Source organism: Carcharhinus amblyrhynchos, chromosome 9 (genome assembly GCF_965287045.1).
Source record: "Carcharhinus amblyrhynchos chromosome 9, sCarAmb.v2.hapA, whole genome shotgun sequence".
NCBI classification, from domain to species: domain Eukaryota; kingdom Metazoa; phylum Chordata; class Chondrichthyes; order Carcharhiniformes; family Carcharhinidae; genus Carcharhinus; species Carcharhinus amblyrhynchos.
In genome coordinates this window covers 48,646,262-48,707,209 of record NC_137332.1, presented here as the reverse complement: position 1 = coordinate 48,707,209, position 60,948 = coordinate 48,646,262, and the positions used below count along the sequence as shown (strand labels likewise).

Here is a 60,948-nt window from a genome sequence, read left to right as displayed (position 1 = left end):
TCTGGAATTCTCTGCCCGTTGAAGTGGTGGAGGCTGCCTCGCTAAATATTTTTAAGACGCAGGTTGATGGGTTTTTGATAAGAGAGGGGATTAAGGGTTATGGGGAGAGGGCGGGAAAGTGGAACTGAGCAGCGACAGATCGGCCATGATCTTATTGAATGGCGGGGCAGGCTCGAAGGGCTAGATGGCCTACTCCTGCTCCTATTTCTTATGTTCTTATGTTTATGTTCTAAGTGAAACTTGTCTGAGTTCATCACATCTAAATTATTGTTGTGTTAATATGGAAGTGCTGCTTAATTGTTAATTTTGTATCTTATTTTCACTTTTATGCAATGAGATATTTGATTTTGATGAATTACTGCACATACTGTTATTGAATGAAAATAAAGTCTCATGTTAGCAGCTAAGAAAGAACACTTACCTAAGTAAATAAGGTGTAATATAAGCATTATGACAAGCAGAAATTAAAACATCATTTAATACATATTTTTAATAGCAGGGTCCATGAAGTGTGTTACATCACATCTGAAACCTTGTTTGAAACTATAGTATAATGAAATAAAAATCTCTTGTCTTTTAGTTGCAAACATTCCACGCAAGTTTGGTCAATTTCACTTCAGCTGTTGGCCATGTGTCCGCAGCATAAACAATGTTGTAATATGCAATCTTCCTTCAAGGACATAAGATGGGAATTTGAGCACTAGTAATATAGTGAGAACCAGGGTGCTATGCTGAGGGACAAGTTGAAGCAACCATGGAGACACTATTGTGCTACATCTGAAACAGAAATATATGTATATGTTTATTTACCAGGTCTGATATTGGCAACGGATGTCCAAAATGAATAATGCTGTATTCCCTGACCTGATTTTTCATCTAGGCAGACACAGTGCTCATTTGAAGAATACTCCATTGTGTAGGATATGGGTTTCAGTTATAAGCTGAGGGTTCATAAATGATGCTGAACATTGTACAATCATGAGCAAACTTCTGACCTTGAAATGGAAGGAAGATCATTGAAGGAGCAACTGAAGATGGTTGAGTTTAGGTCCCTACCCCAGTAAACCCATGTTCTGGAACTGAAATATTTGACCACAAACAACCACCTTCCTTTATAATCAGTATGACTTCAACCAGCGGACGGTTTTCCTCAGATTCCCATTGACTTCGGTTTTGCTCGGGCTCCCTGATACCATATTTGATCAAACGCTGTCCTGATGTCAAGTTGGTGACTCTCACCTCATCTCTGGAGTTCAGTTCTTTTGGCCACATTTGAACAACGGTTGTAATGAAAGCAGGAACTGAGTTCCTAGCTAAGGTATTACTAGCAGCAGGCTATTCTCAAATTTTATGCCTAAAATCATAGCAGAAAAAAGATATCAAATAAGAGTTGTATCATACCGCCACCTAATATGCGCAACTAACAACTATGCATATATTTTGTCATAATTAGAAACAGGAGCTCCAGCCAGTTGTTTCCCCCAAATCAGGGTCAATGAAATGTATTGTAGATTCTGTCTACTCCTGGCTGGTGTGCACTAAAATTTAAATGGTATTTATCTGCATTTACAGAATACAATTGAATAGATACAAGATGTTAATCAAGAGTACTTAGTAAGAATTTTAAGTTTGTTATTAGCGTTGATAATAAAGGTGTTTAAAAACAAACCTGAAAATAATCCTGTACAGTGGGCTTTATTTTGTTTGCTTACTTTCCTCACTTAAAGATAAAACTCTTGAAAGCATAACTTTCATTCAAAACAAGGAAAGTATCATCTTAGTGTTGCAACTTAAACAAGGAATAATTGTCCACCAAATTACAAAACAAGCAACACTGTTCGCCAACATAATAACACAAAATGTAGGTCAGTGGAAACTAGCAGTACACCATCAGCATAAGAAGAGCTTAAACTCGATGATGTGCATCAATTAAATTCTATATGTAGTCAAAGGTCATTGGGCTCTTAATCAAAGCTGTATTTAGTAGAGATGTTGTTTTGGCACCCTTCTAAAATCACATGCTTACAGAGTTTCTTTCATGCATTTATTCGTTCCAAGTTCTGTTCACACTTATCCTCTTAGAGATATATAAAAAAAACAACAAATGCCTTGTATTTATTTAATGCCTTTAGTGTGGAAATCTTCCCAAGATACTTCAATGAGGAAGGAAATGGACACTGCACAGAGGTATTGTTGAATATTTAGCTTTTGAGAAGTTATTTAAAAGCAGAAAGAGAGAAAGCGAGGGGGTTTAGGGAACAAACTTCCACAAACCAAGGCCAAGATTTGATGATTTGACCAGAATGGAATGAGGCAGAAACCAGACTAATGGGATTCAAGTATGGAATTGTTGAAGAGAAGGTTAGGAATCTTTTTGATGTTGGAGATAAGAGTATTTACAAAGAATGGGGAGATTAAGAACTGGGTCTTGAGAGCTGGGTGATAATGGAAGGGGAGGAAAAATGAACAGGGAATAGTTTCCAATGTCAGTGAACACAATTACAGAGAAGGGCAATTGAGCAGTGTGAAAGAGACCAAGGGTGCAAGAGGCGTTTTCCATTCTGGACAAAAATCAACAAATTATTCTGCCGCCATTATTCCTCCTTCCTCTAGTTCACTGCTGTGAAGCATTTGACAAGGTTAGTCATATTGTCCTCCTATACCTGTCTTTCAATGTAAGAGTCATAGAATCATAGAGGTTTACAGCATGGAAACAGGCCCTTTGGCCCAACTTGTCCATGCCACTCAGGTTTTAACCACTAAGCTAGTCCCACTTGCCTGTGTTTGGCGCATATGCCTCTATACTAATTTTACTCATGTAACTGAATGCTTTTTAAAAGACAAAATTGTGCCCCCTTCTACTATCACTTTTAGCAGGTCTCCCCTCTCACCTTAAACCTATGCCCTCTAGTTTTTAGACACCCCTTCCTTTGGAAAAAGATGTTGACTATCTACCTTACCTATACACAGAGTGATCAGAGCCTCCCTTGCTGCCCTTGCAAGCCTGACCCTTGCTCCCACCAGCTATCCAGCACCTGGATGGTGTATTGCTCATCATCCTCCTCCTCCTCCTCCTCCATCTCCTCTTCCTGTTCCCCTTCCTTCTCCTGCTGGGTGGCCTCCTCCCCAGCAGTGCCCAGCCGGTCAACCTCCATGTCTTCCTCCTCCAAAAAGTCTCCTTGCTGCTATACCAGGTAGGGCACAGCACATGACCACAATGGGATGATATTAGGGGCTATATTGGAGGGCCTCACCAGAGCAGTCCAGGCACCTGAACCACATTTTGAGGAACCTTATTATATGAGTGTCCGCCTCAATGTCAGGCCTCCACACAGGCATCATCAGCCAAGTCCAAAGTGGCTTTCTTAACTATGGCGTTGGTATGGTGGGACAGGACAGGTTGTTGGTGGCTGGACATCTAAGAATTTGAAGCTCTCAACCATTGTATTTCTACTTCATCCCTAATGATGTAGACAGGGGCATGTTCTCCACTACACTTCTCGAAATCAATGACTATTGCCTTCATTTTGTTGACAGAGATTATTGTCACCGCACCTGTTCACCAGATTCTCCATCTCATTCCTGTACTCTGTCTCTTTATTGCTTGAGATCCAATCCACTACAGTGATGTCATCAGCAAAATCGAGTTAGAGGGGAATTTGACCACACAGTCATAGGTGTATAAGTAGTACAGTAGAGGACACCGGTGCTGGAGGAGGTGTTGTTGCCTATCCTTACTGATGCAGCATGGGGTGACATGGTAGCAGAGCGGTTAGCACTGCTGCTTCACAGCATCAGGGACTTGAGTTCAATTCCCAGCTTGGGTTACTGTCTGTTCTCCCCATGTCTGTGTGGGTTTCCTCCAGGTGCTCTGGTTTCCTCCCACATTCTGAAAGATGTGCTGGTTAGATGCGTTGACCTGATCAGGTACTGGACTGTGGCAATTAGGAGAATTTCACAGTAACTTCATTGCAGTATTAATACAAACCTTACTTGTGATTAATAAATAAACGTATTTACTTTATTGCAGTCATATATGTAAGCTTATAGATTTATTACTCTCACAGTATCAGTCTCTCTCATTCATTCATTCATTCGGAATTGTACTTTGCTCACTTTGATGTACAATAGTCTGCATTGGGGTGTGCAATATTGCAATGCCTGTGATAATTATTCTGGAATTCATAATATTAGCAGTGAAATAAATGCTGTTTCTTGGTTTTATGCCAAGGACAGGCAACAACTTAAAATGTTAGGATTTATATCTCTCTCCTGATTAGTATGGTTAATTAGAAATAGATTCCATTAATCTAAAGTCAACAATAAAAAAATCAGAGACTAGAGTGTTCTCCCAACTTCAGCAGAAAATTGGAGAAAAGACATAAGCAGGCATTTATACTATTTGTTCTGTATTTCTGCCCACATTATGACAGGAGGTGAGGTAATCCCATGGAAATTGTCCTCCCAAATTTTGGCGTAGGAGACCATGATAGGGAACACACGTATAGGCCAGAATTTTACCAGCACACCCGTCCCAGTTCCAGGGCGGGTGAGGCTTGGAGAACAGCATTCTCCATTGGCTTCAGGCGGGATTGTATGAATCTCAGGCGGATGTACCAGTAAAATTCCGCCAATAGTCTCATTCTGCATGTTCATTTACTATTTTCTAAGTTACACAGAATTATTCTGTTCCCCATTAAGTCTGACATTGCAGACAAAAACTCAAACCACAATCATTGCATTTCACTTCTGCTGTAATCCAATGGAGTGGGAATTGCATTCCACAATCTGTCTGTAGTCTGAGATAGATAATGAAGAAAGACTGACGGTTGTTTCATACTGCTCGAAATAAACCATCATGTTGTTACTATTATCTCAGCTTAATGATCACAGTTTAGATCTTGAGGGACAAAAACATCTTGTGTCAAAATATTTTATTCATCACAACTTAAACATAGCAACTTTGATTTTTTAAACTTTTTCTTTCTTAGACATTAACTTTTGGTTACACTAACAGCAATAATCTCAAACAATGAATTCCTGGCTTCACATAAAAATCCACTATTGACGTTAACTAATCTTGATGCATCATGTACTTCAAAACTATTCAACAAATCCAAATTAAAAATTAAGATAATATATTTTCATATGTACTACCATACCAGCTAAAGGAAGGGATATGATGTTAGCATGATTTAATTTCTTCTGTTCTGCATTATTTGGTTTTACATTGCAGTATTTTTCAGTGATTATAATAATGATTATGCTGGGTAACAGGCCATCATGGTTTGTACATTCCATGGAAGGTAACAGGAATGTTGGTCTCCACTTCTGCCCTAGCTATTTCACTGAGATCCTTGGCATCAAGTATCAGAAGGAAGGCAGGTTTTTGCCCTGAACCTGGGCTTACAACCGAAGTCAGCAATACTCCTGTTAACACAAAGTAAAAGATTGTTGTCAGTGATATTTTCCTCTGCTTAATTCAAGTATTTCTTGCTGCCTCAGCCCAATGTTAATACAATCTCTTTCACCAATCTGCCTGCATGCATATGTGAAATCTAGGCTCCCATATTGGGAATCACACTGCTGCAGCCAGGACACAACTCAGTGCTAGGCAGTTTAATACGCTGAATGAGCCGTCAGGGACTTTCACAGATCATTCTTTGAGGTTTTGTTTCAAAAATAAGAGACTTGGAAAGCCTGAGACACCACAGCAGCAGATGCATCCATAATTGGACAAGTACATGAGGAGACTGGATATAAATGGTCTGATAGGCAGATGTTGCATGACAATTGGAAGTCCACCATCATATTCAAACAGACCCCAAATCTAGCTATTAAGAGTTCTGCTTATTGAAAAATGGCATGCACACCAATCCAAACAGTTTAGTTTCAAATTGACAAGGGCCATGACTTAGGGCTTTCCAAAGTTTGGAGTGTCACTGTGAATTAATTAACACTGCACAGCTTCCCAATCCTCATGAGCTTCCCATTTTTTTGTCCAACTAGGATCACTCTAGTCCAGTTACTGATGTACAAGGTTATCTGGAGCCAAAAAGGAAATAACCTAGGTCATAGTGACAAATTCAATCTGGTTTCACACTTTTTTGATATGGGAGGTAAACTAGAATAGAAACCTCTGTTGCCATTCAACATTATAAGCTGCAAAGCAAGACCATTTCAAATCCTACTGCCTCATCCAAAATTTATGTTAGCACCATGTCTCCTGCCAATGTAAAATAGCTGCACAAGATGGCTACTGATACCCATCTGCACATGCACACTTGTCCACAAGTGCAGAAAACCAATGACATTATTTGCAGGACATATGGTACCAGTTGGATCTTATTTGGATTCTGGATTACAACCTCCAAACCTCTGGGACTTCTTCCTGGTGACAGGCACAGATTAAAGGGAAGAGATTCAGAAACTGCAGGGAGGCTACAATTTCAAACCAGAATAAGTCCCAGATCTCTAAAAATGGATATGGAGATTATAATCTGGAATTGTGACCATCACAAGATGCACCAGAAGACTCTCTTCCCTTCCCATCCTGATCCACAGCTCCAATTCACCCTCGCCCCACTGACTTGTAGAACGTGTGCACCAAAAACCTCCAACCTCATCTGCTGTCGGGATTCTCCGTTGCTGCTGCAGTGAATGGAGTTTCGACTGAGTATCAAATTCTCCATTCTCACTGTCATCAGGGCAGGAACAAATGAGATCAGAGAATCCGCCAGAAGACTTTTTAATCATTGTTTGATCAGCATCTATGTTCCTGGCCACTGCTTACTCTATCGCTTGCAACGATGTCTAAATAAAACAGGACAACTGAGCACATATGGCGTTGGCAGCAAACACAGCCTTATTTTATACCATCATCTTCATCCAGTGCATCTGGACGTGGAACAAAGATGGGTTCTGATGGGTACGTATCTGGTTCCTGCCATAACCAATGCTCCTTGGTTTTCACATTTAACTTGTATATCTGCATGGAAAAAAAAAGGCATAAGTGAAAACAAATTCACTTGCTGCTAAGTACAATTTAATCCAGCTGCCCCAGTTTTTACCTTATCTGGAATAAAATGGTTCAATCCCAGTCCGTAAGCATAGGTGTAGTCCTTGCCACTGAATTTTTGATAGTGAATTTGAGGAAATTCAAATGCTGTAACATAGAAAGTTTGTTTTATGCGAATTTCAAGCATTCTCTGCAAACATCTCATGACATTCTTTTTGTATGTCCTTTTGTCAAAGTAAGGATGTTACCTTGCCGAGGTCCTGAGAAGAGTACTTCTGGTTCCAGCCAAATTGTCCCATCTTGCCGGACTGTAGCAGTGGCAGTTGTAGTGGTGAGAGACACTAGATTTTTGCCATGTTCAACCTAGGTAAAGACACAATAATCAAAGAACTGTAATGTACCTCCAGGTATAGTATTAAGGGAGAGGGCAGAAATTTTTCATTTCAGTGTTATTAATGTTTATGGGCCTAAAGCTCCACAAGGCAACTTTGGTGGAAGTACAGACAGAACTCTTGGGAGACAAGGCACTGACTGAACTGGTTGAGTTGGGTGGTGATGTGTTGGACTCCAAAAGAATGTACCAAGGACCCTATAGTGGAATCCAGGCTTAGCAAACAGCTTGGAATACCAGAAAGGTACGTACTTAAAAGAAAAATATAATTGATCAGCCCTCTTCCTAGGGGCCAATTGGCCAGTGATAGAGGCGGGGTGGTCTGAGCAATTCCTCCTCCTCAGGGACAGGCTGAAGTATCTGTTCGCATGGAACAAGCAATTCCAATGTAACCATTGGGTTTTGTAAAAGTGGAAGTAATTTACTCTCAATACATGACAGGAAACTACTGATTTGAAGTTACATCATGCAAATTAGGTTAGCAATCTTTTCAGAGCATGGACAACATTATGCACTCAAGCATGTAGATGAAGTGACTTTACTATCAGGGAAACCAAACGGCACATTTTCCTTTAGGTAAACATACGTGAATGTTGTTGAAAAGAGCCATGTTGCTGGAACTTTTAGTTTTGCACTCATTAGGACAAATGCAAGAATACCAAATTTCAAACAACAATTTATACTACAGGATAAAATGTTGCTAATTGGAGAGGTTTTGCCATAAAGAGGTAGGGAACTAGAGGCTCCTGAAGCTCCTAGGTAATTCAAAAAAGGTGCAAGCCTTGCTCCTTTTGTTGGCAGAGCCAAGTCCCTCCATATGAATCTATGTCACACCTAGTAAGTGTAAATGTATCATGTAATGAGCTCAACTGATTATCTTAAGTTGCATGTTCATGTAGCTATCAGCACACTCAGGATTGTTCAGCAAGTGCAGCCCAATCACAGACTTGCATATAGCATTTGCTTTTGGATCTTGCAAGTGTGGGCTGGTTGAGTACAGTCTGTACTCACTCTATAATGAATGATCTCAGGACCATGCTGTTTGATTAAATCAGAATGTGGAGATGCCGGCATTGGACTGGAGTAATCACAGTAAGAAGTCTCACAACACCAGGTTAAAGTCCAACAGGTTTATTTGGTAGCAAAAGCCACAAGCCTTCAGAGTGCTACCCCTTCATCAGGTGAGTGAGAGTTTTGTTCACAAACAGGGCATATAAAGACACAAACTCAATTTACAAAATAATGGTTGGAATGAGAGTCTTTACAGGTTATCAAGTCTTAAAAGGTACAGACAATGTCAGTGGAGAGAGGATTAAGCACAGGTTAAAGAGATATATATTGTCTCCAGACAGGACAGTTAGCGAGATTTTGCAAGCCCAGGCAAGTTGTGGGCGTTACAGATGGTATGACATGAACTCAAGATCCCAGTTAAGGCCCTCCTCAAGCGGAGCTTGGCTATCGATCTCTGCTTAGCAACTCTGTGTTGTTATGTGTCATGAAGGCTGCCTTGGAGAAAACTTACCTGAAGATCAGAGGCCGAACGCCTGTGACCACTGAAGTGTTTCCCAAAAGGAAGAGAACACTCTTGACTGGTGATTGGCAGGCAATGTTCTTTATCTGTTGTCGTAGCGTCCGCATGGTCTCCCCAATGTACCATGCCTCAGGAAATCCTTTCCTGCAGCGTACCAGGTAGACAATGTTGGCCAAGTTGCAAGTGTATGCACCGTGCACCTGGTGGATGGTGTTCTCATGTGAGATGATGGCATCCTTCGTGACACACAACAATGCAGACTCGCTAAGCAGAGGCTGATAGCCAAGTTCTGCACATACGAGGATGGCCTCAACCAGGATCTTGGGTTCATTTCACACTATCTGAAACCCCCACGAATTGCTCGGGCTTGCAAAATCTCACTAACTGTCCTGGCTGGAGACAATACACATCTCTTTAACTTGTGCTTAATCCTCTCGCCATTCACATTGCCTGTACTTTTAAGACTTGATTACCTGTAAAGACTCACATTCCAACCATTATTTTGTAAATTGAGTTTGCGTCTTTATATGCCCCATTTGTGAACAGAACTCCCACTTACCTGATGAAGGGGCAGTGCTCTGAAAACTAGTGGCATGTAAACAAACATGCCAAATACCAAATAAAACTGTTGGACTTTAACCTGGTGTTGTGAGACTTCTTACTGTAATTAAATCAGCCCATAGTTGGGATGTCCTGGCATCACACTGGCTCTGAAATTCATTATATTGCTCAATTGATAGGCAGAACAGTGCAATGACAGTTATGTAGCCCATTTCTCCTGGCAATATTCTGATTGAACCAAATAGCACATTCTTTCAGTTATTTTCAATAGGAAAAGTACAGAATGGCTTCAAATAACCCACACCTGCAAATCCCAAAACAAAGCTGCTACTGTTAGATATGATTCCACAATTGGACAATGCTTATTGAACAATCCAGCATATGCTAATAGCTACACTGCCACCCAATTTAAAATAATCAGTTTTGTTTGCTAATGGTGACACATATTCATACATAGGGATCTGTTCTGTGCTAACAGGAGGAATTTGTTCACTACTTGCATTTTTTTGAATTGCCCAGGAGCTCATTTCCTCATTTCTTTCTCTATAGTAATGCCTTGGCCAATCAAAATTGATTTGCCAATCAGCACCCTTTTCTTTTGTAGTTATAATTGGTTGTGATCATTCCAAGTTTGACATTCTTGCATTTGATCTGATAAGTGCAAGACAAAAAGCTTTAGCAACATGTTTCTCTTTTCAGCAATATGCAACTGTTCCTAAAAGAAAATCTGATTTTGAATACTTTTGAAGATATTAAACTTATTTTTCTGCGATGAGCACTTAGTCAAATTGCCAAAAGACCCGAAAATCCTTAGATATCAAAGGCCATCTTCAGCGCCCTTTAATTTGTTTCTATAATCTCCCAACTTAAACTAGCTTTTCCTCCATAGTTTTCCTTTGATCCCTTTAAAGGAGTTATTGTTGCTAGTGTTTATTTCACACAAGGTAATTGCTTCACATTTAGTCATCAACCTAATCAACATGTGGAACTCTTCATAAAGGAAGCTTATTCTTTCCTTAACCAATGTCCAAATACACAGATCAATTTTCCTGGGGTCAGCAACTGGGGTACACACATCGTCCGAGTCTATAGGATGAATGTGGCGTCTGCCTGCAATAGGCACAGATCAAATATTACTACATAAATAAGGCAGAAGGCCTTATTTTGGTCCTTCCATACTATTTTCCTGCAGGTTCATTAGTTGCCTACCTAATCACAGAGGCATGCTGAATAACACAATGTTGAGCCTTGTGCTCAGACCCCCCCCTCCCCCATCTCTCCCCTCAGATCTTCTACCTAAGTAAGGCAGGCATTTGTCATTTTTATCAATTTAGCCACATTTTTTGCTGTTTAGTAGACACTGACCAATATTACAATAAAAGCCCGTAAAAGTAATTTAAGTTCTGGTCATTAGAGTCAAATGAGAGATCTATTTGCTTGTGATAGTTTCAGACTCAAGAAATAAATGTACTTTCTCCTTAATATTCCATAATAATTAAAACTCACATTATTTATATCCAATGGCAGAACATATCTCCTAACTTCCGGCTGAGGGGCCTTTCTTGCATTTACTTTAATTTCTTCCCAGTTTTCACGTAAATTGGCAAGCCACAGGTAATTATATATAAACTCAAACCTGTATTGAAAGTAATACAATATTGAACAAAACAGTTCATGTGAGGTAGGAACTAGGCAAAACGCTTGCTAAAATTAAATGACTTTAAAAATAAATAATAATGAGATTTCATACTGTATGAAATCATTCGCGTATTTAAGATTACTAACAGGAACTGTTAGTACTGGAGAATGTGGTGGCACACCCTGCAACAAAATAAATGAATGATACTCATGGTGAGAATTAGTTACTACCCTACACAGCCAGGCTGCTACTGCGTTGGAGATACAGCGAGTGAAATATTGACACTTTAACAGGAAGGCTGACATGGGAGCCAGAGAGATTGTGGGGGAGAGGTAGAAAGGCAGAATACAAAATTCTTTGTTGTCAGGCTGTGATATCAAGAGCTTTAATAGAGGTATTCAAAATTATGAATGGCTTTGCTAGTTTCTCCTTATTTATTTCATTTCCAGTAGGAGAAGGATCATTAACCAGAGGACACAGATTTAAAGTAATTGACAAAAGCATCAAAGGCAACAAAGGGAATATTGCTTCTACTGAGTTGTGGTTTTGGCTGTTCTTTCTGAAATAATGCTGGACCCAGATTCAATAGTAATATTCAGAGGAGATTTGGATAAATACTTGAAGGGGAAAACAATTACAGGATTATGGGGAAAGATCAGGGGAATGGGATTAATTAGATAAGTCTACCACAGGCTGAATGGGCTAAATTGCCCACTTCTGTTCTTTATCTTTTCAATGATTCTACGATACAGTTAGATAGTCTGCACGCATTCATTTTGCAGGCTCACACATGAAGCATGGCCATGAGCGAGAAAGCAGATGGCATCCAATGACTGTTCTTCAGGATGAATCAGCACTTGTGAGTACTGCGAAAAATGTGAAAAAGTGGAATTTAACTACCCTTTTGAATTAAATATTGACATTTTTTGTTCTTTACCAAAACCAGAGAACTAATTAATATAGCTACCTACCCCTTCCAGGAGCATACATCAACAATAATAAAGCCACTGTCTTCATAAGTATTAATATGATGGAAAATATTAAATGCTGAAGTCCTGTAATTGATGTTATGGTATTCACCAGTTTTCTTGTTTGCAATATGGAACCATGTCTGTAAAACACAATTTCATGACTAATTGGAACTCAAGGTTCTGTCCAACTGTAACCATATAATCATGGCAGAAGGGCCATAAGCATTTTATGTGCTTCATGTTGTAATGGATAGGATCAATTTAAAATTAGCATTAAGAGAGGGAGGGAGATATATATGCTTTGCAGAAATAAACACCATTACACCTTTTAAAGAAGAAATTGAATAAATATTTGAAACCAGAACAACACTCTGCTATGGAAAGATAGTAGGACAATAGGATTAGTTTTGCATTGCTGGAGCACAGAGTGCAGCACAAGTACGATCAACTGTCAGCTGTAAGTTTCTATAGTTCTATCAGCACATATAATTGCTTATAACCAAAACTGCAAAGTTCTAAGCATTAATATATGCTTATATACATACCTGAAATAATGTAATCCCTTAAGTCAAACACATTGGGATTTATAGTTAAAAGAACATAAAAAGCTGGAAATACTCAGCAGGTCCAACAATATGTGTGGGAAGAGAAACAGAGTGGAATGAGTGGAATCATGTTGCGATATTGGTGGGGTCAACTGCTGCCTGGACATCAAAAAGCCCACCAAGCCAGTCAGGCAGTGGTAAGGGCAGCTACGGGCCTTCCCCTGGAATCAAAACCCCAGAGTGAACGTCTTTCCAATCAGAGGCCAGCAGCTGTTGTACTCAGCAGTATCACATGGGAAGAAAAGCACCTACAAGGATCCCAATATCATGGCCACAGGTATAATGTGGGGGTACAGAGGTTTTGCAGGGTGGGAATCAAGGGGAGAGAAGTGTAGGGAGGTTGGTAGCAAGGGCATGGGTGGAGAAGGGGTCTCAGCAGACCCTCTTTCCGATGTCAAATCACTCCATCAGATATGGAATGCCTTTGATCAGTGAACCAACAGCACAGTGATTAGTACTGCTGCCTCACATCACTGGGGACTCGGATTCAATTCCAGGCTTGGGTGACTGTGCGGCATCTGCATTTTCTCCCCGTGTCTGCATGTTTCCCCTCTGGGTGCTCTGGTTTCCTTCCACACTGCAATGATGTGCAGGTTAGGTGTATTGGCCACGCTTAATTGCCCCTTAGTATCAAAAGATGTGTAGGTTACGATGATTAGAGGGGTAAGTACGTAATGTTATGGGAAAGAGCCTGTGTGGGATTCTCTATCAGAGAGTCAGTGCGGGATTCTCTGTCAGAGAGTCAGTGCAGACTCGATAGACTGAATGGCCTAATGGCCTCTGTTTGCAATGTAAGGATTCTATGATTCTAACCCTCCCACTGGCCAGACAGGCCTTATGGTTTTAGTTGCCATGCATGCTGCAAGTTGAGAAGCCTGCCATTAGGTTAATACCAATGGCCAGGGCAGAATGAGGCCCTTAAATGCTCATTAATTGGGCCTCAATGGATAGTATGGCAGGAAGACTAACCATGGGCCCAAACTTAGTTCTGACAGAGGCAGGTAGGCAATGGGGTTCCAGTGTGCCAGCATCTTGCTTAATTCCCCCCTCCAACTCACCACTAGTGACAGCATAAGATTCTGCCACTCAACATTTCAGGTTGGGCCTTTCACCACAACCTGAAATATTAACTCTTGTTTCTCTCTACATAGATGCTGGGACTTTCCAACATTTTCTGTTTTTATTTTGGATTTCACCATCTGTAGTATTTTGCTTTTGGGAGTTATCGGTTGCTTATTTTTAGATACTTATCCATCCTGGATCAGGTTGATCTATACTTTGCTATTAATTTGTAAATAGTACCATATCATCAAATGCAATTGTTATTTTTACGTAAGTAACCATTGGTTTTTAAAAAATGTTTCAGAGGATGTTAGCATCGTTGGCTAGGCCAGTGATTTTATTGCCCATCCCTAATTGCCATTGAGAAGGCTGTGGTGAGCCACCTTCTTGAACTGATGCAGTCCCTGTCATATAGATACACACCCAGTGCTGTTAGAGGGAGAGATCCAGGATTTTAACTCAGTGACAGTGAAGGCACAGTGATATATTTCAAAGTTGAGATGGTGCATAGCTTGGAGGAGAACACACAGGTGGTGTTGTTCTCATGTATCTGCTGTCCTTGTCCTTCTTGGTCATAGAGGTTGCGACTTTGGAAGGTATTGTTGAAGGAGCCTTGGTGATTTGTGGCACTTCACCTTGTAGGTAGTACACACTGCTACCACTGCGCATCGGGGGTGAAGAGAGTGAATGTTGGAGGTGATGGATGGGTTGCCAATCAAGTAGGCTGCTTTGTTCTGGATGGTGTCAAGCTTCTTGAATGCTTTTGGAGCTGCATTCAAGCAGGTAAGTGGAGTGTCTTCCATCATTGTCCTGACTTGTGCTTTGTAGATGGCAGACAGGTTTTGGGGGAGTCAGGAGATGACTCACTCTCTGTGAAATTGTTAGTGTGGCATTCAGCAATGGTAATGTCATGGAATATCAAGGGGAGATGGCTAGATTATTTCTTGTTGAAGGTGGTCATTTTCTGGCACTTCTGTAGTGCAAATACTACTTGCCATTTATCAGCCCAAGTTGAAACATTGTCCAGCTCTTGCTGCATACAGACATGGACTGCTTTAGCATCCGAGGAGTCACGAATGGTGGCAAAATTGTGCAATCAATGAACAAGAGAACCAGTTGTCAAGTATATATTTCAAACTTTCAGTATTTTCTTTAATACTAAATGCGATTAAATAGTTATAGTTTCACCCAGAAAAGTATCACTCAGAAAACATAATCTCCTTGCAGAAGTAAAAAGAACCGAATGGTTACTTACTCCCATGGAATCATTTGACTCAAAGCAATCCATATAGGTGGTACTTCGCACACGCCACGATGACAGGAATTTCCACAGGTTAATTTTGACTGGTTGCTCCACAAACACAATGTAGTTTTCGCACAAACCAAAACTGTTTGGATAAAGATATTTCTGGTCACAGCTTTCAATGATTCAAAAACAAAGGCATTTATATGGAACACTTAACATAGGAAGGCATTGCAAGGTACTTTACGGAAGTGCAATTAAAATGAATTTTCTCTATTCATGTGTGTTATGGATAAGCATCCTGATTTAATGAAGAGGGTGATTTGCAATCTACTCTGAATATATTAAGGTCGTATACAAACAAATCCATTTTAATTTATTCTTGAGCCAAAAAGAAGAACCCTTAGGGCTGTTTAAACCTGTTGAAGTTCTGTGGCCACATTTTAAATAAAGGAGCTGCTAAAAATCTTCCTGGTGATTGTGCATTAACTGTCGAGTGTTTTTGGTTATTTACCAAGAGACCATTTCAATACAACCATATCAGCATATTATAACCTAAGGAGAATAGGGGAAAAAATTAAACACACAGGGCCCGATTTTACCATTGAGGGAGGCCAGATCATTCTCTGGTGAGGGAGGAGGAAGGCCTAATCGTTGTCTGGTTGGTGGTGGAGGGAAGCAGGCCTGATCATTCTCTGGTAAAGGGATGGGGAGGAAGGAGAAGGAGGAGGCGAGTCAGCTATACCTCTGGGAGTGGGGAGAGGGGAAGAGCGGAGGAAGGCCAGGTCATTCTCTGGGGGTGGGGGATTGGTGGGGAGGAGTGAGGCCATATCATTCTCTGGCTTGGGAGGGTGGGGAGGGGGCGGTGAGGGAGGAGGGAGGTGGGTAAGATGTATCTCTGGTGGGGGGCAGGCCAGGTGGATCTTTGGTGGGCGGGACGGGGAGGTTCAGGAGGGTCTGCTGCCGCTGTATGGTAAGGGGGTCATGAATGGTCTGGGTAGCGGGGGTGGTGGATGGATGAGGGGGACAGTTATGTTGTGGAGGTGGGGACACTCCTGCTTTTCACTCCCAAGCCACTTTATCTGCTTTCTGCAGCAGGAACGATCTGACACAGGTGCACTTTTTCAAATTGTTTTCTAACTGCGCATGCGCAGTTCATGCCTCCAATCATTTTGGGTGCAATAAGCCCTAGCCACAGCACAATTCAGACCTGACTTTTTTCAAGCCAAGTGCCAAAGGGGGTACCTGAAAGCAGGTTTCCAAGTCGGATCTGAATTGAAAATGGTAAAATCGGGCCCACAGAGTCTAATCCTGTACTCACCAAACATCGCCGCGTCCTATCCTGTACTCAGCAAACATCGCCGCGTCCTATCCTGTACTCACCAAACATCGCCGCGTCCTATCCTGTACTCACCAAACATCCATGCACATTGTTGGAACAGGCTAATGATCACCACAGCCAATCCTGATTGTTTCCATTTTCAGGTCAGGAACACTAAAGATTAAATTTATCCAACCTATTTGTTTTGAATAGACTCACTGGAAGATTTCTGTTGAAACTTTCACAAAATTTGAGTTGTCATATAATTTTAGTGTCTTTGCTGTAAGCTTTTAAATAAAAACTGTGTCAGCGGTTTTCCAAAAGCATCTAGGATTGTTTAATAAAATCGCTTGTCTGGGGAAAAAGCAAGACAAACCTGTGCACATAGGATGGCTTGAATCTTTCACTACATGGAAATTGAACAACCACTTCTGTTCTCTTCAATGAGTCTTGCCTATCTGTAATTATAAATGGTTGAATGTTAAACTGCAGAAAAATCATTAACTATTAAAAGTTCCATTTATAATTTTAGCATAGTACAGGCTAGTTATTTGGTTATATTAGGTCTACTGTGCTCATTGTGGATAACCTCTGTGATAAAAAATTTTAATGAAGACGAAGTATTCATAGAAATAAGCAGCTGCCCAAACAAAAATTCATGAGCTAGTGCCGATAAATTGACCATGAAACCTGACAGGTGGTTGTAAAAACTGAACATCTGTTTTGCGTATTTCTCTTTCAACTTGCATAACATGTCGACGGAATTCAGGAAATCCTGCTGTGAAACTAACTTCTAGGATGCTGTGTAAGAGTAGTTCTTCCTATAAAGGTCAAAACCCAACTCCTAATTATCTTCAATGATGCTCGGAGCTGGCTCTAACTTATTGCTGAAATGCTTGTGATGCTGATACTTAAAATGGCATTAGGTTAAGTATTCCAGGATTGTGGTCCAATGCGGTTTATAGGAGCACAGTGGTAGTGGGTAGCATGGTAATATAGTGGTTAGCACTGCTGCTTCACAGCATCAAGGACCACGGGACCTGGTTTTGAGTGACTTTCTCCTCATGTCTGCTTGGGTTTCCTCCCAGTGCTCCCACAGTCAAAGATGTGCAGTGTAGGTCAGCCATGCTAAATTGCCACTTAGTGACCAAGATATTAGGTTAGGGGGTTAGCAGGGTAAATACATAGGGTTATGGGGATAGGGTCTGAGTAAGATGCTCTGTTGGAGAGTCGGTGCAGACTCAGTTGGTCGACCTACTATAAGCAGTTATCACAAAGTGCTCTGGTGAAGCAATAACGAACTGTTTTGCAATTAAGGTGGTAATATATTAAGGCACTTCTGCTTCTTGCAGTTGACTAGTCAGTTTGACTCTAGAGACAAATGCACTGGCTCATCAAGTGAAGAGGACACTCAGTGCTAGTAATATTAGAAAATAAAAATATATAGCAACAACAATATCTTGTATTTACATATCATCCTTGACATACTAAACATCCAAGGTGCTTCATCACATCGTTAAACACCTAAATTTAACATATACAGTGATTAAGAGGGATGATCAAAATCTTGGCCAAAGAGATCAATTTTAAAGAAGAAAGAGCAAGCAAAGAGTCAGAGGTTTAGGCAGGAAAATACAGAGCTTAATGTCTAGGCAGCTGAAGGTGCAATTATCAATAATGGAGCAATTAAAATTGAGGAAGCTCAAGAGACCAGAATTAGAGGAGCACGGATATCTTGGAGGATTGTGGAGCTGGAAAAAGTTAGAGGTAGAGAGGTAGAAGCAATAGATTTTGAGAACATGGACGAGATTGAGAATTTTCAAATCAAGCTGTTGCTTAACTGGCAGTCAAAAAACACAGGTATGATGAGTGGACAGTGCTTGATGCAAGTTAGGACAGGGGCAATGGAGTTTTAGATGGTCTCACATTTACAAAGGGCAGAACACAGGAAGCCAACATAGTATGAATTGGAATAGTCAAATCCAGAGGCAACAAAAACACGGATGAGAGTTTGAGCAGCAAATGAAAGGAGTGGAGTGAAGTCAGGCGGTTTTGGGGGTGGAAGTAAACAAACACACTGAGGGATGACATGGATACATGGTTGGAAGCTCATCTCAGGGTCAAATGTGACAGAATTTGGTTAAGCCTCAAGGCAATTTGTAGGGAAAGGGATGGGGTCAGTGGTTAGGGAATGGAATTTGTTATGGGACAACCTTATCTTTGTCTCTGAAGCTTTAAACCAGCTTGCAAATAATCTAAGATAAATGGAATATTTCTTTCTAATGATAAATAAGTCTTGTTGCACCTGCTCCTTTAAGAGAAGGCACATTTTTGATTGGAAACTATATGTAGCCAATATCTTTCAGAACCTAAGCAAAAAAAAATGCAGCCTTGGACAGACAAAAAAACTTGATTTCAGGAACCTGGAAACTAAGCATTATTATACTGGGTTTTAACATTTGCCCTCTTACTCACAGTGGAGCTGTCACTGAGGGAGACAGAGAATACTTTCAAAAGCATGAGCTAGACTTTCCAAGCGTTGAAAAAAAACCATCTGTAACTGCAGGCAACAGTTGCCAGCAATACCAGGAACTGGAATTAATATAGAATTGAAGAAGATTTTATGAAAGTCTTTGATTATTTACTTTTATTTAAAGCAATTGTAACTATCTGGCCAAGGAAGAGTTGCTTGCTGTAGCTATATAAACAATCAAAAGAATGATGGGATGAATTTGAGCTTGTATTCTCCATCTGCAGGAACGGCAGTACATTTTCAAAATCCGCCATTGAGTTTCCAAGTTCCGATCTTACCGGCCCCTCGTCAGTAGAGTGACGTGAAATACACCAGGGAACTGCAGAAAGCTCATTCCAATACACTAACATGTCATTAGCGAGCACTCTCTCCGGCACAGCACCCTCTTCACCAGGCACTGGTGATGGCATGCCGGCACCATTTATAACAGGTTCACCTAGACGTGAACCTGTCTTGGCAGTCTCCCTGGGTTTGCAAAGGTAAGTTATAGCCAATAGGGAAGAGTGACATGTCCAGGCAGAGGTCTGGCAATGCCCCCCCCACACTGCTCCTGAGCACAAATTGGCACTGCCAGGTTGGCACCATCCTGTTTCAGACAGTGGGGTGGGGGAGAAGGGGTTGATGCTTGGGGTGGGGTGTAGAGAAGTGCCGACTCCAATCAGGGGTGGGGAAAGGAGACCTCTGTGTCAGGCTTGGGGGGGGGGGGGGTGGGGTGGGGAGAGGTTTACTTGTGTTCTGATTGAGGTGCCCTTTAAATATGGAGGCCTAATCTCTGAGCAGTGAGTTTTATTGTGTGTTTAGGCCCTGCTGTATGATGGCATGAAGTCCCGTTGATTTTTTTTTGGCAGAGTGTCATGAGATTTGGAGAGAAAACTGACCAGTTTCTCTGGAGTGAAACACATTGATTTTTCTTGCCAAAAACAACACTTTGCCATTTTTTGGTATGATTTTGTCCGATGTGTCCTTCTGAATACCAAGAAAAATATTCAATATATCTATTTACAAGAGTGATCCGTTTAAACATCCGTCATCGTTTTCAACTACTGCTGGAAAATTACAGTGCAATAACTGCAACAATAATTTGTCGATTAAGTACATCTGCGCTATCATTAACCCTCCCCATACTGAGATTTTGATTGATCTCTATAGCTGGAATAGTTTGAAGAAAAATATATGTATAATATGTACCTGGCTGCAGTGGAGGTATTTTGATAATATTGTAAGCAAAAGAAAATCTCTTCCCAAAGCAATTGCCAATATTGTAGACAGTTCCATCGTGTTCAATATGAGGGTGAGCAGTCACACCATTAATCACACAATAGTTGCAAAGATCCACCTGCAAAATAAAATTAAATCACAAAATGCACACTAAAATTTGAATCAGTTTCTTGCACATAGCCTAATTTCTTAATGTGTAATAAGATCTTTAGTTCACCTGGACATTCTCTTCAACTTCATATGTTTTGTAAACTATTATGCTCCTACTTCTGCGGTTTAGCAATGCTCTTCAGCACTGTCCAAGAGTGAATGGTGGAAACTTAAGGCCAGTATTAACTTTACAATGCAAATAAAAATCAGAAACTATTCTTACAACAAATGCTGACTGATATACTGAATATAGGCAACAATTTTGTTTTTGTATCAATTTCAGACGCTGCAATGATTGTAAAACAAAACAGCATATATATCTGATCCCACATTAGGTAGACAGCAGGTATCAGGACATCTTACTAGTGGTATAGCGTGAGCACATTGCTAGCATCCTCCTGCTCAAGCATGAGGAGGTATTAATTTTTTATTGTGCCCCTTTCTACAACCCAAATCATTAAGCCTTGGGATATTTGAACACATTCTCTAACCTGGCTTTCAGGTAACGCCTTCCATTAGCTGTCACCTCAAATATAAGAGATTTCTTCTCAATTGTGCAATGGGCATTTGCCTTTATCATGGTTGAAAGACCTGCCAGGGCAGCTTGTATCATGTCATCCACCTTACTATTGCACACCAGTGATTTAACTGCATTTATTCATCACCAAATGTTTAATCCAGGTTTCCTCAGAAAAAGCTTTGGCAGAAAGGTTTCCCAACACATGGTTGACTCTGCCCTTCAAGGCAGTCAGTGACAGTATGCACCAGAGCACTCCCAATACACATCCAACAACAACTTGCATTTATATAGTAGCTTTAATGCAATAGCATCCCACCAAAAATAAGTTAAAAACATTCCCTTTTATATGCCATACAACCAGCTCAAAGCTTGAACCTTGCACATGAACCAGGAGGAAACCCTTCTGAACCATAAAGGTTAACTGTTTTACAGTAGGATATTACTATTGTTAAAGTAAAATGGCAACAGCCAAATGTCCTGAATGGTCTCAGCATGATTCCAGGTGAATTTGTCTTGGTTGATGCTGGCATCCACCATGATCTCTAATTCATGATATTAATATTGATATTTTCTATTCACTACCATAAGAAATCCATTTTGAAACTGCATAAAATAATTTCTCACTAGCTAGGCACCCACTAACATATCCCATTGGTCAACCTAATATTCACGATATTGTGTCAAGTGTCAGCAAAGAAATATCTGTGAAAGGAGTGATGGCAATATTTGCAGAAATGTTCAGAACAATGACTTAGAGCAATGCCATCCATCACATAATTGTCATTGGTATTGGAATAGGACTGCAACACTGTAAAACTTTATTCTCTGCTCTTAAAAGAGAGATTAACCATTTGGAGCTGGAGATTTGGTTCAGTTCTGTAGCTTTCAGCTTCATTATGATTGCCACTTGAATCATTTGGTTGAATGGCCATGAAGGCAGTTTAAGTTTCATTTAAGCTTTACAGCATTCTACAATATTGTGCAACACCATAACCTTCTGTTTCTCAAATATGTCATGTGATAACTATTTTCTTGGGAAGTATAAGAATGTAGGAACATAAGATGTAGCAGCAAAAATAAGCCATATAGCCCTTTGAGCCTAATCTGCTATTCAATAAGATCATGGCTGCTCTTTTGACCTTAATTCCACTCTTCTGCTTGATCCTCTTGTCTATCCCTTGACTTCCGGTAGAGTTCAAGAATCTATCAATCTCAGCCTTGAAGATACTCAATTACTGCTTTCCACAATCCTCTGGAGTAGAGAGAATTCCAAAATTCACGAAAAAGTTCCTCTTGATCTAAGTGTTAAATGATGAATTCCTTATCCTGAAATTTTGCGACTTTATTCTAGACTTTCTATCCAGGGGAACTAGCCTCTCAGCATCAACCCTTTCAAGTCCCTTCATTCTAATAACTTTCATTGAGAACACTTCTCATTCTTCTAAACTCAAAGAAATAAGACATCCTATCTACTCAACCTCTTATTATAGGACAACCCTTTCATCCCAAGGATCAAATTACTGAACATTCACCACACTACTTCCGAGGCAAGTATATCCTTCCTTAGAAAAGGAGATCAAAACTTATGAGTAGTACTTCAGTTGCGGTCTCACCAAAACCCTATACAATTGTACCAAAATTTCCTTTCTTCAATCTCCTTACAATAAAAAGGAATGTGCTATTTTTCTTCTTAAATACTTCTTTTACAACTATACCCAAAATCTCTCTGAACATCAATATTTAAAAGTTTCTTGACATTTAAAAATGTTCTGTTTTCCTATTCTTCCTGGTAAAGTAACAATCTCACATTATTGCCCACTAACATAATCTGTCTGTATCTCTATGCAGTTTCTTTGTGTCCTCACAATTTACTATGATATCTAGCTTTGTGTTGTCAGCAAATTTGATATGTTGCTCTTGGTACCTTCATCTAAGTCATTAATAAACATTGTAAATAGTTGAGGCCCTAGCACTGAGCCTTGTAGCACTCCACTCATCACAGCCAGCTCTATTTATGGTTATTCTCTACTTTCTTCCCATTAATCAATTCTCTATCCATGCTAATGTATTACATAAGAACATAAGAAATAGGAGCAGGAGTAGGCCATCTGGCCCTTCGAGCCTGCCCCGCCATTCAATAAGATCATGGCTGATCTGTCGTGGCTCAGTTCCACATTCCCGCCCTCTCCCCATAACCCTTAATCCCCTCACTTATCAAAAACCCATCAACCCGCGTCTTAAAAATATTTAGCGAGGTAGCCTCCACCACTTCAACGGGCAGAGAATTCCAGAAATTCACCACCCTTTGAGTGAAGAAGTTCTTCCTCAACTCCGTTCTAAACCGCCCCCCTTTTATTTTGAGGCTGTGCCCCCTAGTCCTACTGTCCTTTCTGAGCGGGAAGAGTCTCTCCACCTCTATCCTATCCATCCCATTCATCATCTTATACATCTCAATGAGATCTCCCCTCATTCTTCTAAACTCTAACGAGTACAAGCCTAGTTTATTCAGCCTCTCTCATAGCTCAACCCTGGCATCAGCCTAGTAAACCTCCTCTGCACCCCCTCCAAGGCCAAAATATCCTTGCGTAAGTACGGCGACCAAAACTGCACACAGTACTCCAGCTGCGGCCTCACCAATGCCCTATACAGCTGCAGCAAGACCTCCCTACTTTTATATTCAATCCCCCTCGCTATGAAGGCCAGCATCCCATTAGCCTTCCTGACCACCTGCTGCACCTGCAAGCTGGGTTTTTGCGACTCATGCACAAGGACCCCGAGGTCCCTCTGCACCGTCGCCTGCTGCAGTTTTTCTCCACGTAAGTAATAATCCTTCCTACCATTATTCCTACCAAAGTGGACCACCTCTCAGCCCTTGTGATCTGAGGAATAATGCACCAAAAAATAAGTCTCACTGTGAATTCTAGGGTATATATTGCTGCATTATAGAATTTGTAATCAGGAGCAGCAATTGAGTTAAAAGGATGATGCAATCCATTTTAATGAATGCCTGAAGCTACCTGACATTTTGGTAAACATGCCCTGTCCCATGTAGCCTGACACCACTGCAGTCTAATTAAATGTTTCCTAATAAATTTGTTAGGCATGTATACCAAATCACTTGGCTACTCAGTTGGGATGTTTAGTGGTGGATTGTCTATACTGGAGCAGAATCCATTGTACAACTGCTGAATCTCTAACAAGTGTTTTTACAATGATTCAGTAAAATCTTGATAGTCAATTAGAAAACAGCAAACGGTTCTGCTTTGGAGTCACCCACTGCTTAAGTCTTGATTTTGAGGCCTTGGATGACTAGAAGAAATAAATACCTAGTCGTACAATACTGAGCATGGAAAAGGCAAATAGATTAGAAGTACAATTCATGCAGAAGTTCAACCACTTTTTTAGTCAAGTAGTCAAAGTCCAGAGAAAGAAAGAAAGACAAATAATATTTAAACAATGTAACTGAAGCTGAAACCCTCTTCCTAAGGCTGTTGGATTAGTAAAAATAACCAGTAGGTTAACAGATTGAATATAAAGGCTGGAATTTTCCAGCTGTTTGTACTGGTGGCATCTTCCAGTCCTGCCAGTGAACCCCTTCTACGGGTTTTCCAAAGGCATGGGGTGCATAGAGGAATTTCGCAGCAACTTCATTGCAGTGTAAGTGTAAGCCTTACTTGTGACTAATAAATAACCTTCATTTACTTTATAAAATGGGAAACACCAATGACAGTGGCAGGATCAGAAGATCCCGCTGTCAGCCAATGGCAGGCTGCCTCCACAAAACACGTTATGTGGCAATGAATCATGAAGAATCAGGGGCAGCACAGTGTTAACCCCGCTATCTCACAGCACTGGGGACCCGGGTTCAATTCTGTCCGCAAGTTCTGCCTATGTGGTGTTTGCACATTCTCCCCGCATCTGCGTGGGTTTCCGCTGGATGCTCTGGTTTCCTCCTACAGTCCAAAGCTATGCAGGTTAGGTTGATTGGCCATGCTAAATTGCGCCTAGTTTCAGGGGATTAGCAGAATGAATATGTGGGGTTAAGGAATAGGGCTTGGGTGGAATTGAGGTCAGTGCAGACTCGATGGGCCAAATGGCCTCCTTCTGCACTGTAGGGATTCGATGAATATAATGACAAAGGTGAATCAATACTCACAAAACAAAATGCACTGCTCATTTATCACGGTGTTCTTAAAAGAAATGAGTTTAGCTATTATTCTGCATCTTCAAATTGATTCACAGAGACATTTAAAACAGGAATCACTTAAGTCCCAAGTACCAGAAAGGCCAAGTGAGCACAAGGTGTCATCTACATGAAATGGATAAAAGAAATTAAGGCACACACATGAACTATTATTTTGATTATTTGGAATTGACGGAACTGTCCAATGGTAATGGGAAAGAAACAAAAGCAAGTATCAAAAACCTGTTATAATCCAGATCTGACATTTCAGGGTCCTTATACTCAAATAATGACCCTCAAACTTCAGAAATACGGATTGCTTAGTGGTCCATTTGTGAACTACTGATTTAATAGCTCAACATTCAGATATACCAGTTAAGCTGAAATGGATGCAGGAGTTTCATTTGAGTTTCACATTTCATTTCACACAGCTGCCTGGTGAAAGTATTATACTTGGCAAAACCCATCCAACAACAGCATTTCATGTTTATAGATTTCATTATTAACCCAATAGTTATTTGCACCATCCAATCAGTACAACACCATAAGCAGAACTTATAAACCTTTTGTATTGTTTCCAGTGTTTCTGGGTTGATCTTTGTGATGTAGTTGGTTTCGGTGCAGGCATAATATTCTTCTCCAATGGGATACACATTTACTAGAGCATTGTCGGTAATTTCTATACCTTCAAAGTAAGAAAAAAACCTGAAATAAAGAGAAATAAAAAGTTAAAAGGGAAATACACTAGGCCAAAGGAAAACTTCACAGATAAAATATTCTGAATTTATCGTTGAAGTGTTGTGTTGGCACTTGCGATTAATCCAGCGAAGGCAGGGTGGGAGACCGCCAATGGCCGTGGGCCCCTGTGTTAGTCTGAGAGGTGCTGGATTTAGATCACAACTGAGAGGTCTTGAGGGCAGGCCAAGCATTGTGGACACTGAGTCTCTGGGTCAATAGCAGTAAGCAGTTTGGCAATGAGGCACTGGCTGAATGAAGTTCTCTTGTCAGATCTTTGAGTACCCAGTGTTGATTTCCCTGCAGCATTGTTCTGTTGCTGACACTGTTTTGGGGCTACAGTGATGTTAACGACAGAGTGGATTAGACAGTGGTCCATCAAGCAGTCATTGGCTTCTGTCATGGTGTGGGTGATATGAATGTCCTTGCAGCCCCTTCGCTTGGACAATGAAGTGGTTGAGCAGGTGCCAGTGCTTGGAGCAAGAGTATTGCCATGGCGCCTTGTACTCGCCTCATTGATGGAAAAAGTATTGGTTATGATGAGGTCTTGTCCTTGGAATTTTCTTCAGGAGCAGGGTACAGATGCTGTTGGATTTCCCTATATCCTCTCTGCTGATTAGACCTCCCCAGAGGTCTGTGTCCTTTCCAACTCTGGTGTTGGTCACCAAGGAGGAACAGCTTGTCACCTGCTGGGACTGGATTGTTTGGGACTAAGGTAAAATTCCTCTTTGGGGGGTGTATGTACTGAGATCTGCAGTGCAATAGTGCTGGGCTGGGTGAGCTAAATGTTCATGAGATATTTGTTTATCCTACAAAGATAGTCTCCGAGTTGGCCAACTAGTTCATTTTTAATGATGAAGCCAACCCCATGGAGGCAGTAATCTTCTCCGAGTTTACCTTTCTAGAAGGCAGTGCAACTACCACCTTGTTCCTTGAGCTGGCCTTGCCCTGCCCGCCGGGTCTCACTTAGGGTGACAATATCAATGTCGAAATTCCCGAGGGCCTGGGCAATGAAAGCAGCATGCCATTCTATTCAGTTGCTTTTGGGGTTGTTCAGGTTCCAGACTTCATTTTAAGGGTTGGAAGATGCCTCTGCATGAGTTCTTTTAACATGGTGTGACCATTGCATACCAGCTGCCACATGGCCTAAATGGAACAAAGCCTTGGTCCAGTGGCATCAGGGTCCAAGACGACTGGAGACCAGGCTCCGCTATATGGGCCTAGGACATGCAAACATACGTACGCCTACTGACCTTGTTTCTTCTCCCCACAGGATCTACTCTCCCTGGGATTCATAAAGTGCAGTGATGGCCTCATGAGTTCATGAGGGTAGCACAGGCTTGTGGGTCAGAAAAATTCTATTTTGTTTGGCATGCGGCAGCAGGAACATTACTTTATACTGGATTCACTACTCTCCTCCCATACTGGGTTCACCACCACACTCCCATTCTGCTCCAGACTGCATTTGCCACTCTGTGTTCCTGCTTTTTAAACATCTATTATCACAGTAGGATGGTTTCCAGTTTGATTGACAGCTACAAGTAGCTATAAATTCTTCGATGTGGGACCATGAATTTCAATGCTTGTTGTTTTTGGAGATTGTGCACTTAAATGAAATGTTTGTTGTTATAAGGCTTTACGTAGTTTAAGGCATGCAAATGAGGAGACAGTGGCGTGGTAGTATTGTCGCTGGACTAGTGATCCAGAGACACAGTAATGATCTGTAGACCCGAGTTCAAATTATGCCATGGCAGATGGTGAAATTTAAATTCAATTATAACAAAGAAATCTGGAATTAAAAGTCTAGTGATAGCCATGAAACCATTGTTGATTATTGTAAAAACCCATCTGGTTCACTAATGTCCTTTAGGGAAGGAAATCTGCCACACTTATCTGTCTGGCCTACATGTGATTCCAGATTCATAGCAATGTGGTTGACTCTTACATGCCCCCTTAGGGGAATTTAGGGATGGACATTAAGTGCTGGCCCAGCAGCAATGCCCACATCCCATGAAGAAGAAAAATGTGGCAAATGGGTTTTTGAATGAGAGTGTTGCGATTCAATTCAATGGTCTGCAATAGACACTTTGAACTTCATTTTATCTGATTTCTGCGTAGGTCCTGAAGTCTGTCCTTGGTGGATACTAAGTGAGTTACATGGTAGGTGTAAGGCCAAAATGTGATTACCCCCGTCAGCATGTGTTGGCACTAATTTAGCATAGGAATCAGGGGCATAGGTTAACATATCTGCCATAAAGAGCCACTGAGGTATATACATGAGAAATATGTCAGGGAGGGGAGAGGTTTTGAGGACTTTACTTTTCAATGCAGTGCCTGAGCCCCAAGGCAGGCCTTCCACTCAGTCTGTCTCTGCATCTGACAGTCTACTCATTTCTTCCTGGTTTGCCCACATTGACTCCTGTTCTAGCCTAACACTGGACTGAAAACCTGAACTCCAGTAATCATTTTTAATGGTAGTATTTATGGAGCCAGGCATTCTCCTGTCTCACCTATGTGACTCTGAATCAAAAATCTGGGACTTTTCTCTCTTTAGTCATCAAAGGAAATGCAGCAGATGATCTTATCTGACCTCACCAAAATTCTGAGATGGTTTTCCCATCATCTCTCTGGGGAGGCGATGGCCTAGTGGTAATATTGCTAGACTATTAATCCAGAGACTCAGCTAATATTCTGGGGACCCAGATTCAAATCATGCCACAGCAGATTGTGGAATTTGAATTCAATAAAAATATCTGGAATTAAAAATCTATTGATGACCATGAAACCATTGTCGATTGTTGGAAAAACCCATCTGATTCACTAATGTCCTATAGGGAAGGAAAGCTGCTGTGCTTACCCGGTCTGGCCTACATGTGATTCCAGAGCCACAGCAATATGGTTGGCTCTCTGAGCAAGGGTTACTAGGGATGGGCAATAAATGCTAGCCAGCCAGTGACACCCATGTCCCACAAATAAAAAAAAACCTCCCACAAATGAAAAGATGCCAACCTACCTCTGGTTCTTCTTAATTAAGATGTGGATATGCCGGCGTTGGACTGGGGTAAACAGTAAAAAGTCTGACAACACCAGGTTCAAGTCCAACCGATTTATTTGATAGCAAACTCACAAGCTTTCAACGTTAAGCTCTTCTTCAGGTGAATGGAGAGATAGCCATTGAATGAATGAGAGAATGGAGAGAATCCATTGAGAGAATGGAGGCTACCTCTCTATTCAGCTGAAGAAGAGCTTAACCTCGAAAGCTTGTGAGTTTACCATCAAATAAATCGGTTGGATTTAAACCTGGTGTTGTCAGACTTTTTACTGTCTTCTTAATTAACTCAAAGCTCTCCAAGTGCCTGTTGATTTTTTTCCCCCAGTTGTTGTTTCTAAAACTTTATCCACCACTGATTTTAAACTGACCAACCTTTAGTAACTGGGAATGTCCTCTGCTTTTTCTCCAATGGAGATTTGTATTTGCTACTCTCCAGTCCTCTGGCACCACCCTCCCCTTGACACCCCACAGCTCCCTCCTCACCACCGCCCCTCCTATATCTAGGGGAGTGTGGAAGATTATTGCTTCCTTCCTTTCTTTAGTAACCTGGGATACAAGTCAGCCAGTCCAGGCAATTAATCCACTCTGAAGCTTAGCAAGCTTTTCCAAAATATCCTGCCCATCAATTTTCATTCCCTCCCCACCATTACCTTTATTATCTCTGTTTCTACTGATAGTTTGTCAGCTTGCACAAAAAGTATCAATATTATATTAATGAAGAAATTCTTGGTAAGTGGCCTTTTAGCAAAGGTTTCAATTTTTTGCCTCCTTTTTAAATGGCTACGTATTTAAAAAAAATCACATTTCATATAACAAAGACTAACTCTATATATATAAATAAAATTAATTTTTACACTCAGTAAGACTTTGATTTAAATAGTAGTAAAAGTATTTTCCTAACCTGGAGAAGATGTTCTTGCAGGGGTCAGGGAAACCAAAAGTACCAAATTCAGTGATCACAATTCGTTTCTCAGTCATTGCCCTTACATAGGTATCAGATTGAACAAACCTACAAAAGAGATAAGAACTCTCTGTTGAAGCCTAAATAATTGCAAACTATCTAATCAGGTAATTGGTAATGATATTGATGAACAAATATTTAACATTTAGGGTGATCTTGTTTACTATTCTAATACAGATATGTACTCAGTTGTTTTAAATGAATTAACAACTATAGTAAAACAGTGTACAGAAGTATTCCACTTGAATACAATTGTGTTGTACACAGTCATTAGCTAAAACCTGCGTTTATGTCAAACATTTCAAAGGGCTTCTCAGAACTATAAGGGGAAAAAAGGAAAAGGACAAGATACTTAGGGGCATCACCAAAAGTTTACTCTTAAGTTGAATTTAAGGAGAATTTTAAAAGAGATGGAAATTGAGAGGCAAATCATGTTAGGGAAGCATTTCTGGAACCTAGTTGGCTGATACCATGCATGCTAAGATGAGGGCGGTTGCATAAGAGGCTGGAGTCAGCAGAATCGAACATTCAGTGAGGAATAATGTAACCATTGTTCCTTTTAAAATTTTGCCACGAAGCATGGTAGGATTTTTTCAATATGTGGTAACTTTAAATGTTCATTCCCCTCTCATATGAAGCTTAACAGGAACATTCTAGCACTGAAAATGATTGCAGAAATACAGAGAAGTGAGGCCTTGAAAAAAATTTGAACACCAGGCTGGGAACTTAACATTTGAAACATTGGATATCTAGGAGGCAGTGCAGGTTAGCAAAGATAGGAGTAAACCTCCACACTAACTTCCAACACTTTTCCGTTTATTTAGCTCAGCGGATCTGCCCTCACCTGCCTCTAATTTTATGTATTAATTTGTTCCCAAGTATACCTCTAGAATGGTTCATCTTCCTAATCCTACACCTAGGTATTTCCAGAAGGATGGATCCTTGGTTTTGTTCTCTTGCTCTAAGGTGTCAATGGCACACCTCCTATTTTCTCTGAACTGCTCTCTAGTAAAATACCTTTGTGGAGCAATTTTCAGCCCACATTTGCTGTCAGGGAGAGGGGTGACATAATGGAAAATCTGGAGAGAGTCGGGAAATACGTTTTTCCATATTTTACAGTGTGAATGAGTGAATGCTAAAAATCTGACTTACATCATAATAATGCTGAGCACTGATAGCTGCAGTTCCAGCTATCGCAAAACTTGGGCCTCTGGCTTGCCAAAATGTGGACAATAAAATATAAATGTAAATGGTATAAAGGGAACCTTGATTTCCTTAAAAACACAGCTCACAAATTATTTATCCAGGATTTATACAAGATTTAATGTTTTGAAACGGTCATCAGCATAAACGTTGACTATTCCCACAGATGCTGCCTGATTATCTGAGTTTCTCCAACATTTTCTCATGTCAGATTTCCAGTACCTGCAGTATTTTGCCTTTATTAACATTTAGAGTAGTATTACCTCATTAGAAAAATGAAGTATGAGAATAAAGCATAATTAAAAGTGAAAGAGGAGAAATCAGAAGTGCAGGATGGAGGGCTGATATCCAGGCGTTAGCTAAATACAACTATAGATACAAGTTATTGGCATGGTTTTAATATTTTTTTTGAACAGTATTTGCCTTTTTTTAACCTGTCTCTCTTGCTTCTCCCAGGGTTCACTTTTTGTGTGGGTGTATGGATCCTTTGTCTTCAGCTCCAAGTTCCATTAGTCATGTGCATGGGCCTGACCAATGTAAAAAATCTAAACAGCACATATGCAGCTCTTTCCCAGTCAGCACATGTGCAGGAGGCCTGATGCTTATCATGCCTTGGAGATGAGGATAAGTTTTGGTTTAAATTACATGAATTTTTAATCATTTTGAATCTTCTTTCATGAAGCACTTGGTGATGGGGAAGAGGGGGTTGGTAAACACTGTTCTTGCTCATTACGGCCCTTGATGGTATTATCTGCAAACAGTGAAACAGCTTCCATATGTATGCTAATGACTTGCAGCTCTGCCCTTTCACACCTCTCTCTGCCTTTCCACTGTTTCTATTATTTGATATAGAATCTTGGAACAGCCTTAACTTCCTTCAGCTAAACATGAAGTTGACTGAATTATCATCCTGGGCCACTGCCAAAAACTCTAGAATCACAGGAACTTACAGCACCAGAGGAAGCCATCATGCTCATTGTGCCTGTGCTGGCTCAGAGCAGTAATGCTCAGTACCACAGCCTGCTTTTATCCATAACCCTCTAAGTTTCTTAATCTTAAGTATCTGTTCAACTCTCTTTTGCAAATATTTATTGACCTTGATAATTCTCCAGGTGAAATTTTAGGCAAAACCACACTGTATGGAACTATTTGTCCCTAAGCTGGGCTTCCATCTCTAAATCTATTTATTAGTGTCATGAATAGGCTTACATTAACACTGCAATGAAGTTATTGTGAAAATCCCCTAGCTACCACACTCCGGCATTTGTTCAACTACACTGAAGGAGAATTTAGCATGGCCAATGCACCTAACCTGTGGGAGGAAACCGGAGCATATGGGGGAAAACCCAGGTAGACATGGGGAGAATATGCAGACTGCACACAGGTACTGACCAAGCTGGGAATTGAATCTGGGTCCCTGGCACTGTGGGGCAACTGTGCTGCCCTATCCTCCATCACAAAGACAATCTATATCCACCTCTAGTATTTCCCGCCTCTCAGCCCATCTATCCTTGGAGACCCCAACTATGCCTTTGCCATTTGGCTGAATTACTCCAAAAGTTCTCCAGGCCAGTTTCCTATTGTCTCATAAATTTCAATGTATCCAAAACTCTGCTGTATCCTATCCTACAAAAAGTCCTGTCTTTGTTAACCTGTACTGGCTCCTCTATATCCAGTGCTTCAATTATTAACTTCTCAGTCTGATGATTAAGCCAAAGGCTGTAGAGAAGTGAAGATTTACAGGAGGGATAATGCTTCCTGGACATAATATCATTTCTGAAGTAATTGTCGTAACATGACAGGATCAGGAATCTGATGGAAGGGATTTTTGAGAAGAAAATGATGGCAGCAATTTTGAAAGGGCGTGGAGTTAATGTTTGAGGCAAATGATCCATGTGCAATGTCAACTAACATGAGGAAATGAAGGGAAGGTGGATAATTTGGAATTGAGAGAAAATGGGATCCAGGGAATATGACTGGAGTCTCTTGGACGAACTAAGCTTGGAAAGGGCATGAGAGAGGGGAATAAAGGTTGGTATAGCTTGATGTAGTCTGATCAGATCTGTTGCTGTGTAGTTTAACAAGTTGCATTCCAGGTTCATTTAAGTTTATCCTTCTTGGGATTGTGTGCGCGAAGTTGGGCAGAACACAGGGATGGAAGGTTTTCCTGGAGGCACAGAGGGCAGAATTGTGGGCATGGTTAATAGCTATATTGTGGAAAATGTCTAGCTTGTGGCCATCCAGTCTGGAGCATAGAATAAAGATTTAAGCAACTTGGAGAAGTTTTTGATTTCCCAGGGATGAATTCGGAAGTAAGTGGGAGTGAAAGAAGGCAGAAAGATTTGCGATACAAGAAAATGGTCAAAGATGACCTTGTCATCAAGATTATGGGAGAGACCATGGAAGATGACAATGCTGAAGGGGTTTCTATAATTATGACAGGCAAAGTTAAGCTAAGAATATGAAGGCAAATTCAGGGGAGTGAGGCAAGTAAATTGAGATTAATCTTTAAATCATCATGTTGAAGAGTCGCTTAGCAAAGAGGCTGAAGAAGAAAAATAGGGAAGATATTCTGGATGAAAACTCAAAGTGAGCCTTTTGGACAATGGACAAGATTTTAAAGAAGGAATGAAAAGGGTGAAATAGCTTTGAGTGCTTAAAAAAGTGCATGAGGAGAACATGATGTCAGTTTCTAATAATTAAAGTGGCACAGAAGCAGTTTGAACAAGATGGATTTTATAAACAGGAGAGAGGAAGCTTTGGTAAGAGGTAAGACAATAATGATGAACTTTTTACAGTTAAAATTCAGATATCAATATATCCATCCACAGCAAAGGGGTTCTTCAAGAGTGAGCAGACATTCTGCAGAAAATTGGTGAATGGGTTGGTGATTATTGATTTGCTGGCAGACGTACAAGGGCAGGGGTATACTCTCATCTCATAAGTAAGAGAAATGAGAAAAAGTATAAAGAAATATCACCCATCAATGTCAGATTGCTATGACTGATTTTAGCCATTTACTGATCTTAAGAAATTCCAGTATACAAGATAGATTGGGTTACAAATTTATTCACAAAGCAGGAATGTCAAGGATGCTTTGCAAGGCAAAATTCCTCCAAATCAGTCTGATAATATCACGATTCTTCCTCCCAAGGCAGTACAAAATTGTGGAAGGTACACTATATGAGAAGACCACAGGAAGACAAACATTCTCTCAAAATAATTGGCAAGCACAGTCAGGTAAGAGGTGATTCTGCAACTGAACTCATGACTAGCTTGTATAAATGGAGGGTTGGCTACTGCCAATGCTACTGATGTAACCATTAAGAACTAATCCCCAGATTCTTTCCTATAGGTGCTTTTTATTGCATGATTCCATGGATGGCAAACAGCCCTGTTACCTCACCCAAAAAGTCACCTACATATTCATTAGACTTGATCAGGGAAAGCATCACAGCTGAGTTCAATGCCATTTTCGTTCAAACATTTGCTTCCCAACTAGGGCTCACTGGATAAACAGCCAGGAGAAGGGGAACCAAGGTTAATTCTTTTTCGCTCTCCTAGTCCTGAGGTATCACTCCAGATGTTTCCTAGGCAAGGTCAGCCAGCATTGTTGAGAATGCTAATCAAATCCTAAAGGTTTCATAAAAATTATGGAGGACAGATTTTTCCATAATTTGGTTAGCGTTGGTAATATTGTGTATGATGCCTTTCGGAAGGAAATAACTTTGTTTTAAAAGAACAGGTCATAACAAGATGTTTCTATATTTATCCAAAATTGGTTGCCATGATTTTGTGGTATTTCATAGCTTCATGTTCTTCCATCAGATTTGATAATATCTATTGTGAGACAGTTCTTTCCAAACATTTGCTTTGGGAGGTACTTAACAGAAAATATGAATTACACAAGTTGTACAATACCGTCTGTAATAGGTGACTTCTCCATTCTTGAAATCAAATTTGTGAATGAGAGCTTGTCCGTCAAATAGATGATAGAATGGCTCTGAGCCTACCTCAAATAACCCAGGACCACATCGTAGCAGGCTACCCTTTAACCATAAAGGAACTGCACCTAGGTGATCAGAAGAACTAGTGTGAATTAATCAAAATGTAATGCCTTCATGGTTTTATTCAACTAGTAACCTTACTTACCACTAAGCATACATACATAAATTACATTTGTAGCTTGGCTTAGTGATAGCCCTCCCATCTTTTCATTCTACATTCCCAACTTTAGCACCTAATTCCAGGGGTACAGAGCAAAAGAGTGCTGCAGTGTTGAAATACGCTCATATAAACAGCATTAAACAAAAGTTTTGTCTGGTTAGTTAGATGAATATAAAAAATTGCACAGATTTTGCCAACATATATCCCTCCACCAAGAACAACATTTGTACTACCTTTGCTGTGTCACAGTTGACACCACATTTGCCTACATAATAATAATTATATTTGGCTGTGAAGTATTTCACAACATTTCCATGGGCAGCACAGTGGTTAGCACTGCTGCCTCACAGTGCCAGGGACCCAGGTTCAATTCTGGCCGTGGGTCACTGTCTGTGTGGAGTTTGCATGTTCTCCTGGTGTCTGCATGGGTTTCCTCTGGGTGCTCTGGTTTTCTCTGACAGTCCAAAGATGTGCGGGTTAGGTTGTTTAGCAATGCTAAGTTATCCCTTGGTGTCAGGAGGACTAGCAGGGTAAATACATGGGATCAATGGGATAGGGCCTGGGTGGGATTGTGGTTGGTGCAGACTTGATGGGCCGAATGGCCTCCTTCTGGCACTGTAGGGATTCTATGATATCCTTCTATAATGATCCACGATTCTATGGTAAAGTTTTTTTCAGTAATGTAGTAACAAAACCTAGTCTAGACATTTGGTAAAAACTACAATATTCATAGAGCAAGGAAATCCAAGAACCAGAGAATATAGGCAGATCATGGAACAATTTCATGAAGTAAGCAAACCTTACGAAATAGTATAAATTTCACTAAGTGGATGCAATAAAAATGAAAGCGTTGCATGAGGAAAACAATTTCTAAGTGATTACATAGGCTGTATTGCATGCTTTTCCAGGTAGCATCTACATTACTTGTGGGCTATCTATCACCAGTCTGGCACCTTTTGCAATTGATTGGGATTGCTTGGTATAGTTTCTTTGCAATTACCAGCAGTTTTAGACTCTCCTAACCTTTGGAAAAATTGTTTACTAGCTACCTATACCCCTCATTTTAATCTCTATAACTCTGTGGGTACATCATGCAGGTCTATGTCCAGTTTTCACGGTGCATTCATAATTCCTTTTTCCTGACCCAGTCCTCTCTGTTGCTTTCGTTCCAACCCAGGCAGTCAGGCTGGTTATCAGATTACGAGGTATATTACCTTCAGACGTGGTTCATGACACCTGGATAGAATCTGAGGACAGTTCCTCAGCTATGATAAGAACAATGTTGCTGCCACTTTCAGCTGCCTTGGCAAAGCAGCCAGCATAGTCAAGGACCCCATGCACTCTGGACATTCTCTCTTCCACCTTCTTCCGTCAGGAAAAAAATATAAAAGTCTGAGGTCACGTACTAAACAACTCTAGAACAGCTTCTTCCCGCTGCCAGATTTTTGAATGGACCTACCTTATGTTAATTTGATCTTTCACTACACCCTAGCTATGACTAACACTACTTTCTGCACCCTCTCCTTTCCTTCTCTATGTATGCAATACTTTGCATAGCATGAAAGAAAAAATACTTTTCACTGTACACTAATAATATGACAATAATAAATCAAATCAAATTGAACTGATAGTTGGTGTCCCCAAGCAATGCTTTTCCTGACTGAACCATCGGGAAGAACATTACACTACAATCTTGAGTGGACATTCAGTATTGCAGTTCTCTGCCGCTATCTCTCCAGCAATGCCATCATAAGAAATGAGCCCTTACCATCATCTAAGAGGCAAGAAGTGCAGCAGGAGGGGTCGGAGAGCAAGACAGTACTAGCCAGCATCCTTAATTTGAAACTGTGGCCCCTTGTTCTAGATTTCCCTATGAGGAGAAAGATCCTCTCAACATTCACCCTGTTATATCCCCTCAGAATCTAGTACATTGCAATATGTACTAGAACCCATTGTTCTAATTTTGAATGAACCAATAATCAAATCTCATATGAGAATTCCATCTTCCCAGGAATCAACCTAGGCAACTTCCTCTCAAATGCCTCCAATGCAAGTATATCCCTCCTTACATAAAGGCACCAAAACTATACACAGTACTCCAGATGTGGTCTCATCAATGCCCTGAAAAATTGTAGCAAGACTTGCCTATTTTTATGCTCCACCTTCCTTGCAATAAAGCCCAACATTCCATTTGCTTTCCTAATTAAGTGCTATGTTTGCATGTTAACCTTTCCTGATTTATGTATAAAGGCACCTAAATCGGTACTGTGGCACTCTGCAGTCTCCATTTAAATAATATTCTGCTTTTTTATTCTTCCCACTAGAATGAACAACTTCACATTTTCCTGCATTATACTCCATCAACATTGAACTTCTGACATTGCAACCATGTACTGGAAGTTAACCTCCTGACAGAGATCTGTGTCCATTTCATTGGCTGTGCGGAATTGTCACCTAGATGTCTGTCAGAGAGAACTAGAACTCCTTCCACCTGTCCAACATCTGGATCAGGGTCTCCAGTGCAGCACCAGAAAACCTGGTAGCTCAATCTGCAGGTCCTGCTGCCAGGGTGCACCACTCCTTTAAGAAGTGATGGCTGCCTTCAAATGATGTTGAAGCGTTCTGACTCTCACAAAAAGGCATGCAGTCAATGATTAGTGCAGATAGCTGGCAGTACCAAATTTAGGTGATTTTTAAAATTCCTTTCATGGGGTTTGGGTATCACTGGCTAGGCCACGTTTATTGCCCATCCCTTGGAGAAGGCAGTAGTGAGCTACCTTCCTGATCTGCTGTAGTCCATGTAGTGTAGGTACACCCACAATGCTGTTAGAAAGGGGATTCCATTATTTTGACCCAATGACGGTGAAGCTGTATAGTTTCAAGTCAGGGTGGTGTGTGAAGGAACTTCCAGTTGCTGGTGTTCCCAAGCATTTGCACTCCTTGTATTCCTTGGCAGTCGAGGTTGCAGATTTGTAAGAATTCCTCCAACATGAGCAGATGCATGTTGTGCGTGCGTTTCTCCCTGTAGATCTAGCTATTTCTCAGTAGATTTGAATTTCCAGCCCTATATCACTTGATCCTCTTTTGTAAGCTTTTTGAAATAATTGTGATCAGACATAAATCTAATCTAACATTTAATTCTTATTAATAAAGACTGAGCATCATTTTATTAGAATCGTAGAAAGAAATTATTCAACCCATTGGGCTTCTGTGACCTCTGAAAGAGCTGCCATTACATCCCACACGCTTGTCCTTCCCCTGTAGTCCTGCAATTTTCTTTTGCACTGTTGAATGATTCTATTATTGCTAGACTATTTTATCCAGAAATTCAGCTAATGTTCTGGAGAACCGGATTTGAATCCCCAACAGATAGTGGAATTTGAATTCAATAAAAATCATCTGGAATTTAGAATCTACTGATGACTATGAAACAGAGATTAGAAGCAGTAGTAGATCCTTTGAGCCTGATCCACTATTAATTTTGGTCATGGCTGATCATTGAATTCAATATCCTGACCCCCCCTCCATATCCTTGATTCCTTTAGCCCCAAGAGCTATATTTAATTTCATCTTGAAATCAGACATCATTTTGACCTCAACTACATATTCTGTGGCAGTGAATTCCACACATTCACTTCACGTCAGTTCTAAATGGTTTACCCCTTCTCCTCAAACTATGACCCCTAATTCTGGACTCCCTCGCCATTGGTAACACTCTTTCTGAATCTACCCTGTCTAACCCTGTTAACATTTTATAAGTTTCTATGAGATCCCCTCTCACTCTCCTAAACTCCAGTAGATATAACCCTCACCAAGTTATATCGGTTATGTCCTCATCTGACAGACCTGCTATCCTAGGGATCAGTCTGGTGAACCTTCACTGCACTCCCTCTATTGGAAGGACATCCTTCCTCAGATAAGGACACGAAAACTGCACACAATACTCCAGGTGTGGCCTCAGCGATGCCCTATATAATTACAGCAAAACATCCCTATTCCTACACTTAAATCCTCTCACTGTGAAGGCCAACGTATCATTTTCCTTCTTTACTGCCTGCTGTTGCATGCTTACTTTCAGCGACTGATGCATGGGGACTCCAAGGTCTCTGAGTATCCACCTCTCTCAATTTACACCCATTCAAGTAATAATTTATCTTCCTATTATTGCTATCAAAGTGGATGACCTCACATTTATCCACATTTTACTGCATCTACTATACACATGCTCATCCACTCAGACTGTCCAAATCACACTGACACAACTCTGCATCCTCCTCACAGCTCACCCTCACACCCAACTTTGTATCATCTGCAAATTTGGAGATAATACATTCAGTTTCCCCTTCAAAATCATTAATACATAATGTGAACAGCTGGGGTCCTAACACAGATCCCTGCGGAACCCCACTAGTCACTGACTGCCAATCAGAAAAAGAGTCACTTATGAATTTTTTGCTTCCTATCTGTTAACCAACTTTCTATCCATCTCAAGACATTTCTTGTGATCCTATGTGCTTTAACTTGACATAATAATCTGTTATGTGAGAACTTGTCGAAGCCCTTCTGAAAGTCTAAATAAACCACATCCACTGGTTCTCTCAAATCATCCTCAGAAAATTCCAATAGATTTGTCAAGCATGATTTCCCTTTTGTAAATCCTCGCTGACTTTGTCTGATTATTACCATCACCCTCCAAATGCCAAGATATGAAATCCTTGACAAGAGACTCTAGCAACTTCCCCAGCACCGACGTTAGTACCAACGTTAGGCTCACTGGTCTATAGTTCCCCGTTTTCTCTCTACTTCCCTCTGAATAGTGGGCTTACATTAGCTACCCTCCAATCTGTAGGAAACAGCCCAGAGTCCAAAGAATTTTAGAAAATAACCACCAACAGATCTACTATTTCCAGGGCCACTTCCTTAAGTACTCTGGGATGAAGATTATCAGGACTTGGAGATTTATGCACCTTCAATCCCATCAATTTCCCAAAACCATTTCTCAACTAATGTGGATTGCTTTCAGCTCCTCACTAAAACATGTTTCTCTCAGCACTTCCGGTGCAATATTCATATCTTCCTTTGTGAAGACTGAAGCAAAGTAAAAATTTCATTTCTCAGCCATCTCTTTACTCTTATGAATTTTCCTGTTTCTGACTGTAAGGGGCCTACGTTTGTTTGTGTCAATCTTTTTCTCTTTACATATCTATAGAAACTTTTATGTTCCCCATTAGCTTATTTTCATACTCTACTTTTCCCTTTATAACCAATCCCTTGGTCATCCTTTGCTGATTTTAAATTGCTCCCAATCCTCAGGCCTATTGCTTTTTCTTGCCAATTTGTATGCTTCTTCCTGGAATGTGATACTATCTCTAATTTCCCCCTTGAGCCACGGTTTGGCCATAATTCCCTTACCACTCTCGCATCAAACAGGAATAAACAATTTCTGGAGTTTACCTATTCATTCTTTAAGTGCCTGCCATTGCCTGTCCACAGTCTTTCCTTTCATCCTTTCCCAGTCCATCATGGTCATTTCATGCCTCATACCATCATAGTCACCTTTATTGACATTCAGGACTCTGGTCTCAGAATCAACTACATTGCTATCCACCTTGACAGAGAATTCTACCATTTGATGGTCGCTCACTGCAAAGGGTTCTCTCATAACTAGATTGCTAACTAATCCTTTCTCATTGCACAACACCCAATCCAAAATGGCCTGCTCCCTTGTTGGTTCCTCAATGTATTGCCCCAGAAAACCATCCCATACACACTCTAGATATTCCTCCCCCATTGTACTGTGACTGATTAAACTCTCCCAATCCACAAGCAGATTAGAGTCACCCGTAATCACAGATGTTCCTTTAACACATGCATCTCTGATTTCCTATCTAATGCATTTCCCAACATTATCACTAGAATTTAGTGGTCTGTATATCAGCCTCACTCATGTTTTTTTGCCCCTTGTTGTTTCTTAACTCAACGTATACAGATTCCACTTCATCTATGCTAATATCGTTTCTCAATGTTGTATCAATATCATTTTTAATCAACAATATAATTCCATTACCTTTTCCTTTCTGTCTGTCCTTCCTAAACACTGAATAGCCTTCAAGGTTTAGTTCCCATCCTTGCTCACCTTGGAGCCACATCTCCATAATGCCAACCATATCATACCCCTTTACATCTACCTGTGCAATTAATATCATCAGAAAAACCCATCTGGTTCACTAATGTCCTTTAGGGAAGGAAATCTGCCATCTTTACCTGGTCTGGCCTACATGTGACTCCAGATTCACAGCAATGTGGTTGACTCTTAATTGCCCTCCAAGTACATGATTAACTGCAGCAGTGACAGCAGAATCCAAACCCTATGATCACTTGTGAACTCACCAGTATGTCTGATGACTGACTGAATCTCATCTCTCACTCAGAGCAGATGATTGGCTTCTCACCTGTGTGAACTTGCTGGTGTTTCTGCAGGTTGCATAATTGAGTAAAACCCTTCTCAATATCAGTTCAGGATATTCAGGTCTCCCTGATGGCAACCCCCCCTCACTGTGGGTCCCTTATCAGTGGGAGCTGCAAACGGGAAGCCTGTTGACGGGTTTCTGCCACTACAAAACACACCACAGGTGGTGCAGTACATCCTGTCCATAGTGTACAATCATTTTCTCCTTATGTAACTTTGATTTCTTTGCTATATAAGTTAAAGCTACTGGTCACTGTCCTTCTACTCTAAACAGTTTTTGTTTATTCACCCTATTGAAGTCTTCATGATTTTGAAGATTTCCCAGAGGTGTTCAAAATCAATTTCCTTAACCTTCTATGCTCCAAGGAGAACAACACCAGCTTCTCTAGTCCCTTAACTCAACTTTCAGAAGGGACAGGTGATGGCTCTGTTACCCTCACATAGAAATTTATAAAATTCTGACAGGTTTAGGCAAAGTAAATTCAGAAGAAGTGTTCCTAATGATGGGGGAGTCCAGGACTAGGGGTCATAGTTTGAGGATAAAGCGTAAACATTTAGGACTGAGGCGAGGTGAGGTTTCTTCACCCAGAGAGCAGTGAATCTGCAGAATTCACCACCACAGGATTAGTTGAGGCCAAACCTGTGTGTGATTTCAAGAATAAATTACATATACCTCTTGGGGCTAGTGAGATCAAATATTAGAATGTAGAACATAGAACTTTACAGCGCAGAACAGGCCCTTTGGCCCACGATGTTGCGCCGACCAATTAAGAGAAAAGCAATGACCCTCTAACCTAAACCAATCCCTTTCCATTCTTAAACCTATCCACGGACCTCTTAAACGCCCCCAAACTAGGCACATCTACAACTGCAGCAGGCAGGGCATTCCATTCCCCCACCACCCTCTGGGTAAAGAACCTACCCCTGACATCCATCCTATAACTACCACCCCTTAATTTAAAGCTATGTCCCCTCGTGCTAGCTTTCTCCATCTGAGGAAAAAGGCTATCACTGTCCACCCTATCTAAACCTCTAATCATCTTGTATGTTTCAATAAGGTCTCCTCTTAGCCGCCTTCTTTCCAACGAAAACAACCCCAAATCCCTCAGTCTCTCCTCATAGGACCTTCCCTCAATACCAAGCAACATCCTGGTAAACCTCCTCTGCACCCTCTCCAATGCCTCCACATCCTTCCTATAATGTGGGGACCAGAACTGTACACAATACTCCAAGTGCGGCCGCACCAGAGTTTTGTACAGTTGCAACATGACGTTGCGGCTCCTAAATTCAATCCCCCTACCAATAACCGCCAAGACACCGTATGCCTTCCTAACAACCTTATCGACTTGATTTCCAACTTTCAGGGATCTATGCACATATACACCTAGATCCCTCTGTTCGTCAACACTATTCAGAGTCCTACTGTTAGCCCTATACTCTACACATCTGTTATTCCTGCCAAAGTGAATTACCTCACACTTTTCCACATTAAACTCCATCCGCCACCTCTCGGCCCAGCTCTGCAACTTGTCCAAGTCTCTCTGTAAACTATGATACCCCTCTTCACCATCTACCACTCCTCCGACTTTGAATTTGAATTGATATTGAATTTGATGATCAGCCTTGGCCAAAATGAATGGAGGATCAGGTTTGAAAGGCCAAATGGCTTACTCCTGCTTTTACTTTCTATGCTTTTTTCATCCCTGGTACCATTTTAGTAAATCTCTTCTTCACTGTCTGCAAAACTAGAATTCCTGCCTAAAGTGCAGTTCCAGAATTGATCACAATTCTCCAGTTGAGTGTTAGTTTTTTTTGAAAAAAAGGATTAGTATCCTTGCTTGTTTATTCTATTCTATTATATACAAAAGTTGCAGAATTGATCACAATACTCCAGTTGAATATTGTGAATATTAACTTCAATAACCATTTTCTTAAAGAGTTAGTATACTTACTTGTTTTATCTATTCTTTCATATACAAAACTAAGAATCCTGTATGACATCTCAATTTCTCATGCCATCTTCCAAGAATTGCATATGGCTGTCCTTGTGTCTCTCGCTGTTCCTGCATCTCCTTTAAAATTCTACTTTTTTCCTTCCACTACATTTCCTCATTTTTCCCACTAAAAAAGAATAACTTCACACATCTGAGGTAAATTACATCCTGTATGTATCTGTCCATTTTACTAGTTCAATGATCTGCTGAAATCTGTTCAAATCCCCCTCACTGTACATTTCTTAGTATTGTGTCATTTGTGAACATAGAAATTATGCTATGAATGTCAAAGTCATTAAAATATCAAAGAGAGCAGTGTCTTAATATTAAGCATGGGACAATACCACTGCATACTCCCTTTCAGTCTTAAAAACTGTTCAACACTATTCTTCTGTCCCTTAGCCAATTTTTCATATATGCAGTCTTTGTCCTTTCAGACTGACATAATTCATGGAGACATAGAAATTAGAAGCAAGGGTAGGCCATTCTGCCCTTTGTGCCTATTCTGTCATGCACTTTGATCATGGCTGATCATTGAATTCAATATCCTGATCTCCTGCACCGCACCCCCCCGCCCCAACCCATATCCCTTGATCCCTTCAGCCCCATGAGCTATGTCTACTTTCTTCTTGAAATCAGATGTTTTGGCCTCAACTACTTTGTTAATTCCATACATTCACCACCCTCTGAAGAAATTTCTCTTCAATTCAATTTTGATAACAAGTGGTATTATGTGGTATTTTATATAAACACCTCTTAAAAGGTGACACACCCATCAACTTCATTTCCCTCATCAACCCTCTCCATTATTCCTTTAATCAATCATGATTCATCTTTAACAACTCCATATTGGCTTTTTTAAAAAAATAACCAATATCTTCCCAGGAATCAATCCATAAATACTGGATTAATAACTCTAAAAAGTTTCCCCACCTGCCTTCAGGCTGGCTGACCTTCTGTTTGTGGGTTTTTCTCTCTCCTCATTTTTAAGTAGGGTGAAATACATTTTCTATAGAAATATTTGAAGAAAATATTTAGAAAATGAAATTGGTCTTATTTTGGATGAAATCCACATCATTATTGTCCAAAGATGTGCAGATTAGATTTAAGATCGGCCATGCTAAATTGTCCCTTAACGTCCCACGATGTGTAGGTTAGGGAGATTAATGGGGTAAATATGTGGGATTACGAGGATAGGGCCTGGATGGGATGCTCTGATGAAGAATTGATGCAGACTCAAATGGGCCAAATGGCCTCCTTCTGCACTGTAGATTCTATGATACAATTATTAAAAAGACAGATTTCTTTAACAAATCACGTAATTTTTGTGCATTACTGATAAATGTTAATGATTGTAAGAAAAATACAAATTAGCTTTGATAAAAAATGCTTAAGCACAAGTAGAACAGCAATTCTAATTCCTTTCAATTTTGCAAACTTGATTCCCAAAAACAAAAAGTAAGTAATAAATAACAAACCTGTAACACAGGCTGGCAGCGGCTGAGCTGTTTCCTTTACTGTTTCAAACAATTTCCTATAGCCACCACTTGGATGTTCGATTCTGAAAGATTTACATGTTTCACCAATTAACTAATTATACTTCAAACTTGTTTGTTTCAGTATAATACAAATTAATATCATTTCTAAGTGAGAAATTGTAACTTACGGATTTGCCATGGAGGTAATTCTGTAGATGGAAACTCCACTTTCAACAAACTTTTTTTGCATTTCACAAGTATTATATAGAACAATGCTCAATCGCATTGCAAATTTAAGAGGTTTAAACAAATATTTTGGCCAATCACGGAGGCTTAGGAAAACAATAGCTGCTTTCAGTTTCCAAATCCGCAAGTTTTACTTTGCTATTTACAAGAAGCTCTGTGAATGTTCCTGAAAGACCTTTTCCTTGTTTTATTACAATCAGATTAGTGTAACATAAGATATGTTGTTTCAAAGCAATTCACATTCTCACAACCATAGAGCCAACATAGTTGCCCTCCTAAACAAATTTAAAATCTGAAAATCTATGTCAGCAGTGATTCACTTATTTACATTTCTTAAACTAGTACTGAGACCTTTTTTAAGATGATAAAATGCCACAGCCATTAAAGCACTTAAATATGGAGGAAGGTGGCGGATTAGAAATATCTTAAGGTATTTTATCATTTGTTTATTTATGCTGTTCCCGACATTCAGGCAATAACTTGTCTGCTTGACTTGATGATTTCCTTAGAGTTAATGAAACTCAACTTACACTTCTCAAAAAATAGCTAGGGGAAAAAAATCATAAATGAAGCAATGAAAAACCACAGGGAATGAAAAGAATTGCAACAGTTTGGCAGAAGATAAATTAGGCATCTTATAATAGCACAATGCTTAGTAACAGCAGGACCAACAGGCAAATAAAAGTTTAAGACAGAAAAAAGAATGATCTAAGGCAATTCAGTGCAAAGCTGGCAAGCCATAGATTCATTTAGAATTCTCCATTGCTGAGTTTCTAAATTAAAAGTGGTCAGTTATCAGGACTTTTTGTATATTTCGGAGAAGCTAATCTTAGAGATTAAATTTCAGAGGTGGCCCTTAGTGACTGCTAGCAGGTAGCACAAAAATCCAAATGAAGCAGAGTATTGTTTTTAACAAAGAGAAATCACTCATGAGAAAAGGGCACTTAGCTGGATTTCTGAAAAGGAGTGTTCTATTTTCCAGCATTAACATCCCTCAATCTGGCATATATTGCCAATGCAGTAAGAAGTCTCTCAACACCAGGTTAATATCTAACCAGTTTATTTAATAGTAATCCCACAAGGTTTTGGAAATGCTGTTCTTTCATCAGGCGTGTGGAAGGTTCTGATCAGAGAAGGGCATATAAAGTCACACACAGTTTACAGAATACTGATTAGAATGCAAGTCTTTACATCTAACTTGCTATTGGATTACTGTCAAATAAATTGGTTGGACTTTAACCCGCTTAGAGACTTCTTACTGTGTTTATCCCAGTCCAATGCCAGCATCTCTACATCATATTGCCAACAGCAACATGAAACTTCAGGAAAACAACAGTAAAGGAACAAAATTACTGAACCGATTTAAAAATGGCACAGAATATTCCCCCCATTTATAAAGGGAGTACTTTAAATGTGTCCCTTTTCAGGTCTTGTCGGGTGACTTTTCTCAAATTTACTTTCAATTATACAAACAAAACCAATTCTCAACATAATTCTACATTCAGATTGGGATTGATCTTTCATACCAAGATAAAGACAAGTCCATATATAGAGCAAATTGAAGTATCAGCTCACCTTGGTTAGTGGCTTTCTAATTTACATGTTAGGGATTTATGGATTCTAACCTCACCAGGATATGAGCATGTAATCCAAGCTTGCACCTCAGTATATCATGGAAATAGTGTTGCATTGTCAAAGATGCTGAGCATGATCTTACCACCTCTTCACACCTGTTGATCAGCATAGTGAGCTGGGAAGATAGCACAAGTTGCAAAAAAAAAATCAGGTTCACACCAAATGCCAAACTGAAACTGTTTGCTATCTTTCCAGCCCCATTTTTATGGTAAGAACCACTTCAAAATAATCTTGGATATTACAAAGGTGGCAACATCTCCAGTCCTTTAGAAGTGCCTGCTGTAGATTTCCCAAGTCTCCGAAGTATTTTAGAACACGGGTCACTGCTGCATGGTGAACTTTAAGCCTAAGGGTTGAAGTGCTCAAATTCTTTTTTCCTTAGTCAGTGAACACTGAATTGACACGTTGGAGATGATAAAGAGTTTCATTTTCCGTATCTGCCTTCATCTAGGCGGTTCCCAAGATTTGATTTATTAACGTCACATGTATTAACACAATGAAAAGAATTGTTTCTTGCACGCTATACAGACAAAACACACTGTTCAGAGTAGGAAATGAAAGAGTGCAGAATGTAGTGTTACAGTCATAGCTAGGATGTAGAGAAAGATCAACTTAATGTAAGGCAAGTCCATTCAAAACTCTGATGGCAGCAGGGAAGAAGCTGTTCTCGCATCAGTTGATATGTGGCCTCAGACTTTTGTACTTCTGACAGAAGAAGGTGGTAGAATGTCTGGAGTACGTGTGGCCCTTAATTATGCTAGCTACTTTGAGGCAGTGACAAGTGTAGATAGTCAATGGATGGGAGGCTTATTTGCAGGATGAATTGGGCTACATTTTGCAGTCTTGGACAGAGCAGGAGCCATACCAAGCTGTGATACAACTAAAAAGAATGCTTTCTATGGTGCATCTGAAAAAGTTGGAGAGTGTCAAATCTGACACGCCAAATTTCCTTAGTCTAAGATATGGGAAATGGTTCATATTTTCCACAATCTTGCCATCTTGTAGGGAGGTGGCATCGTGCTGTGGGAGTTAGTTGGAAGAGGGAGGAGATTTGAGTTTTCCAGTGTTTATTGGAAGACATTTCCCTTGCATCTGAATGGCTTTGCAAGCCACTCAATTATGGTGTCAAAACCAAAACATTTCAAGGACGATTAGGAGCTGCATTAAATGTTGGCTTATCAGTGATGCTCATATTCTGCATAGGAATAAAGAAAACATTTAAACATATATTTCACACATCTCACCACATCATATATATGCACAAGTTACACATACCTTCTCAGGACACACTACTCATCTTTTCATAGAAAACTGTACTTAATTCAAGTAAGGAGTTCCCAACAGCTCTGTCAAGGTCTCCTCCAGTGGACACCAATGGTTTAGGCAATTATAAGTATCCCTTTATTTCATATGCCAATTGTATATTTGGCGTAACAGCAAACTACATTCTGAAGACAAGTCAACTGGTAATTCCAGTTTCTCTTCCACATCCCAATTCCTCTTCACTTTTTAAAAAATGTAGCTCCTTCACAACAGCAAGGTGTTCTTCCTAAAGATGGCATCTTGGAAGTCATTCCTCTTGAAATCTATCCAAGATAATCTTGTAGATTATAGATCTTGTAGATTATCACCAATCGCCAATGATTATAATTTACACAGAACAGCTAGACAGAACTTTACCTCGAGAAGACTGGTATAAATCCTATAATTCTTATGTAATTAGAGTAATTTAATAGCTCAGCCACAGTAAACCACTATATAAATGGATTGAATCATCAACTGCGATCTGCAAAACACTGCTAAAAATCTCAATCCCAAATAATAAAATTTGACATACGCAATTCCTGTAAAATAGTGGCCTCGAACACTATGCTTTTGTAAAAAAAAATTATATCTTACATATAATTATTTTAAAAACTTTATCAAAAATTAGTCCAATGCAAGATGACAACTAGATTTACTCAGATAAAAGATTTTAATCAAGCAGAATTTATTGAAATTTTTCTTTGGCATATTGGGTTCAATCTGTATAAGGAAAGTACTCTGCTCACAACTAAGCAGAGATAAAGTGAAAAAGTACAAACATTCCCTGACAAATACAAAGCATACTACCATGATTTAATAAGCAATCATTTCTAAATTAAACAAAGTTATCTTGCATTATCTTTACAACAGTTTGGTATATATAATTGTAGTACATAAAATATTAGACATCATATCCTTCTTGCATCCAGTACTGCAAAACAGGCACAAGTGGGATTCTAATTTAACCTAAGGACCTATTTCTAAAGAGTGCTAAATTTAATATACTCCAAATGAATTTATAACATTGTTATTAAATATATAAATAATAGGGAATACATTTTTGAAGGCATGATAAGGACACAAATCACTCAAAAAAAAACATGTTTGCCTGAATTTGCTCTTTACAGATTATATATTCTTTTAGCTTGCTGTGAAATACAAACACATAATATAGCAATGACACCTGCTTATTCAAAGTCACAATAAGGCAGTTATTAGTAACCAAAATTGAATTCACAATCAGTTACAGGACTCTTTATTCTTAACTCTACATGCTATAAATTAGGCAACCAAAAAGAGTCAACTGTGCATTCATTTTTATATGCAATATTTATTTTTATCCCCATGGATCTAGTCTTCTGCCTAGATCCATGGGGCCCCCAAACCTATTATTTCCTAATATATTACAACCAAGAATGAAAATAGCATGCATGTGGACATATCAGAAATCCAAATTTTTACAGATGCACTCTAGCAGCATAGCAGCCTGGAATGGCTTCTGCTCTGTCCAAGACCTCGAGGAACTACAAAAGTTTGTGAATGTAGCTCAATCCATCACACAAACCAGCCTCCCATCCACTGACTCTGTTTACACTTCCCGCTGCCTCAGCAAAACAGCCAGCATAATTAAGGAGCACAAGCACCCTGGATTCTCTTTTTCACCTTCTCCCTTTGGGAAAAAGATACAAAAGTCTGAGGTCACGTGCTAACCGACTCAAGAACAGCTTCATCCATGCTGCTGTCAGACTTTTGAATGGACTTACCTTAAGTTGATTTTTCTCTTTACCCTAGTTATGACTGTAACATTACATTCTGCACTCTCTCGTTTCTTTCTCTATGAACAGTATGTTTTGTCTGTACAGCACGCAAGAAACAATACTTGTATGCTAATACACGTGACAATGATAAATCAAATCAAAATCATTTTGAAGGATGCAATGTACATTGAGGATAATTTTATCTTCAAAGCTTTTGGAGAAACTCCCATCTACTTAAGAGCTGCTCTCATTGTCAAACATTCTACGAAATAGTTCTTTTTAAGCAGGCAGATCTTGGGAACACATACAAAATATGCACAGGCAGTCAATGTAGTTATTATGTGAATTAACCATCCCCATCCCATACACAAAGTTACGAGCTCAACCACAATATGAAAATTGTTAATCTAGCCAAATGTGACAGAGAGATCTAATAAAGTTATTCATTAAAACTTGAGGTTTTGATAGAATAAATTGTGAAAAAAATCATTTCGCCTAGTAAATGGGTCAGTAGCCAGAGATCACAGATTTAAAATAATTGGTCAAATTAAAGGGGAAATGATAATTTGTCACAAAAGGACTGTTGTTAAGATCTAGAATACACCACTAGAAAAGATGATGGAATTGGATGCCACAACTTTCAAAAGGCAATTTGACACTTACTTGAACACCACTGATTTGCAAGGCCAAGGATAAAAAGCTGTGCATGGGCCTAAGTCAGACACTTAAAATCAATACTTGGTTACAACTATTGCAGCATATCACTCTGAAACTGGGATATCATATCTTAGTGGAACAAAGATTGTGTCATCTCCTTGCAGGCAACACTATCATACACAGCCAAAGAGGATAGTGGTGCTACATTGCTCAGGCTTTAATTGTGCAGACTCAAAGAGTGTATCACGTCATTTCTCTTTATTTTGACATGCTGGTTCTCAATTCCCTTTAATTTGCCTGATCCCTTAAATTTAATTTACATACAATTTTCTTTGCTCACCTGCACCCACCCAAATTTGTTTGAGGTTGTGAATAATTATACAAATGAGCTTAGATCAGAATATTGTGTACTTTCTGCACATCAGTGTCAGGGAGATGCTAATGCTAAACCACAGAGTAGATAAACAGAAAAAAAAAATAAAGTATGCTAATGAAGTTGGTGGGGGGCAGATGATGAACAATTTCTTATTTTCTTATAAGTAGTAATTGGTTGAATTAGCTAATAATCTACACAACAATTTATCAAGACAATATTTGTAAGTTTTTAAATCTCAGCTAGCAAGTTGCTTAGAACCATTTTTTTAAAAGCAGAAACATGGGTATTGCTGACTTGTGTCATATAGTTATGGCATAGGCTTACTTGACATTGAAATGAGAGACAGCCAACCTTCTACTAACAAAGTCATTATTATTACATTGGTAGCATGTTAGTGTGGAAGTATTACTGATATGTGAAGAATACATCAACAATTCAATGCATTACTACACTCTATTATGCATGGATTATTTATTGATGAAATGTTTTAAAATATAATATTTGTCCATGTATATGAAAGCTACTCAATAAAAAGAGAAAGTCTGCAACTGCTGGAAGTCTAAAGCAGATACAAGTGCTCAATAGACTGGCATATCTAAAAGGAAGAAAGCTTCTCAGAAAAAAGGCTTTGCCCAAAGTTCAACTTTATCTATTGATAGATACTGATTTTACATGTCATTATCAGTATGGCAGGAACATTTTTGCCATCTATATGTAACCAATATCTCAAAAGCTAATGAATGGATTCAACAAAATGGATAGGGAGAAGTCCAAGGGAGAACTAATTCATTTTTGGTGCAATTGTAGATTTGGAGCCTGGACTTTAAAAAAATCTGTTACAACTTTCTAAATAAAACAATCTACATTTTTTAAAAAAATGTGGATTGTTTTAGAATGTCATGAATTATCTTAGCTGTCAAAATGAGAGCAGAATTTTCACAGCAGGTTGTTGAATTGGCCTGAAGCCTCTTCAGTGAGATGGAAGCTCTTAAAATAAAAATATTTTTTCAAATTTGTAGTTCCAGGTCATCAACTGTACAGGGAATATCCTCAAAGAAGAGCTGCATAATTGTAATATTGTTGAGTTAACAGACTGTGGTAGAGACATGTCCCCTAAGTGTCCTCTTCATTTGTTACTTTGGTTTTTATCCCTCTACCTCGTAGAGGTGAATCATAGGAAATCTTTCCAGAGGAAAAAAAAACATCACTTCATGGATGTTATTTGAAGTTTTGTGCAAATAGCTTGAAAATCCTGGTCTTGTTTCATTCAATATCTCAGACTTTGCATTTTCTGAAGACTTTTAAGTGGTTTCTTTATTGTAATCAGCATTGGTGGTTTGATCTTGGGTTTATCCTGGAAGAGCTTGGCCTCGCTGTCAGTCATGGGGAAGCGGTTTTGATAAATTTCTGGATATTCTTTCTGAAACTGAAAGAAAAAATAATAGGCATCTCTACTAATTCCAGGAGTTGTTTCTAGCGAACACTTGAAAAAGATTGCTTTCATTCTAATCTATACACTGGGGTTATTGATAACTGTTACTGTTAGATGGGAAGTGGGCAGTAGTTGATTGCCAATTTTGCAGCCTCTCCAATTTATGTTCCATTTCAGCCAAAATTGGGCAGATTCTTAAAATAGTTGGCCAAAATTATTAGTAAAGGTGACTTCAAGCCTTTTGAAGTCAACACCTTTGCATTTTATACATAATTAGTTAGGATAGGATTCATGTAAATGTTATTCCTCAGACATTGAAGAAGCATGCATGTTTTCAGCCTCATGTAATAATCCCCAACATGGGCTTTTTATTAGATGCTGAGGAAGTATTTAATAAAGGGATGGTATCTGCCCTCAACTGACTTTGCCTGTGGCTTTTCTGTGTTAATCAGATTATGGATGGGAGCAGGAAAAATTTAGAAGGTTGTGAAAAAGACACAAGGGATCCTTGATGCTTTAAAATAGAAGCATAGAGCAGGAAAGCAAGGTAGTTATAGAAACCTTTCATACAATATCAGTTAAGATCTAACCAAAGTGCTGAAAGAAAACCATTTGAATGAAGACAGAAGACCGGTCATTTTAAGAGGTTAATTCTACAAATCGTCCAATATTGTAACAGGACGCAAAAAAAAATGCAGGAAAATCTAGGAAAGAATAAAAGATTTGGGATCAGTAAAGATTTCAATTACTTCCAAATAAACAACAAAAGAAGTAGGAAAAGGGAGAGGAGTTTCTAAATAGATATGACAGGATTTGTTTTTTTCTTTTGTATTCAAGAAGCCAAACCAGAGGGGAACTGCTACTGGATCTAATAACGAGAACTGAACAGGAGGAGAAAAGAGAAGCAAACATTGCTAATAGTGATCATAGCATAATGAAGTTTAAAATATGACAGAGAAACTATATACATCCCTAAGTCCCAAGTTATTTGACTGAAAGACAAAAGACAGTAGTGGAGAAATATCTCAAAATTCTGAACAGTAGAATTCAGGAAATATATCTCATTAAACATGAGCAAGCTTAGCCAGTGATGAAACATCATGGATGAATAAAATGAAGCGTAAAATTGAAAGTAAAGAAAAAGGCATAGACTAAACATATAGACAAAGAAAGATAGGGAAGGATGACTGAAGATAATATAAATTAGGAAATTATAAAAATGAGGGAACTAAATTGAGGAGAATAGGGACAGAAAAACTGTCAATAGCAAAAAAAGAGACTGGAGTTAGCATTGCAGGAATGCAAAGCTCAACTCAAGACAACATGCTTAACTATTGAATATTTACCTTGTTTTGGCATTTACTGAGGAGACCAATAAGATTAAAATGACATTAGAAGAGAAGAAAAGATATTTTAGATAAAATGGGGCAGGGAATAACTAATTGTTAAGATCAAAATAATTGTTGTCAAAAGTAGAGCAGGTCAGCCATGATCTTATTGAATGGCAGGGCAGGCTCGAAGGGCTAGATGGCCTACTCCTGCTTCTATTTCTTATGTTCTTAAAACCACTTTTCTGGAAGAACTGAATCCACAAAATATTTTAAGAATATATATAATAAATATATATATTTATATACACATAACGTATAATAATAAAAATATATTTATACATCCACTTAAGGGAATTGTGCCGGAGGGTTGGTAGATAGTTAATGGAGATTTCTATATTTTGTTTTAGAAAGGGAGGTAGACCAAGTCCAGGGGCAGAATTTTACAGGTCCCTGGGTAACCTCCCTGCTGCCCTTGACCTATCCACAACCTTTAAGGTAGGGGAAGATGAATCCTTGGTTGCATAAGGAATCCGTTACTCTGACGTTCAGGCACTAAATGCAAGAATAATCTAAGAAATGCAGCACATCATTTCTTATGTAGTTCATGGACAGCTCAGGGTACTGAAGTCAATGTTTCAGTTGCAACCAGTGAAATCCACAGACAGGCGAATGAGAGTTATTGAACACCAGGAGACAAGGCATTACGGAGTCCTCTTTTCTTAAAGTGGTTCTGTAATACAATTGCAATTTTAAATGGTCGTGAAGCCAAAACTGGGTAAATTTTAAATTAGACTTATCTTGCAGAAATGTAAAACATTTATGCATAAAACAATCTAAGCAACATTTGAAGCCTTTTTCTGCAAAAGGATGGTGCAACTCACTTAGTCACCTCTTAAATTAGATGTTAGTTTATTTGTCATTATTTTTCCCATCAAAAAAAATCTGTTTTTACATAAAGGTACTTCCTTTGCCTACTTGCTTAAGCTTTTTCCTCTTGTCTTTAACTGATAATTTCTTGTCTTCCACAATATTTTCCAATAACTCAGCTATTGCAACCTGTGACACAGAAACCCTTTGCTCTTCAAATTCTTTGGTGCTTATCTGTTGGCAGAATGCATACATTGGGACTGTGGCATTTATGTTTGTGCTTGGATATGTAATCTGAAAAACAAGAATAAATTTATACTTTTAGCCCTTGAGGTGTACATGTTGGACTGAAATTCATATTACTGCTATATTGCGTGAAGTTAAAACACATTCAATAACATGTATACTTTCAAAATCATTTACTACTAATTGAAGTATAGCATACCTGGACTCTTTGGAGATGACTGATGTGGTTGTCAACAGCATTCCTCAAATAAGGTGGTACCTGCAGAATTTCTTGTTGGTGATCCAACATAAAGGAAACAAGTCGTGTGCCCAGTAATTCATCAAGGTCAGCTTCTTTTTCACAACGTAGTATACAACGTGAAAAAGTTTGAATTACCTATTAAGGAAACCAAAATGTTCAATCAAGAATTAGCATGCCAAATCTCATCCTTCAGTATCTTCTCCTTTTTGATCAATATATTTTCTCCTTCGAAGACAGAAACTCAATTGCATAATGACAGCTCACCTTGGAGATATCGGGGTTACCAACAGAGGGAAGTTGAGCAGCACAGTACCCTTGAAGTGTCAAAGAATGAAGCCCACAGGGTTCTCTGCTGAAATTCCTCTCCCTCTGGCTTTATTTCACTCAAAAGTCTCTACAATCAGTGCCAATAGGCTATTTGACCTTAATATATGATATTCGTATGGCAGTGATAGTCATGAAGTAGACTCTTGGATTGGCAACCGATTCACCACCTTCAACATCTACTTCCTCCGTTACCAACATACAGTGGTATCTACAAGATGTACTGCAGGAAGTCATCAAGGTTCCTGCGACAGCACTTTCCAAACCTGCAATGGACAAGGGCAGCAAATGCATAGAAACGACCAGCTGCAATTTTCTCTAAGCCACTCATCATCCTGGCTTAGAACTGTATCACTGCGCCTTCACTGTTGTTGGGTTAAAATCCTGAAACTCCCTTTCCAATACAATACTGTGGGTGTTTCTACAACATGGACTGCGGCAATTCAAGAACCATCTTAGAGGACCAAGAAGGTAGATGAGGGCAATGCAGTTGATGTTGTCTACATGGACTTTAGCAAGGCCTTTGACAAGGTACAGCATGGTAGGTTGTTGCTCAAGTTAAATCTCACAGGATCCAGGATGAGGTATCTAAATGGGTACAAAATTGGCTTCTTGACAGAAGCCAGAAGGTGGTTGTAGAGAGTTGTTTTTCAAACTGGAGGCCTATGACCAGCGGTGTGCCTCAAGGATCAGTGCTGGGCCCACTGTTATTTGTTATTTATATTAATGATTTGGATGAGAATATTAGGGGGCCTGGTTAGTAAGTCTGCAGATGACATCAAGATTGGTGGCATAGTAGACACTGAAAAAAGTTATCTCCAATTGCAATGGGATCTTGATCAATTGGGCCAGTGGGCTGACGAATGGCAGATGGAGTTTAATTTAGATAAATGCAAGGTGATGCATTTTGGTAGATTAACTGAGCAAGTCCTGCCCTGGTTCAATGGTAGGGGGTTGGGGAGACTTACAGAACAAAGATCTCAGGGTATATGTTCATAGCTCCTTGAAAGTGCAGTCACTGGTGGACAGAGTGGTCAAGAAGGCATTTGGCATGCTTGGTTTCATTGGTCAGAACACTGAATACAGGAGTTGGGACATCTTTTGAAGTTGTACAGGACATTGGTAAGACCACTCTTGGAATACTGTGTGCAATTTTGGTCACCCTATTATAGGAAGGATATTATTAAACTAGAAAGAGTGCAGAAAAGATTTACTAGGATGCTACCAGGACTTGATGGATTCAGTTATAAGGAGAGGCTGAATAGACGGGCTCTTTTTTCTCTGGAGCATAGGAGGCTGAGAGGTGACCTTATAGAGATCTGTAAAATAATGAGGGGCATAGACAAGGTAGATAGTCAATACCTTTTCCCAAAGATAGGGGAGTCTAAAACTAGAGGGTATAGGTTTAAGGTGAGAGGGGAGAGATACAAAAGTGTCCAAAGGGACAATATTTTCACACAGAGGGTGGTGAATGTCTGGAACAAACTGCCAGAAGTAGTAGGAGAGGTGGGTACAATTTTATCTTAAGTATTTAGATAGTTACATGGGTATGATGGGTATGGAGGGATATGGACCAAATACAGACAATTGGGATTAGCTCAGGGATTTAAAATAAAAAAGGGCGGCGTGGACAAGTTGGGCTGTAAATCTCTATGACAATTGTACTGGTGACACAAAACTAGGTGGGAATGTGAATTCTGAGGAGACTGCAAAGAGGCTTTAAAGGGATTTGGACAGGCTAAGTGAGTGATAAGAACATTGCAGATAGAATAAAGTTGAAGTTATCCACTTTGATAGGTGAAACAGAAACAAGAAGCATTTCTTTAAATAATGAGAAATTCGGAGGTGTTGATGTCCAAAGGGATCTGGGTGTGTTGTAGACAAGTCACTGAAAGTTAATATGCAGGTGCAATTAGGAAGGCAAATGCTATACTTGCCTTTATCATATGGGTTTTGAGTAGAGGATAAAGAAGGTTTGGTGTATTGTGTAGAATCTGGAATATAGTGTGCACCTTTGGTCTCCTTACCCAAGGATATACTGGTCATAGAGGGAGTGGAATGAAAGTTCACTGGATTAATTCCTAGGATGGCATCATTGTCCCATGAGGAGAGATTGAGGAGACTGGGTATGTATTTTCTAGGGTTTAGAAGAACGAGAGTTGAAGAATAAGAGATAATAAGAACATAAGAAATCTCACTCAAACATACAAAATTCTTACAAGGCTAAACAAGATAGATGCAGGAAGGACGTTTTCCCTGGTTGGGGCAGAGGAGGTACAGATTTGGCCTAGAACAAGGGGACACAGTCTCAGAATAAGAGATAGGCTATTTAGGACCCAGATGAAGAGGAATTTCTTCATTGAGAAGTTGATGAATCTTTGGAATTCTCTACCCAAGAGGGCTGTGGAGTCTTAGTCAGAGTCTGTTCAAAGCAATGGTCAATCGACTTTGAAATACCAATGACATCTTACAGAAATATAATGCAGGAAGATGGCATTGAGACAAAAGATCAGCCATGATTTAATTGAATGATGGATAATACCTAAAGGGGCCTGCTCCTATGTTCCCGGGATGGGCAGTAGAAGCTGATGCCAGCAACATGCATACTGCATGAATGAATAATTTTTAAAAAAGGGCATAAGCTGCGATGGGAGTCTTCATACAGGAGCTCAAATTGTGCCTCGAACAGCTCAGACTTCAGGGATCAGTTAAGACTGGGGATGTCAAAATTTGAACGCAAGAACTACAGAGAAGGGACAGTCAGAAAGTTATATCCAAGGATGGAATTCCATACAAAAATTCATATCCCTGTATGCTTGTTTCTATCCAGGATGAGAGAAGCTAAAGCAGAGACCAAACTTCAAACTGTTCCTACTAGTTTGAACAGATTAGTGCCACATGACACATGGTTTCCCACCGAGGGAAGGTAAAATAAAGCTTTTGTTCCCTTCTGGCCTGCCAGTGATGTAGGTTAGTGCAATTTTTTCCCCCAGTTTGTCACTCGACGAATTTTTAAGATTGCATTTACCTGAGTTTTATTTTAGACATCCACTTCTTTCCTTTACATTTCATTTTGAATGTTATTGCAAGATATGGAAAATTAAACAAGGTAATAAGGTGCAAAATGGGCACCCCCTGCAGTTGGACAGAGGTCAGTAAAAGGAATTCTGCAGCTGGTTGGCTGTATCTGATTTCCAAGTGCCTGATGCAAAGATTGGGTGCTTGCCATTCCCATTTGGAGTGCAAAAATAATTTCAACCTCCATTTGAAAAGAATAATCAGAATTTTTAACGAATTCAACTTGGCACTAAGGCAGGTCATGTTTCACCATACCAGGTTGATATGATATTAAAAGGTAGCCACATACCAACATTCTTGTTCCCAAGGCTTCATGGAGTTGTGGCATATCTACATTCTGGCTGATGCGAGAAATCATGCGCATTAGTAGTTGCAGTTTTCTACGATTAGACGGAGGCAAGAAGAGACAACATATCTGAAGGGCTTCTATTGCAACCTGCTCCAGCTGAGGTTGTAGCAAACCTGTTGTACGGGTATGAATCAGGTTTTACTATATTATTCCTTGGACCATCATCTCATGCATAAATGCACTAAAAGTGTTCCTAGAACATTTGAGAAATCAGTATTTTCCACTATTTTTTCCCCAAATCTAAATTTGAATATACTTGGACTACATAAATGTGATTTTCTTACAACCAGATCAAATACTGGAGAATACAATTTGTTAACCATAGTGTTGTATTAATAGTCACTGGTAAAAGAACTGGAGTATTGCTTAAAACAAACAAAAAGAAACATGCTGTCAAAACTCATCAGGACAGATGCAAGCATATCAAATTTCAAAGGGAACAATATATATTGCGTGAGAAAATGGTGCTGATTAACCAGAGCTAACTTGCCAACCAATTTTACCATGGTGAATACTATTGTCCCTCCATGCTTTGTTTGTTTATGCAAAAACAAAATGCAAAGGACATATTCCTTTGACTGCAGAGCACAACTCACTGCATATGAACATGCACATCTTCTAGCAAGCTTAAGTGAGCTACATTGTGAACCTGACTGGTCATCTGAAACTGGTTGTTAGTGTAATTTTTAGCACGCATGAAATTATTCAGCAATTACTATCCAATTGTGGCATTGCATCTAATGCTAGACATTATGCTCTGAGATTATAGGCTGACCACACTCACGCTCACAGATAGGCCGAGTGTGGTCAATTTCTGCCTACTGTGAACTGCCAAAGGGAGGTGCTGTTTGATATAATTAGTCAGTCGTTGGGATACTTACTTGGTATTGCACTGGGACTGAAATTCGTACAGCACATTACTCATTTGTGTGATAAGCAGAATGTCTTTTTGACTTGACAGCAACACCCTGTTGGTAGAAAATGCCACTCATGTTGCCACTGCACAGTAGCACCATGCAATGGCTAAGTCCACCTATTGCTCAAATTTGAGAGTTACTTTACCCCACCTGGGCAATTTGACATAGAATCATAGAAACCCTACAGTGCAGAAAGAGGCCAACCACAATCCCACCCAGGCCCTACCCCCATATCCCTACACATTTACCGCTAATCCCTCTAACTTACGCATCTCAGGACACTAAGGGACAATTTTTTTAGCATGGCCAATCAACCTAACCCACGTATCTTTGGACTGTGGGAGGAAACCCATGCAGATACGAGAAGAATGTGCAAACTCTACACAGCCACTGACCCAAACCAGGAATCAAACCCAGGTCCCTGGAGCTGTGAAGCAGCAGTGCTACTGTGTTGCCCGTTTGCACTTGTGGTGCAAAGGTAGTGAACATATGCCCACGAGCATGTGCAATACACAAGCAATAATATTGATGAGAGGTAGGTTGTACATTTCAACAGTTGGCTCAGCACATTCTTTCGTCTCTGGTTGTAGGCAGAGCACTGACATACCCAACAAACATGTATTTGTAAATCTGCAAATACAATATCTAATGTTAGATATGATTCTATGTTTGAGCAGCATTTGAACAATCTAGAGTGTGCTAAGAATTACCATAACAATTAATTTATCAGTCAGACTTGCAGTGCACTTATGATTTCACAAAATCATATGCAGTGAACAGTTTTCTATAGACAGGAGTAATATGTCCAGACATTGTAAGTAAAAAAAAAAGTGCAATCAGTAAGGATAGGCAACAACATCTCATCCATGATCATCAGCAACACCAGTGCCCCACAAGGTTATGTTCTCAGCCCTCTACTATACTCCTTATACACCTATGACTACATGGCCAAATTCCCCTCTAACTCGATTTTCAAGTTTGCTGACAACACCACCGTAGAGGGTCGGATCTCAAGCAACAGAGTACTCGAGACAGTAGAGAAATGAGATAGAGAATCTGGTGAACTGGTGCAACGACAATAACCTCCCCCTCAGTGTCAATAAAATGAAGATTATCATCGACTTCAGGAAGCATAGAGAACATGCCCCTGTCTACATCAATGGGACGAAGTGGATAGAATCT

At 39.7% G+C, this 60,948-nt stretch overlaps 2 protein-coding genes across 2 annotated transcripts in view; both read right to left on the bottom strand.

The window, feature by feature from the left end:
- Window positions 1-200: 200 nt before the first annotated feature.
- Window positions 201-45,252, bottom strand: LOC145347775 (retinoid isomerohydrolase-like). The gene is made up of 14 exons (XM_080195573.1): window positions 45,194-45,252; window positions 45,006-45,088; window positions 34,819-34,969; window positions 29,635-29,742; window positions 25,510-25,651; window positions 20,064-20,211; window positions 16,719-16,800; window positions 15,034-15,166; window positions 12,112-12,251; window positions 11,008-11,137; window positions 7,267-7,381; window positions 7,071-7,165; window positions 6,877-6,988; window positions 201-5,430 (listed from the first exon to the last, which is right to left on the bottom strand). Exons 1-14 carry the CDS (start codon window positions 45,202-45,204, stop codon window positions 5,282-5,284), a joined length of 1,599 nt encoding a protein of 532 aa, XP_080051699.1. The 5' UTR covers window positions 45,205-45,252; the 3' UTR covers window positions 201-5,281.
- A 5,184-nt stretch (window positions 45,253-50,436) lies between these two features.
- The window catches only part of LOC145348274 (DEP domain-containing protein 1A-like), a 41,408-nt gene continuing 30,896 nt past the window's right edge, over window positions 50,437-60,948 (bottom strand). The window contains exons 9-12 of the mRNA XM_080196472.1: window positions 58,790-58,962; window positions 55,057-55,233; window positions 54,720-54,905; window positions 50,437-52,407 (exon numbers count right to left, since the gene is read on the bottom strand). Coding sequence (XP_080052598.1) covers window positions 52,249-52,407; window positions 54,720-54,905; window positions 55,057-55,233; window positions 58,790-58,962 — 695 coding nt within the window. The 3' untranslated portion in view covers window positions 50,437-52,248. The remainder of the gene's footprint in view (window positions 52,408-54,719; window positions 54,906-55,056; window positions 55,234-58,789; window positions 58,963-60,948) is intronic.

Excerpts from the sequence above, each read along its gene's own strand:
- LOC145347775 (XM_080195573.1), bottom strand. Across the intron at positions 20,212-25,509 it reads CACTGGAAACAATACAAAAG|GTGGATCTTTGCAACTATTG; the intron begins GTTTATAAGTTC and ends TTTATTTTGCAG. Across the intron at positions 15,167-16,718 it reads AAGCCATCCTATGTGCACAG|TTTTGGTTTGTGCGAAAACT; the intron begins GTTTGTCTTGCT and ends TTATCCAAACAG.